Below are 72089 nucleotides of genomic sequence, written 5' to 3'. Positions count from 1 at the left end.
CCGCGTTTGTTTTACCTCTCCTTCCTGCCCTTGTGTTACTCATTTCAGGTGCCTCTAGTTTGCTCCCTGCTTAGCCTTGTATAAATGTGCTTCTCAGTCCTGCCATTAATGTTGCTGCTGCTGTTTGCCTGTGTGTTCTTCCCTGCTTATGATTCCCCCGTGATCCAGTTGTCTTCATATAGATAATGTAACTCTACTGCCTCAGTCCAGTATTATCTCTGACCATCATCTTATTGCGTTCAATATTTCCCTTGCTCAAAATATTAGCCCCCCGACTCGCTTCTATATGCCAAACGTACAATCACGTCAAATACAGCGAGTAACTTTATCGATAATCTCCCTGAGCTATCGTTTTCAACCAAACTAATGTCGAATTCTGCTGAACTTGATAGCATTACGGATTATTTAGCATCTATGCTTAATTCCACTAGAGAAAATTGCTCCGTTAAAAATAAAAAAAACAGAGTAAATAAAACTGCTCCTTGGTATAATGATCACTTGCGTACTTTAAAACTGGAGACACGGAAATTAGAACTGTAGGGAGCCGCCCACTGGCCCAATGGCGGAATCCAATGGCGCAGCCGAAGGCTGTGAATGCGTGTTGGTTGCTCCTAGGAATTACTTACCCTTTTTAATATGCAAAATATTCTTTTAGACACATATCTGACTCCATTTTATTAAAGACCTTATTTCAGTATATTGTAGTCATGACATTTATGTTGTTCGGATTACTTCGAGACTCTCCTTTAGATTACCAACTCTAGTTTACCCCCGACGAAGGAGTCCGCCAGATTCGCCTCGGCCGACAGGTCGATCCGTGGGCTTGTTCCACAGGGTTTGTCTTAAAGGTTCGGAAATTGCCACCATTTAAGACAATGTCAGCCTCTGATTATTCGGGTCCCTCGACCTTTATAATTTCCCAAAGGCTCAGTGTCTGTCAATTACTGAGCTTGTGGGTGCCTCGGAGATTAAGCCGATGTTTACCCAAACCTCACGTACGTCCACCTCAGAGGCTCAGCCGGGGGCAGCCCATATCATAACGTGTGTCAACCTCAGCGGCTGTGAAGGCGCACCTTCTGTTGCGGTAGTTTGTACGAGGTTTACTTTTGGCTCGTCTCGGGGACTCCGCCGATGCCGCCCATTGTCTTACCATGTGAGCGTCTCAGGGACTATGCCCGGTGCCTAGGAACATAGTGTGTACGCCCCTCAGAGGGTAGACCTGTACCTTTCATCAGCATGTGTTGACCTCAGAGGTTACGTCAGCCCGTAACTGAGCGTGTGCGAACTCCAGAGGTGTAGTTTTGGTATCCACCTAACTTAACTTGGGCAGTCGAGTTTGGGACCCGGATAAAGGGGATTTAACCCAGAGGCTGCAAGGTAGTATTTACCACCATAGTCCTAATAAGGATAGAAGTCCAATCTGGAAAGTTTATGAAGAAGTTAGCAAATCAGACAGTCATAAAGTAATCGAAACAACATTTATTAAACATACTACAATATACAATTATTGACATGTGGACACATACTTGTAAATACATTTGGACAAATACAATATTAAACAATCACATTCCTCAGCTGAGAGTGAACAAAGTTCTGTGGAAAGTATCTGACTACAGATGGACTTTCGCCCAGTTCTCTGCAGGAGCTCTGATTACAGAGTGACTCCCCGACTACTTTTGAAGCCCTTCCTTAAGTATCCAGACCAGGTGATGGCTTGTCTCTGAAGACTGACCAATTTCGGTCAATGGTTAATTTTAGGGGCATTGCTGACCTTGGTTCTCAAGTCCCCAGCCAATCAGATCACTTTAGGGGGTGGTCGTAATTCCCTTGTTCTACCATGTGAGAGGCTCTCTCAGTTTAGTGGGTTGAGCCGAAGTTTCTGTATTTCTCTTAGGAAAAGATATACTGCCTTAAATCTGAGAATATAATACTCCTCGTCTCATGCCTATTCAAACGAGACCAAACATGCTTGTATTTGTCCCTAACATCTATGTGTGCTGAGTTATCCTGTTTATAGTGGAAAAGGTGTCTGTGTCTGGAGGCTGACAGCTGTTGTTGCTGTGGATTGATTGTGGAACTCTGGTCACTCCGGGGGTGAAAGGTCTTGCTTTTTCTGTGTTGCTCCAGTTATTCCTATCCAGTCTCTCAGGAGCCGGCAGGCCTTTGCCTTCCTTAAAAGGGGTGGTTTGACGAGTTGAGTCCAGTCTTGCCTGGGCCAGCGGAGCTCTGAAATTGACTGATGCAGGCTGATCAGAGTTGGGGCCTGCAGAACCTATAAGTTTTATGTCCTTACAGAATGTAAGTGGCATCATACTAAACTAGTGGTGTTCGAACTAGCATGGAAAGAGGCTATGGGTAGCTACAAAAAGGCTCTTAGTGCCGCCAAATCATCTAGTATCTATCAGAACTAATTGAAATAAACAAAAATAATCCTAGATTCCTATTTACTATGGTGTCCAAGCTGACTAATAACCAGACCACTGGTTATTTTCCAGTGACGACTTTATGAATTTTTTTGACCAAAAATATGCTCAATTAGACAGAACACTTTGAATATTCCAATAACTACATTCTCTGGCCTTGACACGGCATGTGCTAATGCTGCAATCACCCTATTTGAAGCATTTACCAGGGTTAACCAGTCAGAACTGATGTACTTAATTTTATCTTCAAATTCATCTACTTGTATGCTAGACCCTGTTCCATCAAAATTATTCAGAGATGCTCCCAGCATTGATTGAACCGCTACTAGCAATAGTTAAACTAAAACATATGATCATATTACCCCAATTTTATCTTCACTGCACTGGCTGCCAGTTAGATTTCGTGTTGACTACAAAACACTGCTCTTAACCTATAAAGCTGTAAATGGTCTTGCACCGCAGTATGTGAGTGACCTCATTTGCGTTCCGAATCATACACTTAGATGACGAGATGGAGGTATTCTATCCGTATCCAGAATAAAGAACGTTACCTTTGGGGGAAGAGCATTTGCTCATAAAGCACCACAGCTATGGAATAAACTTCCTATTAGTGTTCGGAACTCAGACACAATCTCTGCTTTTAAGTCAAGGCTTAAGAAGTACCTCTTTAGCCAGTCTTTTGGATAGTTAAATCTTCTTTTCTAAGGTGAATGGGAAGTCTGGAGGTTCATAGTTATTTGAGATTAAAGGGGAAAGGGGGGATTGGTGCTGTCGTCCTGCCACTCTCGCCGATCACTTAAGCTGTGGATGGGAGGTGGCTTGACGCCAAAACCCCTGTAAACCCTCATGCCTGTGCTTCCTTCCAGGTCTCTCTTTTAGCCAGGCTGTCATAGTTGCTTTAGTCCTGCCGGTTAGGTGTAGGGCAATAACTCTTCTCCATCTTCTCTTTTCCGAGCTGATACCGAGCCGACTACACCGTGTGAACCCGCACCTGGACTCCTGGATATAACTACATGAAACCAACTGGGACTTTATAACTATATGAACTCTAATGAATGTCAATGTAAATGCAGTTTCATGCTCCCTGGTCGCCCAGAGGAGGATGGGGTCCCCTTCTGAGTCTAGGTTCCACTCAAGGTTTCTTCCTGCTAGAGGGAGTTTCCTTGCCACTGTCGCCTCAGGCTTGCTTGGTGCGGTTCTGGCCGGTTAAATGTAAAGTGCTTTGTGACAATGCATGTTGTTAAAAGCGCTATATAAATAAAATTGAATTAAATTGAAGTGCTTCCTCAGATTCATTTTAAAATGTTCTCCAGCTAATTTCCACTACGGCCACGAGTTCTAGTATTTTAAATTAATATTGAAATGGTCATTTGGCTGAACAGCATCCCGACCTGTTAGAATCTTATATACCTAGATCATGTCCCCCCTTAGTCTCCTTTTGCTTGAGGCTAAACAGATTCAGCTCAGCTAACCTCTCCTCATAAGACATTCCTCTAAGAGCAGGAATCATTCTCGTCATCCTACGTTGCACCTTTTCCAAGGCAGCAATGTCCTTCTGAAGGTATGGTGACCAAACCTGCACACAGTATTCTATGTGGGATCTTACCAAGGAATTATATAATCGTATCACTTCCCTTGACTTACATCTCTAGGTGTGTGGAGTTTAATCCAACATCCTATTGGCTTTTTTTAATGCTTCCCCACACTGGCAAGAGTGGGACATGGAAGCATCAACAAACACACCGAGATCTTTCTCGTAATCAGCTACCTTTATTTCAGTGGAACCCATAAAATATCTGTACTTTATATTTCTGCTCCCTGCATGGATTGCCTTACATTTATCTATGTTAAATTTCATCTGCCACGTATGAGCCCAGTCGCTAATTAAATCCAGATCCTGTTGTAGCCTCTCTGGACATGAGACATGATCTAACATCAATCAGAAGATACCACACCAGCAGATAATGATTTCTGGAATAGTAAAGTAAAAGGTTGGCTAATAATACCCCTCATCTCTTTTAAAACTATAGATAAGATGCCATCAGGGCCTTGCGATTTATTTATTTTCAGCTTAGCTAGGCTTTGTACCACATCAGCCTCAGTTATACATATATTGGTCATAGACATCGTTGTATTTGTACTAAATGGTGGTAAGCTATTCTACTGTGAACAGCCGTTGTAAAATAATCATTAAATTCATTTACTATATCAATTTCATTTTCAATTATAAGGCCCTTACTATCCTGCAAATGAGTGATTTTCAGCTTTTAGAGCTCTTTCGGTGTTAAAATATTGGAAGAAACTTTTAACGTCATCCTTATAACTGTTATTAACTAAACCTGTACAGTTAGATACTCCTGCTTTATTTTGAAATCATTTGTGGAAGAAAGCCCTTTTGCTCCTGACTTTATTCTTAATTTTCGTAGTAAACCACCTGTGACATCGCGTGCTGGACGAACAGGCAGGAAGCGAGGAATCAAGGATCCGGGAAACGGAGAGTCGGGAATGAGGGTTTATTGATGAAAACAGGTACCAACAGCGAGAGATTTCAATGACAGGATTGGTGAAACAGACTTGAACATGGACTAAATACACAGGACTACTCAAACTGACAGAAAACAGCTGGTTACAATCGGGGCAGCACACATGGTTAATGACGGGGCGTGACACACACGAGGATCGTACAAGCAGGTCATGACACCAGCTTGGTTGCAGTTTCCTAGATTTAGTTTTGCTGGAAACAGGTATGAAGTCCTTTTGCACTTGCAACAATGTGCTTTTAAAAAATTCCCATGCCTCTTCCACAGTATTGCTATTTAACTCCATCCGATTTACAGTTTCTAGTTTCAGTCTCATACCATTGAATTACCCTTCCTAACATTGTATACTTTTGTTTTGGACTTGGTTGAAGACTCAAGCAGCAGGAGGAGGCAGCAGAACTTCTCGCCCCAACGTTGGTATGTCCTTATCCATAAGGGGGAGTAAACGTTCTGGTTTCCCGACCTTATAGATGAAGGAGTTGGGGGATGTTGCCAGTGACCTGCCAGATTCCAGGCAGAACAGGCCTCGCTATGCCACAGCCCTTCAGAGACTGGGCCTTCCGTGCAAAACCTCTGCATCTAAATTAGACCAGTTTTTTAACAAAACCCTAAAATGGGGTTATTTTTGACATTGAAGGGCACTTTGATTCAACAACCCATTACTTAGTTGCGGCAAGTACCCAATATCAAGCATAGCTGCAAAGAATCTGCCAGAGATTTTCAGAGAAGTTCCCCAGATGCATGGACTGGACTAAGGTGCGTCAGATTAAACAGGAGTCTGGTAAATTCTGTGAGCCCTATGCCAAGTGACTGATGGAAACATACTCCAGCTACAGTGAGATGGACCCTCCAGCGGACCGAGAGTGGGATTCCCTCTGGGAGCGACAACTCGTGCAGCTGCTGATGGATGAGCTGCAAACAGACATCAAGAAGGACTTCCAACCTCACAATCATTTACCAAACCACTTCAGGTAACTTGTAAAGATGTAGGTATTGGAGTATTCACACATTCATTTGCAGTGTCCACCTCCTGTCCGGTAAATTTGGCAGGACGAAATTTGAATAACCTATAGGTCTGACTCATGAATGCGGCTGAAGGAGTAAAGGTAGAACAGGTGGCCAATCCTGTTATACAGTCCTAGTAGATTGAGAACCACCTGATTGCAACTGTAGTTGGAATCAAGGACTGAGCAGCATGGTGGCCTGGGGGACAATTATGAAAACACAGACCCACTGATATCCTTAAAACCCACAATCAAAAGGGGAGTCAGGATGGCCAGTGACATGTGATGGCTAAATGGGGACAACAAAGTGAGAACAGGACAAGGCAGGGAGGGATTCTGACACAGGTGCCATACTACTTTGTTTAAATATGCTGGAATGTTTTAGTGCAAGCCTTAGACAATGGAATCTCTGAATGACGCCGCAGTCTGGCTCTTTCTGAAGGTCCTATACTGTAACCGTCCTGAGAAGTTGTTTGTATGCACTTGCTGCCTTGACACTTGTTGATGTGCATGTGCCCTGCTCGAGCAGTAAAGGGGAGATCACATGCAGAGCTGATTTTCTGTAGTTCCTTAGAATAAAAATAGAATATTCTCTTCAAATAGGAACACATGGTGCGTTCGATTATTTCACTCCAACTCGGACAAAAACGTCACGAAAAACATCACTTCCCGTTGGAAACGCCTCTTTTATGACGTTAATGTCTGACAGAATCTTCTTGAGTTGCCCCTGTGACGTAATTTCAACATGGTGGCTTACACACTCAACATTAATTCTATTTTACAAATCCTTAAAAATGTTTATTTTGTTAAATTTATTATTATCCCATCCATCCATTTTCCAAACTGCTTATCCTACTGGGTCACGGGGGGTCCGGAGCCTATCCCGGAAGCAATGGGCACGAGGCTGGGAACAACCCAGGATGGGGGGCCAGCCCATCGCAGGGCACACTCACACACCATGCACTCTCACATGCATTCCTACGGGCAATTTAGCAAGTCCAATTAGCCTCAGCATGTTTTTGGACTGTGGGGGGGAACCGGAGTACCCGGAGGAAACCCCACGACGACATGGGGAGAACATGCAAACTCCACGCACATGTGACCCAGGCGGAGATTCGAACCCGGGTCCCAGAGGTGTGAGGCAACAGTGCTAACCACTGCACCACCATGCCGCCCATTTATTATTATTATTATTTATAATTATTAGTAATTATTAATGTAATTGCACGTGTTCGATTTAGAGAATACCATATCGTGACCGTAAACAGTATCCTAACATGCAATATCAGATTTTTACCAGATTTGTTAGTGTTTTTGGTTTGTTTGTAGTTTGTTTGCCTCTCGAAAAAAGAATATCGCTATGAATGTACTAAAATACTTTATAAAGCTTTTAATGTGGTTTGACTAGTTCTTGTTTCTTGTTTGTTTGTCTGAAATAATAATCTTACTCCATAACTGCTAAAATATAAAGCAACAACACAGCAGCGTATTCATGGAGGCAGCCATGTTTGTTCCGAGTTGTGCTAGCTCGAACGGGAGATTGTCGGATGTGATGTCACCCAACTCGGAATTTCCAAGTTCCGAGAGAAAAACGAATGCACCACAAGACTCTGGCTGGAAATTTCTACAATAGAGCCATTTAGTTATTTCTAGAAAAATATTTAGAGCCAATGACCTGATGTCATTGTAACACAGGTCACTGTCCGTGGTGCTGAATTCTCTACTTGATGGGCTGGTGCTGAATGAATATGACAGCTGGCCAACGTGTCTGTGTGCTTCCACTAACTGGCACCCAGACATATAATGACTTTTAACAATGAGAAGGGAAACGTCCAGACAGGAAATTAGTCAACAGTAATTAGTAATCACATATAGTTCTCATTTATCATGATGTAAAATTCAAAAACCTTTTTTTTATTATTAAGGGATAAATGTAATTGAGTTTTAATGTATCCTTTCCGCTCTTAAAATCGCAAATTATTTCTGACTATTAATCTGCACGTTTTAATAATTTCATTAATATTACCTAATTGGTTTGTCTTTTTTATAAAATTTTAAAACTAGCTGTACAATTGTTGATGTTGTTGCTGTTTTGAATGTCATTGGCCTGCTGCCTTACGTCTGTCTAAACATGAGTCAGGGGATGGATGCACTATTCTATGGGGGCCTCTGTAGAGAATAAATGATCCTAATTTTATATTGAGAGAGATGGTTAATTCCTTTTTAATCCATACTGCGTTCAGAGCCCCAGTTCTGCCGTTGATCACTGCTGCATATCATCCCCAAACCAATGGCCTGGATGAGAAAACGAATGATGACATAAAACGGTAAGTCTGTTTTTGAGGTTGTTTTAGAACTGTGTGAGACAGGCTCTATTCTTTTAACATTACATCAGGAATTAGTGATATTATTGACAATCAATCCCTTAATATACAGTATCTCACAAAAGTCAGTACACCCCACACATTTTTGTAAATATTTTATTATATCTTTTCAAGGGACAACGCTAAAGATATGAAACTCTGATAGAATGTAAAGTAATCAGTGTACAGCTTGTATAATGGTGTAAAGTTGATGTCCCCTCAAAATAACTCAACACACAGCCATTAATGTCTGAACTGCTGGCAACAAAAGTGAGATTAAAAATGATTTGTGGCAAGATCGGATCATGTGTGTTGAAGAGTTTCTTATGACTGACAAGTAGTTATTTAAAAACATATCTTGAAACAGCAAATTACATTGTTCTTAATGCTTTTAGAAAATGACTCTTTATCATGATCTGTGAATAATAATAATTTGCTATGAATGTTTTTCCACTTCAGCTTTCCACAATTATTCTTCCCGATGAGAAAAGCTACGGCACGTTTTTTGATGAAAAAAATTAAGTAGTTGAGACAATAAGCAACAACAGCTGAAAACATCTCCTAGTCACAGGAAAAACAGAAGCAGGCATGTGGTAAACGAATACAAAAGAGGTACCAAAACACAGTTTATCATGTTGGAGATGAGGCGCTTCTGTTCAACATGAGGAAGCGGGGACGGAAAGGAGGAAGAACGGAACCGGATTTTACCGGACCTTATGTCATCCAGGCAATATGTGGCAAGCTGGTTACACTGTCTAATTCTGAAGGGGCAACTTTAAAGAACAAATACAATGTAAACCACATACAGAAGGAGCCAAACTGATGTCCCAAGTCAGGAATCACACAAGGTGCCAGAAGAGTATAAGACCAGTAAACCTCCCTCTAGCGCAGAGCTTCTGACAATAGAGAAGGATGCTGACAGTTGAAAAAAAACTCATGTCTGTGTGTTATGAAAGAATATCAATAAATGTTTCCGAAAGGGGCTGACTCATTTGGTAATTATTTATGGCTTATGTTATGGCTGCCAATTTACAGTCTTTACTGAAGTCTGACTTCTTTCGAGTCACCTTTAATATAGATTGGACACTCTCTATGCAATGTGCAATACTTACATAGATGGTAAATGTTTACCTGCTTGCACAGATGGATGATTAGGCAATTAGTGTAAGTGTGTGTGTGTGTGTGTGTTCAATCGCATGTATGTCCAAGGTCCATAGTAAATAATATACACTGATCAAGAGATGCCCGAAAGTGGATAAAAGAGGACATTAGTGGGTGTATCACTTAGTGTAACGCGTGCAGGAAAATGAGCAGGACTGCAAGCCATATAATGACCCTTGTCTAGCTCTTAATACAGTATGCATACAGTGATGTATATACAATGGACAGCTACTATAAGCAGATAGCACAGTACAGGTGCTTAATCTGTATGCTATTTCCATCCATCCATCCATCCATCCATTGTCCAAATTGCTTATCCTACTGGGTCGCGGGGGGTCTGGAGCCTATCCCGGAAGCAATGGGCACGAGGCAGGGAACAACCCAGGATGGGGGGCCAGCCCATCGCAGGGCACACTCACACACCATGCACTCTCACGGGCAATTTAGCAAGTCCAATTAGCCTCAGCATGTTTTTGGACTGTGGGGGGGAACCGGAGTACCCGGAGGAAACCCCACGATGACATGGGGAGAACATGCAAACTCCACACCCATGTGGCCCAGGCGGAGACTCGAACCCGGGTCCCAGAGGTGTGAGGCAACAGTGCTAACCACTGCACCACCATGCCGCCCCCTGTATGCTATTTCATTCTATAAAAAGAAACTTACTGTACTGTACAATAAAGTATTTCACCACTGCTTCTTCCTCAGCTCCCACTGTTTGCTAGCACATGCCTCTTTTGATTTCTTAGTGCAATCTGTGCTTAATTTTTTTTTTGTGAAATGTAAGTGCAGTATCTCTTTATTAAGTGCTATGGTTTAATATGTACATTATTATTTCAGTGCTGTGTATACTGTCCTTAATGTCTTGCCTCTCTCGTATAACTTGAGATACGCCCAAATTGACTTGCAACAAGTGGTCCTGGTTCCAAATGCGGAAGGCGATGGATACCTGTATTTTATATGCTGTAGTGTGCTGGGTGTCAGACATTGCAATGCACCTTGCTTTGATCTTGACCCGTTAGATCAGAGGGAGGTAATCTTATCCAGAAAGGGCCACTGTGTATGATGGTTTTCACTGCAACTCTCTGAACAGCGAACCTAACGGTTATCCCAATACCTTGATCTTGCTAGCATATTTAAATGTGTACCTATTCAGGAATAGAGTGGTGAAGGCATTCAGAGGAGGACTGATGAGATGGCAGCAAGAAAATAGAAAAATTATTTTCCCACGGTCTACTAGCAGCTTTGTGTGGTAATTGTTTGTATTAAAAATACATTGGATCAAGTCAAATTATTTTAATGAAGAATTAACATCTAAAAGCTGCTAGTAGACCGTGGGAAAATAATTTTTATATTTTCTTGCTGCCATCTCGTGGTTAAAAGTAGGTATTGCAATTTCGGCAAGAAATCATTTGTTTTCAAACTGTAGTACCTACTTTCGGCCACGAGATGGCAGCAAGAAAATAGAAAAATTATTTTCCCACGGTTTACAAGCAGCTTTTAGATGTTAATTCTTCATTATAATAATTTGACTAGGTCCAATGTATTTTTAATACAAACAATTACCACACAAAGCTTGCTAAATTGACCGTAGGTGCGCATGTGTGAGTGAATGGTGTGTGAGTGTGAGCTGTGATGGGCTGGCCCCCCATCCTGGGTTCTTCCCTGCCTCGTGCCCATTGATTCCGGGATAGGCTCCGGACCCCCTGTGACCCAGTAGGATAAGCGGTTTGGACAATGGATGGATGGAAATAGCATACAGATTAAGCACCTGTACTGTGCTATCTGCTTATAGTAGCTGTCCATTGTAGATACATCACTGTATGCATACTGTATTAAGAGCTAGATAAGGACAGTGGGTCATTATATGGCTTGCAGTCCTGCTCATTTTCCTGCACCCGTTACACTAAGTGATACCCCCACTAATGTCCTCTTTCATCCACTTTCAGAGATCTCTTGATCAGTGTATATTACTTACTATGGACCTTGGACATACATGCGATTAGACACACACACACACACACACACACATACACTAATTACCTAATCAACCATCTGTGCAAGCAAGTAAACATGTACCATCTATATAAGTATTGCACATTGCATAGAGAGTGTCCAATCTATATTAAAGGTGACTCGAAAGAAGTCAGACTTTAGTAAAGACTGTAAATTTCTTAGCCATAACATAAGCCATAAATAATTACCAAATGAGTCAGCCCCTTTCGGAAACATTTATTGATATTCTTTCATAACACACAGACATGAGTTTTTTTTCAACTGTCAGCATCCGATCCAAATGGGATTCCCATTTCCTTACTGTGGGATCCAACAGAACACGGGCTGACCATCAGTCAACATGTCTTCAACCGTGCAGGACAGGACCCAGTCCAGGCCAAACCTCACGGTGCTGGTGTTAATAAAAAAATGTAAGGAACATGCAGCTGCAGCTCACACACAAACACAGTCCACAGCATCCAGAAAAAGGTCAGGCCTTTTTCTTCTTTAGCTGACTCCGCCCAGACCGCGCCCCCTTTCTGGGCGCCTCGCACTATGCCTTTGAACTGGCCCTGCAGCTTGGCCCGTTTCCTGTTTCCCAATGCAAGTCATAAGATTCACCCGTAAATGATATTTTGAATCGGAACGATATTTATTATTATTGTTTAGATTAAATATATAACGGTTTAATGATTGAATATAACTTGATATTGTTGTTTGTGTTGTTTAGTTTGAGGTTCTAGTTTCTGTCTTTATCCGCTTTCATTTCAGTAGGCAGCTGGTTCATCCCAGACTCAGGGTCTCTCTGCTCTTCATCAAACCCACACCCCCAGTTTGGGAGCACCCTCTCCCTCTCCTCCCCCCACGGCTGTGACCGTTACTCCTCCTTGAGGAGTAACCACTTTGCACCCTATCCCAGCCCCTATACCCACAGGAGTGCATCACCCAGTGACCAGCCGCCCTTGCCTGTCCCCTCACACAAGCACACACTGAAATCATGGTCCTAAGCTCTCTGTGTGGGTTACCACGATAGTACAGCACACCGACGATTACCCTCTGACTGAATCAGAATCAGCTTTATTTGGCCAAGTATGTTCACACATATTGGGAATAGTCAGACATTTAATCAAAATAATTAAGACAAGACATAAACATACAGTTCTGTTGATATGCGATGCATATAACCTCTGCATTCACAGCACTGCTTCAGTTATCGAAGAGCAAATTTCCAAAACTCACTCAGTCCGATAACCTAAAGTAATAAGTCATAATCCTCTTCATACGTTGCAGTAATGGGAATGAAATCTCACTCAGTGTTTATGTAATGGAGCGATGGAATTTCGTGAAATTTCCAAAAGTCCACAGAAATATTCAGAAAAACATTCCTGCAGTTTTTGATATTTGCTTTTCAATTAACACAATTTTCTTCAGTCTGAGGTTTAACAGAATTCAGCCATATGCGGTTCAAAAAAAACTACACAGAACAAAAACAGAAAGGACTTTACATCTGTCTGAAAGGAAAGTTGACACAGGCTGCAGCAGTGAACAAATCAATCAATGTATTAAAGTTAGGCATTAAGTAACTGGAGGCAGTATATACATAACATGATAACATGCCTTTTCTGTATTGACCATATTAAGGACGCTGTAACACTGCCCACCACATACCTGCTTCATTTATTGTTTTATACTTGCAGCTGCTTATTCAGACAGCTCGTCTACCTGTCTGTCCATGTTGCCCTCCCATGACAACTGGTCCAGCCTACAGGTGCCGTCCCATTCCGGCATGTTACCCATGAGTCATAGCGGCACCTCCGGGAGCAGCTCCAGGTGAGCCCGTGCCTCCCCTCCCCCACCTGCCCCCATGCTGAGTCTCGGGCCCCCGTCTTCCCTCTTGTTCTCGCCTATACCCACATCCTGGCCTGTGTCTGCATCGTCTCACCTCGTTAACAGGTCTTTCGCCTTCTTCTGTCCTGATCCATTCAGGCCCATCACTGCATTCTGGGACATGCTTTGATTTATTTCGCCATAGTTACTCTTTGTTTTCCTTTGTACTTTGCACTCTACAAGTAAAATGAATAAAAAATAGGCATTATTTTGATATTGTTTTAGTACAGTGACACTGTAGTATATTTGTTGTTGTTTCCAGGCAACACTGCATGCTGATTTAACGTCTTTCCTTAATCTCCACCCCATTGCTCACACACAGCCAGTATCCCAGTTTGTGGTCAATGAGCTCCTCCTCACTCACCCCAGTCTCCTAGTCCAGTGGAATGTCCAACAGCTTGGGCTCTCAGTTCCTGCGCAGCTCTACAACTCATTACCCAGGGCTCTTGCACCCGGCCACAGTGCCCCTCTCAGGCTCCCCGCTGTATGACAGCACTGCCCCATCGGAAGTTCATGAAGCCTCACAGTACGACGCCTCTCCCCACGCGCGCTTAGCCACCACCGGGACTCCCATCACTCCTCCTTCCCTGTAGGGCGGCGCACTTCCATTATTATTGCAGTTTCTACTGTCACTCTGTTGCTTTTCCTGGTGCTGGACTTTTGACAGATAAATACATTATTTGTTGCATTCAGTGACAAAAGATTGGTCTGTTTAACACCCTCAGTCTCCACCCTATGAGCCCCTTGTTGGCGGCAGAATCAGGAAGATGTCGGAGAAAGCAGATGTAAAGTGAATAGTCACCTCGACAATAATGTGGAAACCGCTTATGGTGATCATGCCTGTGTGGGTGAAATGGATCACTACAGTATAAGCGGATGATGATTATAGACGATTTTTCCCTTTTTCTTTATGTCTGTTTACCATCTAATAGGCATTTTTTTTCTTTGGGATGCGTCTAGGTCAGATACGACCAAAATATTTTTCTCATTTCAGAAGTGAAAAAAAAATATTGCTCTCAGATTCTGTTCAGTTGTAGTTTTTTAAAATAATGTACCTTGATTTGTGTTTGTTTAAAATGCCATTACCTGCTGCTTACTGGGCCGCTGAATATGTCTGGCCCAGCTAAATTTCTTGGTTTAAAAATCTGGCCCAACTACTTTCCAGATCTGGACTAGCCCTACTGAATCATACACTAATTTTATTCTGTTATGTGAGCTGTTGTGATAGGGAGATTTGCAGGATGCTGCACGACGGGTGGTGTCCCTGCTGCAGAATGCCCTGTCTGAAGCAGCACCTAGAGACAGTGAGGGTTGTTGTTATCACCTTAATATTGTATATACGCAATCTGTTATTTCTTAACTAATATAATTGTAATGTATTCTTCTGATATATTGTGCACAGCCAACAAATAAGAGAAAAATGCAAAACCAAAGGAAGTCTTTGGCAACAATACCAAAGTCTTTTTTCTAAACCAACTGAGAGTCAGTTAGAGGGGTGTTCATTATCAGTATTGTTGCTGGCATTTCTGAAAATGTGCCAAATTTGGTCAAGTGCCTATTTTTCAAATGCAGTCCCTGGCCAAGATGAAGAAAGTTCATGAAGACTACATGATAATATTAAGCACTGACATAACAAACAACATTTTTACATGCAAAATATACAGGAAATATACACTGCAACAGGCTAGGATAGACAAATAACCAAATACACTTGCAAGCCTGACCACTTTAGACCCCAGATTAGAAAATTGGTGAATGAGCATATATTTTTTCCAAGTTTTGTTTTGTTTTCAAGTTCTCACAAAAAAAAAAAAAAAAAAAAAAAAAAAAAAAACATTTTCCCACTATAGCCAGATCCAGTTTCTGTGGGGGGCGGGGGGGGGGTGACAATTTGTAGTAATAACTATTTCCTCCCAAGTCCCGAGACCTCCATGACAGATAGATATAAGTTGCTAGTGTTGATCGGCAGGAAATCTTCTCCAAAGCCCCACCACCACCTCACACCAATCCACCCAGGGTTTACTTCAAATAAATTTGCTGGTAATACAAACCGGATCAACTTGTGGTTTGTGTCCACGTGTACTAGAGACAAAGGCCCTGGTACATTCTGCGTACAACACAGCCAAGACTTGACAACCTTGATATGATGCGATATATGTGTCCCTAACACAGAGCTCATACTCTTTCATTCTTCTTAAGATTGTTCTTCTTGAAACACCCATCAGTGTGGCTATGCAAGGCACAGGAAGTTGAGTATGGAACATTTCTTTCAAACGTTGTTCTTCAGTCAAAATCTTGGGTCGTCTATTGGTGGCAGCGACTTCCGGTGTGACACATGGGGCTGGACGTTCCAGATGTGCCCTCACAAGGTCAAAGAGCTCTTGCAAAGCCAGGGTGATAGCAGGAGGTACTTCAATGTGATTAGACAGGGCCTGCAGAAGATACAGCTCCTGATGACAAAGGAACGCCAGGTAATCCAAATTTAGTGGAGTCGCGCTGAATCCCATTTCTATTTTATGCAGAAGACTTTCGAGAAGGTGGTATCTGAGCTGTTCACAGAACAAATTATAGTTATTGAGGTGTCAAGATCTGGTCTCTGATCCACACACTAGGCCTACCATTCAAAAGTTTTAATTATGAAAATGAAATGTTTTTGTTTTGTGAGGTGCTTGTTCATGTATGATGATGTAGTGGCTGCTCTGTTTGACCGTGGTAAACCTTGTCACAAACAATATAAGTGAAGAAGTATGACATTAGATCTAAGGACCAGAGTCAAATAAAGTAAAATAAAATCCATAAAAAACACTTACTCAGTGGAGATTCCAATGTAGCAGGCAGACAGCTTTATGGCTTTAATAATGAGTGTATTTAGCAGCTACAAGGACAAAAGATATTAAAAACCTCTCCATTCTAATGCTAATTTAATAAACATTAACAGATAGCACTTAAGGTGGTTTCGCCTATAGTCTGCTAACACTAATCCGAGAACTGATATCTGACGAGCGCTCTTCCCAGGATTTGAATTTATTAAATTGGCTGTGTGATGTTGTATTAAGAAATGTTATTCACAATGCAATTTATCGTACATTGGCCCATTCTTTTATATATGGTAAGACGAAGTGGGAAATTCGAGCGAGCGAGTGCTGTGCAGACGCGAGCGCGTAGAGGGGATGGGTTTTCAGCACTGGAGCACACACACGCGCGTGGTTCTACTTTTGGCACTAATTTAACGCCGAGCGAGTGAGTGAGTGCTGTGCAATCGCGAGCGCGTAGAGAGCATGGATTTTCTGTTCGCGAGCGCATGCGCGCGTGGTTTTTATGCGCACGACTTTTGGCATTAATTTAACGCCATAGAAATGTGTGTTTAAAAGGGGAGGAGGTCGGGTTGCAGCGCTGGTGTGAGCGGTTTCTCCGGGCAGTTCGCTCGAGGCTAACGTGGCTTGGGGAACGTGGTGTACCCGTCACCCATGCCAGGGAAGAAATCAAAACCGAAATGCTAGGAATATGGACTTCATCTTACGTCAAGCGTTTTCCCCTCCATTGACGCCCATAAAAAAAGTCCATATTCGTAGCATTTCGGTTTTGATTTCTTGTCAGGTAAGTCTTTATAGCCAGATACATTCGCGAGAAATTTGGTGATTTGTGGTGGCTGTTTTGATACATTAAGTTGCGTTACGCATTTTCACATTAAGCGTTTTAGAATGTCCCGTGGCAGGTATCTCCTTCTATTGCCCTAGGGAGGGTTGTAACCCTCGTCTGTATATTAATAAAGAATAATCCTTCTATTCCTGTCTCATGTATCTGTCCCTCCCCAGCAATTTAACGAAATTTGGTGGCAGCGGTTACAAGTGAACCCGTTTAAGTTTAGCGCTCATACTTCCGTCCATATGTTTAAGACCCACCTTGGCTGACTTAGCTGACATGTCTTGATTTCATAATCTTCAAATTTGTAATCTTTTCTCCTTCATCTAACTCCATGTTTTTAACTTCTTGTCATTTTCTTGCCGTTTGACTCAGAAAATTATCAGACTTAAATGACACGTCAGCCTGTGCAGACAGCGATTTCAGTGTTTTAATAAATTGGCCAGCAGGTGGGGGCAGTGCTCAGTTTCATTAATGCCATTCAGAAAACTTTCAGGCTTTATGTCTTAATGAACAGCCTAGAGAAAGACAAAGCATTATATTACTGATACATACAGCAGATCCCCAACTCAGGCTGTGTTGCATATTCTTAACAGTGCTACAGTATGTTCACACAGCCAGTACAAACAAACTTGCAAGATCTAGACCAGGGGTCACCAACCTTTTTAAAACGGAGAGCTACTTCACAGGTACTGAGCCATACGAAGTTTGATATCAGTTTGAAACGCCCTCCTAAACATGTCTAAACTTCATGTATGATAAACATGTTTTAAATGCTTTTTTATATTCAATTTCAAATCTATATAAATGCAAATGTGATAGATTAGAAACAGGATAAAATTAAATTTTAGATGATGTTCGCTGGTGAGTTGTGCTATTTTATAGAACAGGTCCACGGGCAACTCATGTGGTCATTGGGGGCATCCTTGGGGCACCATGTTGGTGACCCCTTATCTAGACCTACCACATCAGGTAGGAAGGTGCCTATTTCTACCAACTATTCAGACCATCAGACCCAAACCATACATTCAGTCATGCACAGGCACTCCACTAGAGGGCTCTACATTCTGTCCTACATCTGCTCACCTGTTAGACCCACACTCAGTCTCCATCCTGATTTCTACCTACTACTCGGACTATCTCACCCAAACCAGTCCTGTGGCCTGTTCTATGAAGCGGGCTTACTGGCTTATCGGGGTAACTTGTCGGATTTCTTGATCGGGACCTCCAACTGCTCTGCCATAGAGAGCATCCTAACATGCTGCCTTACGGTGTGGTATGCGGGCTGCTGGTGGCCTCCTACTGCTCTGCCATAGATAGCATGCTAACATATGGCCTTACGGTGTGGTATGCGGGCTGCTGGTGGCCTCTATGACTTTTTTGTAGACAGTCCATCTGTGTGGTGCTGTTTGCACGAATTGTTTTGGGAAATGCACTTACAGTTTTGCAGATGTTAAGGGTGATTCCAGAAATGCATCAAAGCAACTGAGGAACTGCAATGTCGCTGTACAGTTCCTTATAATGGGCGCCAATGTAATGTGAAGAGTGGCAAATAAACCGATTCACTATTTACTATCATGTACATCATTTAAAATGCTTGTTTTTAAATGCAAATGTGTGAATATAAATGTAAGCAGTAAAGCTACAATCTGCTCCTGTTTATCTAATTGTTCTCATTTTAACTGGATGTTAAGGAGTAAATTAATAAACGTCATGTAAGTGCACATTAGAATGCTTTTTCACTATTACTTAAATTCCCATGTGAACAGCCAATCAGATCAGCCTGATGTGTGTCTCTCTGTTTCCTCTCTGTTTCCTGCCCTTTCATCCCGACCACGACCATGATCTCTCACTTAGCAGCAGAGCAGTTTATTCTAAACAGTGGAACCACAAAGATGTTCAGACTCTTTGGTCTTCTCATTTTCATTAGTAAGGCCCTAAAATATAAATTATTTTTGGATTTTAATATTTTCATTTATCTATATGATGTGATCAGTGGAATTTGGCCATTTAATCTTCATCATAGTCAATAGTTATTTAGATTACTATTATATGTCTTATTTGATTATGATTTTTTTGTTTTTCTGTTTTTGCAGACACTGCACCGACTACAGATGTTGTTCAGCCCAGTCACCTGATGAGGGTTCAGCTTGGAGACAGTGTGACCCTGACATGCTTCTGTCAAGGAGAAACAACTTCTGTTGCTTGGTTTAAACAAGCTGCTGGTCAGAAGCCCCAGCCCATGGCGAAAGCACTTCGCTACGTACCTGGTGAATTTTACAAGGAATATAAAAGCATAAAACGTTACTCCTTACTGAATGCAGAGGGGAGTTTTAACCTCACTATTTCTAACGTGGAGCCGTCAGATTCTGCAGTGTATTATTGTGCTGCTGTGTTTCTTCATGAGGTCACCTTTGGGAATGGAACCTTTGTCATAACCACAGGTAAATGAGATTCCAGCTATTTTCATATTTGATTTATTATAATGTCAGTAAGATTGTTCCCTGCAAAATAATTTTGACAGTTTAGTTGTTTGTCGATATAAAATTAGCAAAGATACCTTATTGTCTGCTTTGTTCCATAAATGTTTTTCTAAACATCAAACAAAATCATTCATTATTATTATTATTATTATTATTATTATTATTATTATTATACAATTTGTTGCATTTTGCTTGCTGTCAGCCAAAACGCCTAACCTTCTCTTTATACAGATGTTAATGTTACACATTGCAGCCTCTTTAAAAGAAATAACATAAAAAAATGTTTGAGTTGCTATATACAGTATAGGACTGTGCAAAAATCTTAAGCAACGAAAGAAAATTATTTTTTGACGTTATTTATCTGAGCAGTCAGTGTGTATTCACTCTGAAAAAAAAGCATACTTAAACATATGAACTAGGGATGTGCACCATTCAGAACTGATTTGAGAATGAAATTCTCAAATACGTATCCTAAAATTCAGGATTTTGAATACGTATATGAACTTGAATTTCAGTTCATTTTGTTAATCTGAATTACATTTGAATTGTGGTTGAAAACAGGTTGTGGCATTGAAATTTATATTTGAATTTAAAGAAGAAGAACGAAAAAGGGTTTGGATTCAAATTCAAGTTCATATACGTACTGTAGGTGTAGCTTTTAACTAAAATATGAACTTTAATTTAAATATGAATTATACATAAACACATTAACATTGTTATACATCATTGTTATAAAAATGTCGTTTTGTTCAGAATGAAATAATGCAACATTTGAAGTGTCACCTAAAACAATAATTATACTGTCATTTTGTGCACCATGGTGGATCTGCTCATAGGAAGAGCTGAGTGTCTCTCCTTAGAAGTCAGTGTTGGCTGCAGTGACTGCAGTTTCTAACCTAAGAAACGTCCCAAACACTTTTCCTGCATCAAAAGTCAAACTAGTCCCTATTCCTGCCATGAAAGCTTCACATAATGTCACTGATACCTGAGCCAACCATGTTTATCAGAGGATGCCAACCCTTTGGCTGCAGCTTTCTCTGCACAGGCTGAGAGAGTCTTCAGTGTAGCAGGAAAAGATTTCAGGCCAGAAGATTGCAGATTAAATCATGAAACCTTTGAAGATATTATGCTGACTAAATGTAATAATAATGAAAAATTAGCAATGTGTATTGGAATGAAGCATAATTGCATTTGCCATGACGTTTTGCTTTCCGCTGTAGTGCTATGGTTGAACAGAAAAACTTACTTTTGTGCGCATAAGAAAATAAATAGGAGCAACTACCAAACCAAGTAATTCCTTTTACTATGTATACTTTTTCTTTAATGTTAAAAGATAGACAAACTAGTAATGGGCAAACAGCTCTTCGGCTCTTGAATTAAATCATGCAGGTACTACAGCAAAATGCTCAAAAATACCAAAACACATCAAGAACTAAATATGCAAAAACAATAAATACCTTCCTGTGGAAAAGGGGCAACATAAACCAAATGTAAAGTCACGAAAATCATGAAAATATAAAGTACACTTTACACACTTCATTTCTTTGAATTGAAATTAATTATATTCATCTACCTTCATACATTAATACAAGACATTATATAATTATAATGTTTGTTATTATCATATAATTTTTATTTAGGTATTATGTAGGTGCAGTTAATGTATAGTGTTACCTGATATATACTAATAAGCAGTAATACAATAAAAAGAGAAAAGAATGTCAGCTGTTCTCCAAGAAGTTACTGATTTCTTGGATGGCTAGAAGAACATCGATTCAGTTCCCAAAAATCTGTAAGAACAATTTTTGAGGATCTGTATTTTCCATTGTTATTCTCAAAGCGCTGTCATCATGACTATTTTGCTTTTCAGGTAAAGACTCCAACAGCAGGACTGTGGTACAGCAGCCTGTGTCTGACACATTGCAGCCTGGAGACTCTGTGAGTCTGCAGTGTACGATAGAGACTGGGAGCTGTGCAGGAGAACACAGTGTTTACTGGTTCAGACATGGATCAGGAGAATCCCTTCCTGGAGTCATTTACAGCCACGGAAACAGCAGTGATGAGTGTGAGAAGAGCCCTGAGGCTGGATCTCCTACACGGAGCTGCGTCTACAGCCTCCCCAAGGGGAACCTCAGCCTCTCTGATGCTGGGACTTACTACTGCGCCGTGGCCATGTGTGGGGAGATGCTGTTTGGGAACGGCACACAGCTGGATATAGATGGTAACACCCAGTGAGGGGAGATGCTGTTTGGGAACGGCACACAGCTGGATATAGATGGTAGCACCCAGTGTGGGGAGATGCTGTTTGGGAACGGCACACAGCTGGATATAGACGGTAACACCTAGTGTGGGGAGATGCTGTTTGGGAACGGCACACAGCTGGATATAGATGGTAACACCCAGTGTGGGGAGATGCTGTTTGGGAACGGCACACAGCTGGATATAGATGGTAACACCCAGCGTGGGGAGATGCTGTTTGGGAACGGCACACAGCTGGATATAAATGGTAACACCCAGTGTGGGGAGATGCTGTTTGGGAATGGCACACAGCTGGATATAGATGGTAACACCCAGTGTGGGGAGATGCTGTTTGGGAACGGCACACAGCTGGATATAGATGGTAACACCCAGTGTGGGGAGATGCTGTTTGGGAACGGCACACAGCTGGATATAGATGGTAACACCCAGCGTGGGGAGATGCTGTTTGGGAACGGCACACAGCTGGATATAAATGATAACACCCAGTGTGGGGAGATGCTGTTTGGGAACGGCACACAGCTGGATATAAATGGTAACACCCAGTGTGGGGAGATGCTGTTTGGGAACGGCACACAGCTGGATATAAATGGTAACACCCAGTGTGGGGAGATGCTGTTTGGGAACGGCACACAGCTGGATATAGATGGTAACACCCAGCGTGGGGAGATGCTGTTTGGGAACGGCACACAGCTGGATATAAATGGTAACACCCAGTGTGGGGAGATGCTGTTTGGGAACGGCACACAGCTGGATATAGATGGTAACACCCAGTGTGGGGAGATGCTGTTTGGGAATGGCACACAGCTGGATATAGATGGTAACACCCAGTGTGGGGAGATGCTGTTTGGGAACGGCACACAGCTGGATTTAGATGGTAACACCCAGTGAGGGGAGATGCTGTTTGGGAACGGCACACAGGTGGATATAGATGGTAACACCCAGTGTGGGGAGATGCTGTTTGGGAACGGCACACAGCTGGATATAGACGGTAACACCTAGTGTGGGGAGATGCTGTTTGGGAACGGCACACAGCTGGATATAGACGGTAACACCCAGTGTGGGGAGATGCTGTTTGGGAACGGCACACAGCTGGATATAGATGGTAACACCCAGTGTGGGGAGATGCTGTTTGGGAACGGCACACAGCTGGATATAGATGGTAACACCCAGCGTGGGGAGATGCTGTTTGGGAACGGCACACAGCTGGATATAGATGGTAACACCCAGTGTGGGGAGATGCTGTTTGGGAACGGCACACAGCTGGATATAGATGGTAACACCCAGCGTGGGGAGATGCTGTTTGGGAACGGCACACAGCTGGATATAGATGGTAACACCTAGTGTGGGGAGATGCTGTTTGGGAACGGCACACAGCTGGATATAGATGGTAACACCCAGTGTGGGGAGATGCTGTTTGGGAACGGCACACAGCTGGATATAGATGGTAACACCCAGCGTGGGGAGATGCTGTTTGGGAACGGCACACAGCTGGATATAGATGGTAACACCCAGTGAGGGGAGATGCTGTTTGGGAACGGCACACAGCTGGATATAGATGGTAACACCCAGCGTGGGGAGATGCTGTTTGGGAACGGCACACAGCTGGATATAGATGGTAACACCCAGTGAGGGGAGATGCTGTTTGGGAACGGCACACAGCTGGATATAGACGGTAACACCCAGTGAGGGGAGATGCTGTTTGGGAACGGCACACAGCTGGATATAGACGGTAACACCCAGTGAGGGGAGATGCTGTTTGGGAACGGCACACAGCTGGATATAGATGGTAGCACCCAGTGAGGGGAGATGCTGTTTGGGAACGGCACACAGCTGGATATAGATGGTAGCACCCAGTGAGGGGAGATGCTGTTTGGGAACGGCACACAGCTGGATATAGATGGTAGCACCCAGTGTGGAGAGTATATCTGCTTCAAAGTTTTATTTAGCTTATTCTGCTATTAAGACATTTATTTCTTATTTTAATGTAATGAATTTTCTAATTTAAGTGCTTAAATTTAATTACACAGATGTTAATTTAATAATTATTTCAAATATGACAATAGAAATTGTTAAAATGCAAATAAAGTTCATGTTAAAATTGGACTACTTACAAAACAACTGCTGTAATGTGTTATAGATTTGATCTTTAACTAATGTAATGTAAGCAAATGGGAAATGTGTCTCTATATCATTATGCTGAAATCTATCTCTTTGTTACAGGCTTTCAGAAGCTGCTGGATCCTCTTCACTCTGGCTTGCTGATAGTTTTATCTTGCAGCATTATTCTGAACGTTGCTCTCATTTGTATGAGATATAAACTGACCTGTACGCACTGTGCAGGTACGCTGTCCTGCTTTATGCACTCAGAAGAGGGCGAAAATGTAGTTTTTAACAAATTATAGAAATATAAAATTGTTTTATGATAGATAAAATTTTCATATTAAAACCACTCTTGCAGGTAATACAGTTTAAAAATCCATTATTAAATCTCACCTTATTTATATAAACCTTTTTGTACTGTAAGATTTACATTTTTGTATTATATCTTTCATATTTTGCAAAATCTATTGAAATATACATGTTGCAATAAGTTGCATATCAATAACTTTTATTACCAAGATCTCCTTTATAGCAATTTTATTATATATGATATATGAGAACAAATAACACATATCCAAACAAGCACACTTACATTGACAGAAGTCATTTTTACTTTCATTTTTGAGACAAAAAGGATGTTGATTGCTTGAAAATTCTGAATGTTATCTGACCACTTTATGATACTGTGTGAAATTAAATAATATATTGATGTGTTATATATTTTAAACAGATGAAAAGAACAGTGATATATCAAAAGTGGAATGGTCACGCAAGCAAGTATGTAATAAATATTTCAAATTACAAATCGTCAGTAAAACAAATGAACCTCAGACTGATTTCCATCCTGGGATCAGCATTTTAAGTGCTATTTGTGCATATAAGTAATAGCAAACCGATTTTTTCAATCCAATTCTGCCATCTTTGTCTCCCCAGTGCCATGACGAGGACACACTGAATTACGCTGCCCTGAACCTTAAGAAGCCAAATCCCAGGAGACAGAAGAAAGACGGGAATAATGACACTCTGTATTCTGACCTCCGCTACAGAGATTATGAATAAAGATGCTTCTCATTCATGTCAGTCACACAGAGTGTTCAGGGTGTAGCTTTAATAATGTTCAGAGGAGGGCAGGGGAGCCAGTGCTTCTGAGACTGAATCACAGGATTTTACGGAGTTTGGTGTCAGTGTGTTTGGGGCGCATTTTTACTGGAAGTGCAAATGTTCAAGCCAGACTGGGGGCTGAGGGAGGGGGAGAGGGGAGCCACAGAGATTATTTCTTCATGGCATGGGGGGAATAAGCGGCTTTAATGTTGTGGAAAGGCTGAGTTGTTGCAATCAGTTCTTTGATGTGACACATGCTTACTTGTCTCCCTTGTGTACCATGCTGAATGGTTTGGGGCAAACGCACAGGGACTGATCGATTATATTAAACAGATGAAAGAAACTGAATGAAAATTTCAAGTGTTCTTAAATTACGTTTTTCATTTAATGTTGTGTACTGTATGTATTTTTGAGTATATACATGTACCTGTATATATACCTGTGTCGTTAATAACGATGTGGATAATTAAGAAAGAGGAGTTTTGTTGCTTGCTCCCTGTCCTGTTACTTGGCTCACAAACATACACACACATAGACACACACACACACACGCACACAAACATACACACACAGATACACACAAACACACATGCACACACACACACACACACACACAAACATACACACACATAGACACACACACACACACGCACACAAACATACACGCACAGATACACACAAACACACATGCACACACACACACACACACACACAAACATACACACACATAGACACACACACAAACACACACACACACACATACATACACATAGACACACACACAAACACACACAAACACAGACACAGAAACACACACATGCACACACACACAAACATACACACACATGCACACACATACACACACACACACACACATACACACACACACAAACATACACACACAGACACACACATGCACACACACTCACACACACACTGCTACGGCTCTGTAAGAACACTACCATGCTCTTTTGTGTGAGTGGGGTGGGGGGTGTTAAATAAGATGAAAATGACAATGGCTGTACTTTTGTTATGCCAGTTGTGTTTCTATCGTCATTGTATCATATTCCACAAGCTTTTTATTCTACAAGATGTACAAGCCAGTCAGTGTATTCAGTGGGGTGTTCAGGAGTCATTAGGTTCTGAAAAATGTCTTGCATTTAAAACATAATGTACTTTTGAATACTTAAGTATTTTTAGATGCAAATACTCCAGTACTTTAACTGAAGTAAAAAATTAACTGAAAAGCTTTGAGTATTATTTGACGAGGAGTATCTATACTTAACTCAAGTAGTGAAGTTGTGTACTTTGTCCACCTCTGTCCAAAAGTGACATACAGCTGTAAGCTGTTTTGGTTTATTTGTCTGCTGAGTGCTTCTCTGCAGTGCTGCAGATGTTTCCACTGGTTAGATGCAGCTCAGGAAGACTGACCCACTGACTGCACTGTGCTGGGCTCACTTTGCAAAGAGTAAAAACTACACAGAGAGAACAATACCTGCTGCTTGTAAGACCCTGTTTCCTCTCTACCTCACCCAGGTCACGCTTTGAAGTATTCAGCCTAAGTTATTTTATCCAAACAAGCCACCATTATTATTCATGCAGCTGAACATTTGACTGGAGCACATGATTGTTACATATCACTACCCTGTACATGGAACAGAATGTACAGCTTTCACAACAGAACAAAATTCTCATCAGTCCACATCTGAAACCACCACACATCTTAGGGATCCCATTTATAATGGTACATTTTTGTTTTATTCACATTCTTTTTCATCACACAGATAAACACCATCCATTAATCTTACAGCATGTATGTTGGTCAGGGTGATGGGGACGACACCACCTATATCGAGTGTGATTTAAGGCCAAGACCTTAAAAGGGAGAGTCAAGACTGAGGCTTGTTACAAGAGCAGTGGGGCACAAAACAACAAACAACATCATTATGAATGTAAAAGAAATGTATGTATTTATAAATATAGGGTAATAATAGAAACAAAAAATAAGAATATATTACATACAGGAATATTATAGGAATATTAAAATTAACTTATGCACAATCCTTAACTTATACACAATCCTATTGCATGTAACATTATTGCTCATGTGCAAGATATTAGCCTCCCAAAGGAAGCTGCCACACAGGGGAATAATGCACTGGCTCAATGCAACACTGCACATCAGTGAATAAGGAGGAACAATATTGCAGATCAGCAGCAGATAGAAACTGTATCAGAAGACAGTGAACAGAGGAAAAGTTCAATGAGCAGAGTGCAGATTATAAAGCCTGACTGCTGTGGGGCCCAATGACCTGCGGTACCGTTCTGTCACACGCCGGGTGTCTGAGTCTCTTACTGAAGGAGCTGCCCCGGGCCTCCATAGTCTGCTGGGGGGGTGAGAGGAGTCACATAAAATTGATGACAGCCTTGTTATCTCATCCATCTACTCTACAGTGCCAAGGGACGCTCCTCCCTGATGATGAGAGGAGTTTAAGCATGTGGACATTTGGGATAATGTAAGTTCATAACTGGATAGTCAGCTGTACGACTTCCAGTCTGTAGGCAGACTCATCGCCTTCAGTTATGATGGCAAACGTAGTAGTATCACCTGCAAAATTCAGGATCTTCACTGGAGCAGCAGTGATTTGTGTAGAGACTGAAGAGGAGGGGGAGAGCACAGAGCCTGGAGGAGCTCAGTGCTGAGGGTCAGCGTGTCTGATGTGTGCTGTAAGCATACAGATGTCCTGCATTTGTGGAACATTTTGTTTGTGCTGCTGTTTAAATGTGTTGTTGATGCTGCAGTCAGTAATTTTCCACTAGCAGTCTCACCTCCGCATTTTACAGGAAGACTGACCGACTGAGAGCAGGGTGTTTGTGTCTCTCGTCTCAGTGAGCGAAAACCACACAACCGTCAGGTCCTCAGCTCAGGCCCTCTGCTTCACTAGAAAAACCACAAAGGGTATTTTTATCTAAAAGGGGGTGAGCAAGTGAGATGTTATTGACAGCATGAATTTGTCTACTAACATTTTAAATTCAAACCTAAAAAGCAGTATGTCCAGGATGTCAGTAATTACATTTAGTCAGTATGAACAATTTGGGTGCAATAATATAGAATAATGTAGAATTTTGCATAATTCAGTTAATACCAGTAAGATACCGATCATTAACACTATAAGGTCATGTTGCTGAATCTCATTGTTAAAGTTAAATGAATCTACGCATTTTTATACACAAAAGACTGTGCTTAGTTCATCTTTCAGTCAAAATCACACAGTGAGGCAAATCTGAGCATCTTAATTGTTTTTGTCTGTATGGAATGGCATCCCATGCAGGCCTGTGCTCTGTGCTTCCTGGGACAGGTCCCACCCTCTCCAGAGCCTGACGAGAATTAGTAGTCGCTGGATAAAAGAATGACAAAAGATAAAAATACAAAAGTCATTTTTGCTGTCTAACCTCTGATTACTGCATGACATTTCTGATGACTGATAAGTAGAAGATACGTTTAGTCTGTTTCTTGGTGGTAAGATGTTTCCAAAAGGAGAACCACAAAGAGCACAGTCATTTTCAAGGTTATTTCTCACTGGTCAGTGTGAAAGGCTGCATCATTACTATAATGCCGGGCTCAGCACAGTGACTGCACCTGCTCTGCACTGTAGACCACAAGCCATTCTGCAGACCATCAGCCCTGAAAGTTAAAACAGGACTCGTTGTGTGTCATGTGTTGTTTAATAAAAATTTACAGGACAGAACATAGTGGATTCAGTTTCCTTTGCTCTTACACTCCCAGTCCAAAGTGTGGCCACAACTGCTGTCAATGCATCTGTCTCTTTTTTCACTGTGTTATTCACCTTAATATCAAAAGACTCCAAACCGGTACAGTAATGCAGAACAAATATTGTAACTAACAAGAAAGTGGGGAGGTAATGGGCAGAAGTGTTGGTTTTTGGTAACTCCACTCCTCTGACCTCCACTCCATTTTAGGTTCCTTGGAAAAATATCAAACACCTAGGGGTTAAAGTCGACACCAACCTTAAGTTTGACACTCAGATATGGTCAGTTGTCAAGTCAAACTTTTTACAATTGAGGCAGTTGGCCAAAATAAAGCCAATTCTTTCTAGGCAGCACTTTGAGACAGTAATCCACTTTTTTGTCGGTACTAGTTTGGACCACTGTAATGCCCTCTATGTTGGAGTTAGAGGCTCCACTATTGTTCACCTCCAGAGGGTTCAAAATGCTGCCGCACATGGAAATATGAGCATGTCTCCCCCATTTTAGCCTCACTCCACTGGCTGCCCGTACATTTTAGGATTCATTTTAAAATTCTGTTATTTGCTTTTAAAGCCCTCAAGGGTCTTGCTCCACCTGACCTCTGTGAGCTGCTTCACCCTTACACCCCCACCCGCTCTCTCAGGTCAGCTGATCAGCTGCTCCTGACGGTTCCTAAGACTCAGCGTGAGCTTAGAGGGGATCGAGCTTTTGCAGTCGCAGATCCTAAAATGTGGAATGACTTGCCTTTTCACATTAGAGAGGCCTCTTCTCTGTCCGTTTTTAAATCTCTTTTTAAAACTCATCTCTTCTCCTTCACCTTTGACACGTTGTGAGATGTTAATTTTAATAGTAAATTTTGTTTTAATCTTCGCCTTTTCTTTATTAATTGATTTTTTTAAATTTTATTAATGGCCTTTTACTCACATTTAATGTTTTGGTTCTTATTAAATTTCTTTTACTTCGTTTTTAAGTGTGTGAATGTTATTATTTATTCCTTTGTGCAGCACTTTGGTCCATAAGGTTGTTTAAAGTGCTTTTCAAATGAAGCTGGATTGGAATAGATTGGAAGATGGCTCAACAAATCTCTCTCCCAGTATGTAAAATTCGACAGAGGGGCGCAAGGTGACATTCTGTCAGGGGCCCAGAATTTTTAGCTACACCTCTGTGTTACTGTGTTTTTTTTGTCCTAGCCATCAATAACTCTGGAGTTGCTATATCGCCACCTGGTGGTGAAAAGATCAGACAAAAATATGTACATATGTGTCACGATCGGGGTGGTGCAGGCAGGCGATCGTGCGGGTAAGGCGTGCAAGGAGCAAGCGGACAGGCAAATACGGGGCAAAACGGGAGTTTAATCAAAGGACTTCGGACGGGAAACATCAGATGCCAACTTACATCAATGACGGACAAGGGAAACAGGTCAGACCAGGACTTAAATACACAGAGTAAGCAGACAAAGCTGGCGACGATCAGGGAAGCACACGTGGATAATCAGGGGGCGTGGCACACACGAGGAGTGGACGGGCCGGGCATGACAACATGTTACCAACAGTTTGAAATTGAAGTGCAGAGTTAGCAGGTTTAATTAATCGTCCCCACGGATGCCAGTCATGAAATTTGAGAATTGCAAGTTAAAACACAGGAAAAAATCAGGAACACTACAAGATAAAATATTTACCAAACACTCAATGTGCATCCAGGGTGACAAGGGACAACTGGAGGATGATGTGACAATCTGACAGTGACATTCACAGCACTTTATATGTTGCCAAAAAAAGAAAAGGGGATTAAAATCAAAAATCTGAAATCATGTATTAGGGTGGGGCTGCTTGGTGGTGCAGTGATTAGCACTGTTACCTCCCACCACTGGGACTCGTTTCGGTTCGAGTCTCCGCCTGGGTCACATGTGTGTGGAGTTTGCATGTTCTTTCTTGCTAAATTGGCCGTAGGAGTGCATGTGTGTGTGAATGGTGTGTGAATGTGCCTTGCGATGGGCTGGCCCCCCCGTCCTGGGTTATTCCCTGCCTCGTGCCCATATCCTTCCAGGATAGGCTCCGGACCCCCCGCGACCCAGTAGGATAAGCGGTTTGGACAATGGATGGATGGATGTATGAGGGTGAGTCACAATGACAACAGCTGCTCTGTTGACTTGGTCCCAGGAGTCGTCAGCGTTGGTCTGCCGGGGCCCCCGTCCTGTCTGTGGAAGCACCCCTCTTGTTGGCTGTTCTCTCTGCCTGGGCCCCCTCTCCTGCTGCCTCACCTTTGGGTTGAAGTGGCTCCCCAGTGCTTCTGTAAAGCGCTTTGTGTATCTTAGGAAAGGGCTGTATAAATGTAACATTCATTCATTTATTCAAGGTCCCAGCCAGAAGAGTGCAGTCCCACACTGTCCCCTGCATCACTTCACTTTAGCACCTGTTACCAGTAAAAGTCAAGTCAAGTAGGTCTTTAATGTTATTTTTAACTTTACACGGTTGAGTATAGTACAGAGTTACAAAAGAAACAGCGTTTTCCTTGGATCAAGGTGCTACTTAAATTAACACAAGACTAACACATAACAGTCTAGCAACATACTGTATGGTGCATAATGAGCAAAAACTGCAAACATTGCTGGACAGTGCAAAAAGAGAGGACAACTGACACCAACGAGCACAAACAGCACAGTAAACCCAATACTGATAAGGTGCAGTTTGGTTGTGCAATGAGGTAGCAATAAAAATAAATAAAAGTAACTGTAAACATGGCTACAATAAGATAAAAAATAGTAGTTAAATAATAAAGTGTGTTAATGAGTGTATGTGTGTGTTGTATCAGATTAGTCCCTGAGAGTTCAGTAGTCTGACGGCATGGGGGATAAAGCTGTTTGAGTCTGGCTGTGAAGGCCTGAATGCTCCGGTACCTATTTCCAGAAGGCAGGAGGGTGAAACGATAATGTGAGGGGTGGGTGGGGTCATCCACAATGGTGGTGGCTTTGCGGATGCGGTGTGTGGTATGAATATCCGTGATGGAGGTGAGAGATACTCCAGTGATCTTCTCAACTGTCATCACTATCTTTTGTAGGGACTTGCGATCTGAGGCGACACAGTTCCCAAAGCAGACCGTGATGCAGCTGCTCAGGGTGCTTTCAACAGTTCACTGATAGAATGTGAGGATGGGAGATGGGCTTTTCTGAGCTTCTGTAGAAAGTAGAGGTGCTGCTGTGCTTTACATACTATGGAGCTGATGTTGAAGGACCTGGTGAGATTCTCCGCCACAGTGCACACAGTGAGTACATTGCACCTGCCGGTCCATGTTACATCACAGGAATGACCTGAGCAAACTTAGGCATCTTGGGTGTGAACTGGATCATTAGCACCTAATAGCTGTGCTTTTATTATAGATGCTCTACATTTTATTTACATAAATATTTCTCCTCTTTCCATATTTAGCAGTGAGGTCTGCAATGCCACTCGTTTTGTGTCACACTGTTGGGTGTCAGCAGGAGCCAACTGACCTTCTATTTAGTTCTCTCACCTCGTCTCAGTGTCCTCCCATCATCAGCAAGGAAAGCTGAGCTATAGTCTACTTCTTATGTTCCTCTTCTCTTCAGGTAATGAGCAGCTCCCTTTTTGAAGCTTGAGACTTGGTTAGTCTGTTGTTTGACTAAAGTGTTGTTAACTTCCACAGAACTGGCCAGGGATGGTGAACTTCCTGTGCAGGGTCACAGGGGGTCTGGAGCCTATGCAGGATGATATGGGCACAAAGCAGGGAATAACCCAGGACCAGGTGCCAACCTGTTACAGGGCACACACACCACTCAGACATGGGCAATTTGGCAACTCCAATTAATCTTGGCATATTTTTGGACTGTCGGGCAAAACAGAAGAAACCCCATGACACCTGGAGAACATGCAAGATCCACAGACGTGACTTGAACCTTCCTCCCAGATGTGTCAGGCAACAGGCCTAACCACTGTGCAGCTCCTACGTACAAACAGTGAAATTAAACGATGTTGCTGATGTAGTCATGAAGACTGTAAAAATTAACAATGGCAAAAGTAATCAAGCAGATATTCAGATTCCTTCATGAATGTTTTTATGCATAAAAAGGAGAAACAAGAGGAATATCTCATCACAACCTTAATTTTGAACAGCTTTATTACAGGACATCATGGGGTTCACCTAAAACAGCTGAATAAAGGTCATTCTAACTGGTTCAAGATTTATTGTCATTAAGTGCAGGATGTACCAAAATACAATGAAATCTGTACTTGTGTTTAATCCAAGACTGATGCCTTAATTGATAATACATACAAGTATCAGGTAGCAGAAATGAAAATGTACATAAACATGATGTCACGCCCGGCTCGTACGACCCTCGTGTGTGCCACGCCCCCCTGATTATCCACGTGTGCTTCCCCGATCGTACCCAGCTGCACCCTGTTGTTTTGCTCTGTCTTGTCTATTTAGTCCATGTATTGCCTTAGTTTCTTGTCCGTCATTGATGTTTGTTAATGTCAGTACCAGCGTTCCGTCCTGCCCTGCTCTTTCCCTTGAATAAATCCCCGTTTTCCCCGTACTTTGCCTGCTTGCCTGCTCCTTGCCCGCTGCTCTGCCCGCGCGCTCACCCGCATTACCAGCGCAAATCCTGACACATGACATAAATACACACACATAAAATATATTCACTTAAAAGTGTCAGCAGTATGACATGTAGATGCTATTGGGTACGGAATAGGATGAAATAAATAATGATGTCAACTAGGGCTGCCACTGAAAATCTGTCAGCATCAATATTTTAAATCAACATATCAGTTTATGTATTAAAATAATTTAATTTTTAATTTCAAGTTATTTTTAATTATTTTAACAAAAAGATGGTTGTACACTGTGTAAAGTTTCGATGGCAAACCACACAGCACTGCTGCTATAACAAGGGAAAACATACAGGCACTATTCTGGATGATGGACCACCAGAATAGGCAAAACTCCACCGTATGTGTTGTCTATTAATGGTTATTAAAATACCATTAATACAGAGAGCTTTGTGTTATCTTTTGCCATTATAGTTCCTAAATACACTCATTATTAAAGCCATGAAATTGTCTGCTTGCTACATTACAATCTCCACTGAATAAACGTTTGAGGAAAACATGTAGGTTAAAATCTGGGCTTATTCTACATTAATTTACAGTATCAGTGTGTGTGTGTGTGTATGTATGTGTGCGTGTGTCTGTGTATGTGTGTCTGTGTATGTGTGTGTGTGTGTATGTGTGTGTGTGTATGCATGCATTGGGCTTGTTTGGGACCAGTTATATTACCGTAATACATAAGTGAAAGGATGATGGAAACTAACGAAAAAATGAACTGAGCTAAAAGTGAAAACTATACCAAATAAACACGTCAGACTTTAATCAACAAAGTCACTCCACCGTCTTGTTACCTAGTTTAACCACAATATGTCCTCTTTTAAAAGATGTTGTAGATGCCAAGCTTGCCCTTTCTTCACAGCGACTACAGTACTTACTGCTTCCATTATTTACCGAAACAGCTGCATGTGGGGCTCTGCTAACTGAATTTAAAAAACATAAAGTTACACTGATTTTATACAGATTACTAACTTTTGGGCATCACAATAAAAAAATCTCCTAAATTTTTTAGGCAAGTTACTTATCTGCTTATTGAATGGTGGGCGAAAATAATGTCTATATAGTGTCCAAATGCCGGCACCCATTATATAAAACCCTGCAATGACGTAGAGTTTGTTGTTCTTAAAATAATCCATCCATCCATTTTCCAAACTGTTTATCCTACTGGGTCGCGGGGGGTCTGGAGCCTATCCCGGAAGCAATGGGCACGAGGCAGGGAACAATCCAGAATGGGGGGCCAGCCCATCACAGGGCACACTCACACACCATTCACTCACACATGCATACCTACAGGCAATTTAGCAAGTCCAATTAGCCTCAGCATGTTTTTGGACTGTGGGGGGAAACGGGAATACCCGGAGGAAACCCCACGATGACATGGGGAGAACATGCAAACAGCTGTGTTACGTAACATTCCTCAGCCTTGCATCTTGTTCCTTGCACCTCTTACCATAAGGTAGTGGATTACATGGGGAAATTACGACCAAGGAAAATTTAACCTGTTTTCCTCTACATTGTCGTTATTCAGAATATTACAGACTATGAACAAAAACGGACAATGTAAGAAAATAAAAAAATGTGTATGACAGAAAGCTATAGAGTATTTTTGCAGTGGTGAGCACTAGCTGGTTTATGTACTAGCTCACACTCAAGAAACAGCATAAATGCTACTCATACACAGTTGGGGGGCAGGGGTCAGTCCTTGTGCCTGTAATGAGAAGGTCACCAGTTGAAACTAACCCAGCCTCAGCACGTCTGTGGGTCCTTGAGCAAGGCCCTTAACCCCCAGCTCCCTGGGCGCCCCAACAGGCAGCTGCACTTCGCGGACAACTTACTCCACAAAGAGTAAGTTGAGGGAGACATAAAACACACAATTTCCCAACGGGGATTAATAAAGTCCATCCATCCATCATCTCCCGTTTGATCCCAGGTCAGGTCGCAGGGGCAGCAGGCTCAGCAGGGAGGCCCAGACATCCCTCTCCCCAGCCACTTCATCCAGCTCCTCCGGGGGAATCCCAAGGCATTTCCAGGCCAGCCGAGAAACATAGTCCCTCCATCGTGTCCTGGGTCATCCCCAGGGTCTCCTCCCAGTGGAACATGCCCAGAACACTTTATTAACCACTGCATCACCGTGCGATTAATAAAGTATTGATTATTATTATTATTAGAAGTTGTAGACAGTGAATTCCAGATGAATGCTGTTAATTGGGACATTGTTGAATCTAAAGTGGACATATTATTAGTGGAACACCTCAACATAAATGATCTAGAAGCAGGCAGTGTGAAGGTGTCCACATGAAATGGGAATGTGGTGAAGGTGCCCCTGCAAACAACTTATGGGAAACAGAAGAAAGGAAAGAACCAGCAAAATTAGACCCCACTGCCAACCACAAGAGCCGGTGGCTGAAGCTGAACATCCTTCTCATTCTCTCATTTGAATTTTTCAAATTGTTTTTAATCATTGTGGGATTAACCCCATTGAACCCTTCACATACATACTTACAGCATCTCTAAAATACTTTAAATTGTAAACATGTTTCTTCTCTACATCCATTTATTTCTTACCTACTATGCAATGTAAGGGGAATCTACTAATAATAACGAATGCTAATAATAATGATAATAATAATGAGTAATAATGTAACTGTGTTTTCCTTATCTTGGAAGTCCTGGGTTAAGGAGAAGGAGTTTTTGTGTGTGTGTGTGTGTGTGTGCCTGCCTGTGTACGTGCCTGCATGCGTGCATGCCTGTGTGCTTGTCTCCCTGCGTGTGCACTTGCCAGTGTCAGTGTGTGCCTGTGTGTCTGCCTATCTGCCTGCGTGCCTACTGTACCTGCATGCTTGTGTGTGTGTGGGTCTCTGTGCATGTCTGCTTGCGTGCCTGTCTGTGTACGTGCGTAAGTGCCTGCCTGTGTGCTTGTGTGTGTGCGTGTCTTTGTGTGTGCATGACTGTATTTGTGCCTATCTGCTTCCGTGCCTGTGTGCATGCTTGTCAGTGTGCGTGAGTGCGTCTCTAACTATGTCTGTCCGTGCGTATGTGTATGCGTGCCTGTGTATGTGGGTGCGTTTCTGTGTCTGTGCCTGCCTGTGCACGTTGCTGCCTCTGTACATGTGTGTATGCCTGTGTACATACCTTCGTCTGTGCCTGCCTGCCTCTGTTCATGTGTGCCTGTGTCTCTGCTTGCCTGTATGTCTGCCTGCCTGCCTGTGTGCACCATTCACACCTATGGTCAGAGTGGTAACTCCAATTAACCTCAGTATGTTCCCAGAAGCAGGTGGCACGGTGATGCAGTGGTTAGCACTGTCACATCACACCCATCCATTTTCCAAACCGCTTATCCTACTGGGTCGCGGGGGGTCTGGAGCCTATCCCCGAATCAATGGGCACGAGGCAGGGAACAACCCAGGATGGAGGGCCAGCCCATCGCAGGGCACACTCACACACCATTCACTCGAACCCGGGTCCCTGAGGTGTGAGGCTAACCACTGCACCACCATGGCACCCCCAATAAGAACTCTATGTGATTACTAATTACTGTTACCTAATTTCCTGTCTGGTCTTTTCCCCCCTCATTGTTAAAAGTCATTATATGTCTGGGTGCCAGTCAATGGAAGCTCACACTCAAGAAACAGCATAAATGCTACTCATACACAGTTGGGGGGCAGGGGTCAGTCCTTGTGCCTGTAATGAGAAGGTCACCAGTTGAAACTAACCCAGCCTCAGCACGTCTGTGGGTCCTTGAGCAAGGCCCTTAACCCCCAGCTCCCTGGGCGCCCCAACAGGTAGCTGCACTTCGCGGACAACTTACTCCACAAAGAGTAAGTTGAGGGAGACATAAAAAACACAATTTCCCCACGGGGATTAATAAAGTCCATCCATCCATGGAATATTATTTAGCACTATATAACGTAGAATATAAGAATTATGATTTTATAAAAAGTATGCCAAATATCCATGATATAATCATTACAATGTAAACATTATAATGTAATCAACACAATGGAACCAACTGAGTATGTATTTGCACCTTTTGTTAGTCTGAGTTTCTGTTAGCTACTTCATGTTAGTCCTGAATCTATAAATATTCACTTTTATTAGCGTATATTTTATCACTATGTAAAAGGACAAATATATTATCAACCTTTTAGTGAGACAATGTGTAAACGGCTGAAACTACCAAGGTTTACTACTGAAGGAAAGGATTCACCTGAGTTCACCAGAAGTTCATGGCTGAATATTTTTAAAAAACCAAGTGGAGCTGCTCGCGCCACCATTATGTTCAACCGAGAGACCAAACGGTAAAAGAAATGACTGTCAAACTTATCACCCAGGGGTGAACATAAATCTATACAAATATCACCTGCATGCACATTACTTCTTTTACAATAACCAACTCCTGATCCATACTGTTAGTCGTGAAAAAAATAACTATTGTGTACATAGAGGCCCTGTGTAAAAAGATAACTGCCAAGGAAAAGATCAAAAACATTTATTTCAAGGATTCAAAGTTTTTATGGTCATGTACAGTGTACAGTGCAGTTCTTATTTGATTAACTTGAATGTCTTCACAGACAAGACGATTTAACAAATAAAGCAGCGCAAAATTACAGTAACTAACAACAAACAAACAAAGCTCACGAGTACTATTACAGTATTCATATCATTTATTTAAATTTAATTTTACCAAGTAAATTAATTGAAAAGCAGTTACCACCGCTTTACCTGCTTCTCGGGAGAAATAGCAGATATACAAACGACATGTATGTAACTAAAAGATGTGTCGTAATGGAGGCGGATCCAGTTTGTGCAGCCTGCTAAGAGATGCTGCCTGATGTGTTTTGCTCTCGCGGAGTTTTGGTACCATGTGACATGGTGACGTAATGCAGCAGACGATAAAAATCTAACCATGATGCATTGCGTCAGGACCAGAATGTGTTGCTTTAAGCTAGCGCTGTATGTGGGTGCATGAAGTGGAAAGCACCCAATAACAAACATAACATTTTTAAAAAAATGTTTTCTTCACCGGTGCAGTGAATTTAAATAAAGAGCTATGATGGTGCTGCAAATGGCTTTGCATAGTAGTTAGTAGTAGCATTAGCCGCTGTGTGCGGCATTAGCTTTCTACAGTCCTTACAGATGGTTCGTGTTTTGTCTGTCTCCCTTTCGCCATTTATATTTTCCGCCGGGCACCCAAAATGCTGCCACACAAAAGATTTAAAAGTGTCTGGGGTATCTACTATAGTAATTTAGTCAGACGCCGACATATTTGCAGCGCATTCGTGAAACGGCTTTTCGCTTCAACGAGAAATCTCGTCATGTTGTAATATCGCGAGATCTCGTGACGCGTTTCACTCCCACTTCTTAGTAACAGTCATGATTTGATAAAGTGACAACCTGCGTAATAATTGGTAATACATAGAGTTTGCTATTGTTCAGGCTAGCAGACTGTTATGGCTTGAGGTTAATGGTGCCTGTTACTTGTGAATTTTCACATTTGCAAGAATCTTCTGCCTCGTGAACGTGAAACGGGTAATTATGCTAAAAGAAGAAAAAAGCAGAACCGCAATGTGTGTAATGCTGGTGCTGATTTTTCAGTATGAACACAGTAAAATTTATACAAACTACCTGCATTCAAACTTGTATTCTTTATATAGTTTGGTTAATTACTATTTAAACGTTTTATCTGCGCTCCATTGTATATCTTGTATTGGAGACTTGTATGTACTTTTTGATTGGAAATGGTTAGTTGTATATACATTGACTATTTTCATGATTAATTTCTTTGTTTATTTAATTTGGCAAAAGATTTGCACTTTTAGAAGTATTGCTGTTCATGTTCTAATGTTAAATTGTGTTATTTGTTCTAAGCCAAAGTACACTTGCTACCCAGATAAACAGCTTTAAACATTTCTTTGGACTGCCTAAGACTTTTGCACAGTACTGCATATCTTAGAACATAAGAAATTTACAGATGAGAGGAGGCCATTCGGCCCATCAAACTAGTTTGGGAAGAACTTAACTAATAGCTCAGAGTTGTTAAAATCTTATCCAGCTCTGATTTAACCATCTCTCTCAATATAATATTGGGATCATTTATTCTCTTCAGAGGCCTCCATAGAATAGTGCATCCATCCCCTCACTTATATTTAGACAGACGTATCCTAAAGCACCAGGGCAACAACAGTCAGAATAACAACAGAATCATCAATTTCACAGCTAGTATCAAAAATTTCTTTAACGCAGATTACAGAAAAAAAGATAAGCAAATTAGGTAATATTAAGAAAATTATTAAAACGTGTAGAGTAATAGACATATTTGTCATTCAGACATATTGTGCTTTTTTAAGAGCAGAAGGAATACATTAAATCACAATTATATTTAGTTTTTAATTTTATATATATATATATATATCTATATATATATATATATATATATATATATATATATATATATATATATATATATATATATATATATTATTTTTTAAAATGTACATCATTATAAATGAGAGCTATATGTGATTGCTAATTACTGTTAACTAATTTTCTGTATGATCTTTCTCCCCTTCAGTCTTAAAAATAATTATATGTCAGGGGGCCAATCAGTGGAGGCACACAGACACATTGGCCGGTTATCCTATTTGTTCAGCGCCAGCCCAACAAGTAGAGTATTCAGAACCATGGACAGTGACCAGTGTTACTGTGACATCTGGTTCCTTCATTGGCTCTATATAGTTTTCTAGAAATAACTAAATGCCTCTGTTGTAGAAATTTCCAGCCATAGACTTGGTTCCTATATGACGAGAAGATTTTATTTTTACTCAGACTAAGAAGCTAGAGATAATCAGCTCTGCATGTTATCTGCCCTTTACTGCTCGAGCAGGGCTCATGCACATCAACAAATGTCAAGGCAGCAAGTGCATACAAACAACTTCTCAGGACAGTTATAGGGCTTTCATGAGGAGTCAAACTGCTGCGTCATTCAGAGATACCATTGTCTAAGACTTGCACTAAATCATTCTAAGTACTTGGGCGTATTTAGTGTCAGAATCCATCCCTGCCTTGTCCTGTTCTCTCTTGTTTGTTCCCATTTGGCCAGCACATGTCACTGGCCATCCTATTCTCTCCTCTGACTTGTAGCTCCTTAGCTCATAGTGTGTTTGCCTGCTGCTCGGGCCGCCATGTGGCTTAGTTTGACATGTGATCAAAATTTAGAGTAAACTAATACATGATAGCTTGCCTTAAAAAAAGATCAATGGCAGAACAGGGGCTCTGAACGCAGTCTGCATTAATAAGGAATTAACCATTTGTCTCAATATAAAATTGGGATAATTATTCTCTTCGGAGGCCTCCATAGAATAATGCATCCATCCCCTCACTCATGTGTATAGATTCATATCCTAAGGCTCCGGCAACATCTTTCAGATCAACAACAGCATCAACAATTTCACAGCTAGATTTAAAACATACTTTAACGTACAGTGATTGCAGTAAATGATAAATAAATTAGGTAATATTAATTCAATTATTGAAATGTGCAGATTAACAGAAAAGGTTTTATAATTTTACATAATGATAAATGAGAACTATGCGTGATTACTAATTACTGTCACCTAATTTCCTGTCTCGACTTTTCCCCCCTTATTGTTAAAGGTAATTATATGTCAGGGTGCCAGTCAGTGAAAGCGCACAGACATGTTGGCCAGCTGGTCTATTCATTCAGCACCAGCCCATCAAGTAGAGAATTCAGCACCACGGACAGTGACCTGTGCTACTATGACTTCAGGTCCCTTCATTGGCTCTATATATTTTTCTAGAAATAACTAATTGGCTCTTTTCTAGAAATATCCAGACTATATGAAGAGAATATTTTATTTTTATTTAGACTAAGAAACTACAGAAAATCAGCTCTGCATGTGATCTCCTCTTTACTGCTCAAGGAGGGCACACGCACATCAACAAATATCAATGCAACAATTACAGATGAACAATTTCTCGCAGCTTCAGAAGAAATCAGATTTCTGTGTAACTCAGAGATTGTCTAAGACTTCTGCTAGAACATTTTCTGCTTGAGCCGAATTTCAAAATAAATGACACCTGGGTGACCCAGGTTCGAGTCTCCGCCTGGGTTACATGTATGTGGAGTTTGCATGTTTTACCCATGTCGTCGTGGGGTTTCCTCCGGGTACTCTGGTTTCTCCCCCACAGTCCAAAAACATGCTGAGGCTAATTGGAGTTGCTAAATTGCCCCTAGGTGTGCATGTGTGAGTGAATGGTGTGTGAGTGTGCCCTGCAATGGGCTGGCCCCCCAATCCTGGGTTGTTCCCTGCCTCTTGCCCATTGCTTCTGGGATAGGCTCCGGACCCCCCGCGACCCAGTATGATAAGCGGTTTGGAAAATGGATGGATGGATAAACCTGGGACTATTAAAAGAAGGTGATGCTGCCTGAACCACCAACCAAGGCTGAGAGGAAAGGGAGGAACACTAGTCAAATGAAGGAAGAAAAGGCCACAGTATCTCATGGTCATGAATACAAAAGTCAGGGAGTGTTATGAAGAAGGCACCACACTTAAGACCATTGGTTTTATGCAGTGAATTACACCAGAGAGAGTTTTTGCATTTTAGCTGTGTTATGTAACATTCCTCAGACTTCATTTTAATGTTTTCTTCAACACAACAAAGTCCCACGGTAACAAAAGCGCTGTAGTCTGGATCGTTAATTGCAATGTGGGGAGTGCAGACCAGCTGGGGTGGGGGATTGTGCTCAGTCACGGTAAAAGGCAAACGGGTAAATTGTGAATATGCTCTTAAGCTAACTACAGCTTCTTGAATTGTGGGAGGCGTGTGTAACATAACGTTGTTCCACATACCAATATCATTACGTATCGGTATCGCAAAACAAAATTTTAAATGTTAAGATTCTGTCATTCTGAAAATCTGAGTATTTAAGACATTATGTTCCATAGCGATTTGTGGAGATGAATGCCCTCGGACAGTAGCGTTCATTTCACAATTAAGTCTCTTTAAGTCAATGTTTTATGTTATGCAGGATGAATGTGTGATTTTTAATTAATCAACCTTTAAGGGTTATATGTTTACGGTGTTGTATACTATTCTCGGTGTACAAGTTATTTGTATGTATATTAAAATATGTTTGGTGAGTAAACTCTGTATATTGTTTTTAAATAAAGTGATTTTGTTCCGAGCTACTATGTTATTTATATTTCAATTTTATGCGCAAAGTATAGTTGACGTTTAACTTTTCCGCCTGCGCTTTCCCGCGCTTAAGTAAATTATTGCGCTTGCTTGTGAGTAAATTAGTTCATTGCTTTTAAATAAAGTGAATATTGTTGCGGGCTACTGTGTTTATTCTATTTAAATTTTACGTGCAAGTCGGCTATTTCCTGTGCTGCAAAGTCTAGATGATATTTTACTTTTGCACGTGCGCTTTCATGTTGCATTCGACTGCGGATGCGGGTGGTTGCGCTCGGTGCTGCCTACAGCAATGATATTCCAGCAGACCAGGAGAGGGCAGATGTATTGCAACAAACACAGATAAAAGTAGTGAAGCAAGACCTGTAAAGTTTGTTTGCTGACTAAAATCAGTATATTGCCATTTAGTAAAATTTTAAATTGTTCCAGGCTTCTGTCTTCATTATATCTAAATTTTATTTGAAGGTTAACTAGTTTCCTATGCTATAATGCAGTTGTTCATTGCGAAGGTTTCAGTGCAGGACTGTATTCCATGTGCCAGGAGTGACTGACAGCTCCATTATATTGCCTGTATGTTGTTTTTCCTCAATCAGAAACAGACGAATGGCGAAAGCTGTCAGCTGGAGCAACGACCGATACTGGGCAACTTGGGACAAGTGGGGGGAGGTGATTGACTGGGGAGATGAGGAAGAGCTGTGCTCCCCAGCAGAAACACCCTCTGACCAGGCTGACGGTTAGATTGTGTCACACACCCGAAAGCCAATTGCCAAGGCAATTAGCTGGACGGATGATGTGTATTGGGCAGCCTGGGACAAGTGGGATGAGATCATCTGCTGGGGTGAAGAAGAAGAGTGCTCCCCAGCAACTCCACCCATGAACCAGCCTGGGAGGGATAAGGGGTTAGACATGTATGGGTTAGAGGTTTTTGTGTTAAATGAAAGGACAGTCTCCATAAAGCCTGCAGATGACCACCAAGACAGGCTGAAAATAGGAGCCGTAGTGGTCGACCTCTGCCAATTTGAGCTAGATGATGTAAATGGTAAATTTGAAATTGTCCAAATACAAATTGGAGAGGTCAAATTGGAGGAGACTGCAGAGAGGGGTTTTAATTCAGTATTTGAATTGGAAATTATGGATGTTGTTAGGGGGCGGCATGGTGGTGCAGTGGTTAGCACTGTCGCCTCACACCTCTGGGACCCGGGTTTGATTCTCCGCCTTGGTCACATGTGTGCGGAGTTTGCATGTTCTCCCCATGTCGTCGTGGGGTTTCCTCCAGGTACTCCGGTTTCCCCCCACGGTCCAAAAACATGCTGAGGCTAATTGGAGTTGCTAAATTGCCCATAGGTGTGCATGTGTGAGTGAATGGTGTGTGAGTGTGCCCTGTGATGGGCTGGCCCCCCATCCTGGGTTGTTCCCTGCCTCGTGCCCATTGCTTCCGGGATAGGCTCCGGACCCCCCGTGACCCAATAGGATAAGCGGTTTGGAAAATGGATGGATGGATGGATGGATGGATGTTGTTAGGTTGAAGAAACAGTTATACATCATCTTGTCATCATTTCTGTATGATCAGCAATGAATGTAAATACATATATACGTTATTTCTTATCTTCTAGCCACATACTCTTAGCTATTGTACCCTAAGTATGTGGTCAACAGATGCCTACTTAGATAAGATTCTCACTTCCCTCTCTTGCGCCTCCCACTGACTATAAATAAAGGAGCCAAGGGGAACCACCCTTTGTAACACATTCTGCTGTAGTTTGCATTGCAGAGAGTGTGGGTACCCTTGCAAGTAAAACTGTAAAGTGTGTGTCTCGTAAATATGGAGTTGGGGTGGAAATGCCTGACGCTTTCTCCAACATATAATTTGGTCCTTCGAGCCGGATCCGAGGATCCCTGACAACATCGCCAGCACGCCGAGAGGAGCGACACTGAAGCCTGCCGGCAGCCACTCGGAGACGGGTGCAAGAAAGACCTGAGACGTGAATTCGTCATCAGGCCGGTGGTTAGAACTGCGCTCGACGTCTGGTGATGTCTGACGGACCTCGGTGACGGAAAACAGGCACACGGGACAGGTGAGACAACAAGGTTATTTAGCGAAATAACCAGGTCAATTGACGTGGGTTAGGCTTAGCCGTAATTAAGCAGAAAAGGGGTTAGGCTTAGCCGTAATTAAGCAGAAAAGGGGTTAGGCTTAGCCGTAATTAAGCGAAGTATGAACATGCATGTATTGTGTGAATGACTGGTCCTCTCATATATCTCGTACCAGTGAAATTCCACCCAGGACCTGTGTAATGCGCAGAAGGTAATAAAAAAAAAAATGGGAAAGAATCAGAGTAAGAGGATTGAACTTGAGGGAGATGAGAAGTTTTTGGAAGGATATAAACCAGGTTCAGGACAAATAAGTAATTGGAGGTGGAGAAAAAAAACATGGATTTGAAGGGAAACTCCACACTCCAGATATCTTAAAATTACAAGGAAATTTAAAACTAGAAATGTTACAAACCTTGAAGAAAGGAAAATTGGAGAAAAGGAAGAAAGAATATAAGTATTCAGATAATTGGTTGGAACAAAGTAAGTTAAGAGATGTATGTAGAAAGCATAAAAAGGATGATAGAAAGGATAAATTAACTGCAGCCGCTCTAGTCACTTTAGATGATGAGACAGTAGCCAAAACAAAAAGTATAGAAAATAGACCACCAACACCACCACTATTGCCTGCCCCTGTGCAACCCGTAGATAGAAGGGAAATAAAACAACCATCAGCTACGGGCACAATACCAAAGAAGCCATCAGCTCCTCCTTCTTCCCCCATTATAACTAGGAGTAGAGATCCTACGTTATACCCGGTGCGCGATCTAGCTACTTCTAAGATTCGATGGCATCCGCGAAATGAAGGCATTGATATTGATAGTGAAGAGGAAGAAATAGAATTACAATGCCCCCTAGTGGAGGTGGCAAACCCTAATAGAGAGCCAGATGGAGGACCTGAAACAATGTTAGTCTATAGACCATGGACAGCTGAAGATAGAACGGCAGCATTAAAGGGAATACCTCCTGTTGATGAAGGGGTACCAGAATTTTGGACAGCAATATTGGAACTACAGAGCAGTTTCCACCTGGATGGTAGAGAAATGTTCCAATGTTTAAGACAGCTGTTCAACCATAAGTGGGGAAGAGTAGCAGGAGACTTTACTGGTCATGGACCAGACAATCAACCACTTGCACATAATTCACAAGCTCTACAACAGAGTATGCAGCAATTACATGGAAGGATAGAGACAGTGTTTGCGAGACGAGCAGATTATGGCAGAATTGCACAATGCAAGCAAAAAGATGGAGAAGAGCCAGAGGATTTTATGGATAGGATGCGAGTGGTGTTTAGAGGGAATTCAGGAATTCCTCATAATGAGGAAAATGGAGGAGTTTATCAGCAACAGTTAAAACGTGCGTTCATCACAGGGCGAAAACCTGAACTGAAGAGATACATAGATAAACACTGGGTACATCAGAATACTGGTTCAGTACAGCAAGCCCTAGAATATGCCCAACACGCCCATACAGCACAAAAACAGAAATCAGACGCAGTGTTTGCTGCTAATGATACTGTTGCAATAATACATATGAATCCTCCGGGGAGGGGAGGGTTCAGAGGAAGGTCACGAGGTCGAGGAAGGGGGAGAGGTGCTTTTAGGAGCAATCAGCAAAATTTATTACAGCAAGATAACACTTGCTGGACATGCGGAAAACTTGGGCACTTAGCTAGGCAATGTAGAACCAAGTTTATAAACAACCCAAATTCCACAGAGAATCAATGACAATTAGCCTGTGAACTATCAAAGGAGCCAGATAAGCTGCAAAAACAGGATGAGACAGAAGAGATAGATTTGCAAGCAGTTTGCCAACTGCTAGCACTAAAACAACTTGAAGAACTACCAAAACGAAGGCTTATTATAAATGGGAAAATATATGAGTGCCTATTTGATACTGGAGCCTGTAGAACAGTGTTAACCACTAGCCTTCCAAGGGTCACCTTTTCCTCGTCCTCCATAAATATCCGAACTGCAGGAGGCCAAGCTGAGAGTCATCAATTGACAAATCCAGTTAGCATAAAAGATGAGGAAACAGAGTTAGAATGTCACGCCCAAGTGCTAATAAGCCCTTCATGTCCAGTCAATCTGTTAGGAAGGGATCTTATGATACAAATGGGTATTAGTGTGACTGCAACACCCACTGGCATGAAGGCCATAGTAGAAAAACAAACTTTCGTGATACATGGCATGTCAGCTCCACAGTATTATTGGTCCCTAGATCTGGGGGGGGACAGCACAGACACGTGAAATATTGAGAAAAACTAGAGAAAAGCAGTCCCCTAAACAAACCCAGTTCATGCCTGGCGATGCCTTACACGTCACTATGTGGTACAAAGGCACCCCAGGACCAGATTATGCCTATGACAAAACGTTTCATGCCCTCCAAGACACTTGTATCACCTTACAACATATATATGTTAACTCCACTACTGGCTTTTCTGCTGCCTCAGTCATCTTATCTAATAAACAACAGGCTGTGTTCAGAGGGGGAACACCACACGTATCTCTATCAAAACCACCTCAGATGCAGTGGAGGGATGTAGAGATGTTCTTACGAGATTCCATGCACAGTCACAATGACTACCAACCCGTACCTGGCTCCTGTTGGAGCTATGACAAAAAACACAATGTGTGGCGGTTTCCTTTGGGATGGAGAGTTCAAACCACTCTCACCACACACTTGCAGGTCCCAACCTGACAAATTTTTCCAACCCTGGAGGAGGGATCATGTCCAGATCTAGATCGCCTCCCGGAAGGGTTGTGGTCGTCCTCCCCCACTGATGTAGGACTGGTAAAGGGGTTCCCACCTTACAAAGTAATTGTGAAATCAGAACACCGTCCGGTAGTTAGACAATACCCGTTAAAACCTGAGGCAGAGAAAGGTATAGCCCCTGTAGTGCAGGATATGTTGGCATCAGGAATATTGCGAGAGGCTCCTGAGGCCACTTGCAATACTCCTATCTTCCCCGTCCAAAAGGGACATACAGGGAAATGGCGCATGGTGCAGGATTTAAGACCAGTAAATGAAATAGTACAACATGCTGCACCAGATGTGCCTAATCCACACCTTTTGTTAAATTCCTTGTCCCCGGACAAGAAGTATTTTTCAGTAGTGGATCTGAGTAATGCTTTTTTCTCAGTACCACTACATCCTGATTCACAACACTTATTTGGTTTCACTTATAAAGGACATAAATACACATACACTAGACTCCCTCAAGGGTTTTCAGAAAGTCCACATGTATATACAATGGCACTACGCTATTCAATGAGTTCCTGTAAAATACCGTCCCATAGTCAAGTGCTATTGTATGTAGATGATATATTAATTGCTTCAGATACAAAACAGCATTGCAAAGAAGCCACACTGTTAGTGTTACAGCATTTGTATGATACAGGACATAAAGCATCAAAACAAAAATTACAGTATTGCAGAGAGGAAGTTATATATTTTGGACATAAACTCTCCCAACAAGGTCAATCGTTATTAGAAACTAGAAAACAGGCAATACAAGAGGCACCAAAGCCAAAGACTAAACAGCAAATGATGTCCTTGCAGGGAATGGTTACCTGATTATTCTGCACTCGTTCAACCTTTACAAACCCTGATTTATGGGAAGGACATGGCACTGAAAGATAAAATTCAGTGGACAAAAGAAGGAGAATGATGTTACAAACTAATGTGACACTTGCTCTGCCAGATTATCAACAACCATTTACCCTATGTGTTGATGCAAATCAAGGGTATATGAAGGCAGTATTAACACAGCCATTCGGCGCAAAAGAGAGGCCATTAGCGTTCTATTCTAAACGATTAGATGCAGTGGCAGCTGGTTTTCCGCAGTGTTTGCAGGCATGTGCAGCTGCTGCAGAAGCAGTGAAATTATCAGCAGAATTAGTGTTGTGTCACCCACTCACTTTGAAGGTGCCACATTCAGTTTCTTTAGTTTTACTGCAGACGCCACTGCCATTCCTCACACATGTTAGACATCTGACCCTAGTCTCACTCCTGCTTTCACAGTCAAACATCACGATAGAGCGATGTGGTCCTCTCAACCCTAGCACCCTTCTTCCGACAGCGGAAGATGGAGAGCCACATTCGTGCAAAGCAGTTGTGGAAGAACAAACCAAACCAAGAGCAGATATTTTACAGACCCCAATACCAGATTCAACGGTTGTTTTTGTAGATGGATCAGCATCAAAAAATGACATGGGGAAGAACAAGGTCGGATATGCTGTAGTTACATCTACTGAAGTGTTAGAGGCCAATGCACTCCCCCCTACTTGTTCAGCACAAGCGGCTGAACTCTATGCTGTAATTAGGGCATGCGAGCTCTTCAAAAACAAGCCACTTACAATATACACTGATAGTCAATATGTGTTTGGAGCTGTTCATCACCATGCAAGAATGTGGAAAAATAGAGGATTCAAGACATCGCAAGGAACATCTTTAACTCATACGAACTTATTACTCAGGTTGTTAGATGTTGTGCAATTACCAAATTGCCTTGCGATATGCAAATGTAAGGCACACCAAACTGATGCTTCCGCAATAGCTAAAGGAAACAGTTTTGCGGACATGACGGCAAAAAGTGCTGCACAAAAACAACCTGCCTTAAATGTTACAGATGTCTTGTTGATAGATAGTGATGTACTATGTGATGCACAGACTCATGCACCTAAAACAGAAATACAGAGCTGGATTAAGAGAGGAGCAATACAGCAAGGGAAAACTTATTATATGAATGACAAGCCCATCCTACCAAAAAATTTATACAAGACAGCTGCCTTAGTGAGCCATGGAAACACCCATGTCTCAACAGGAGGGATGGTACATATTATTCAACAATAATTTTATACTATAAATTTTTCTGATTATGCAAAACAATTTTGTCGAGCGTGCTTAATTTGCTGTAAACACAATGCACAAGGCAACATAAGGCCAAAACGTGGCCAGTTTCCCGCAGCTGAGTATCCATTTCAAATTGTACATATGGATTTCATTGAATTATCTTGGTCACAAGGGAAGAAGTACTGTCTAGTCATTATAGACACCTTTTCTAAGTGGGTAGAAATATACCCTGTAAAACACTGTGATGCAATGACCGTTGCAAAATGTTTGGTAGGCCATTATTTCCCTACCTATGGCATACCTCATATTATAAGATCGGACAATGGGACTCATTTTGTGAATCAAACCATGTCCCTTTGCTCACAAGCACTCGGGTTTACGATAAAAAATCATTGTGCTTATCACCTCCAGAGCGCAGGCTTAGTGGAAAGGACCAACGGCACCATTAAAACAAGACTCAGAAAGACAGTGGAAGAGACAAAAAGACCGTGGCCAGAATGTTTGTCTCTAGTAAAATTATGGATGAGAATAACTCCCACTCCTGCAGGATTGACACCATTTGAAATAGTGTATGGTAGACCGTTTCCCTTAGCAACCGAAATGAGTGATATAGGAAAAGCAGACAGAGAAAATACGTTAGCCGATTGGATGCGTAAGCTATTATCATCGCAACAAAAACATAACCCCAGTAGTCTGCCAGTAAATTCTGTTTCTGTTCAACAGGATAATCTGCAGCCAGGAGATTGGATCCTGGTCAAGGTCCTGTTGCGAAAGGATTGGAGCACACCTCGGTGGGACGGACCTTATCAAGTCCTCCTCACAACACCAACAGCGGTGAAGATAGCAGAGCGACCTTCCTGGATACATAAGAGTCACTGTAAGCCCATCAAGCCCGTATCAGAGACCTCTGTACCTTCGGAGTAGCAGTGGAAGTCCGCTACAAAGGCGCAGCAATCAATAGGATACTGACGTCTCAACCCGGTGAAGAAAACAGCTGATCTGCACTCCATTTAGAATGGCTCTGATTGGGTGGGGATGTGGTAAGGTAACTCTCGGTGTAATTCTCTTTATGGGAATTGTTGGTCTGCTTCTGCACTCACCAGAGCAGGTGTTTCGCCCACCTAGATGGACACATGACGGCTCCCACCTGAGACCTATCTCTACAAATGAGACCCATCCTTTCCTACAAAACTACTGGTACCGTTATGTTTATGATTCAGCAAAGAAAGACAATTTAACTAATTGTTATGTCTGTACCCACATGCCATCTCATGCCGATGGATTAACTATATATGGGAAACCTATGAATAAGTCACAAACAAAGTGTGCTGCCTCTTTTGCAGGTGTAGGCTATCAGCATGATAATATAAAAATAAATGACACAGATCCATATACTGCTGGTTTGGATAATGGCGTATGTGCACAGCAGTTTTGGATCGATTTTGCTATAAAAGTGTCAAATATATCCTTACCTTTATCTGTCCACCTGAACATGGACCCTAAAACATTTAATCACTCAATGTGTTATGACCAAATGAACGGCACCCACCATATGGGGAACACCACCAACTGTGCCCAAATACTAGTACACGGAGAAGGTGCCCCGGTAAACATAAGTGGATTTAGTAATGGCACCTACTGGGTGCAAGGAGTAGCTTGGTTATGTGGACCCCGCGCATATTTCGTTTTGCCCTATAACTGGTATGGTGTGTGCGCTCCAATCTTTGTGTCAGACCATACTTTCCTGGTGTCACTGTCGTCTACACCAGCGATCCGCAGGCGCCGGTCCATCATAACTACAGCTTCTCTCCGTCCTCATGACAGTGTCTGGGGTTCAGATGTTCCCCAGGAGTTCAAACATTGGTCTACAGACCAGAAAGTATTAATGTCTCTTTTTCCCTGGGTAGGAACAGCAAAGAATACGTTACGATTAGAAACTATTGATTATCGTTTGGGGCTGTTCATAAATAACTCCATCATAATAAATGAGCAACAGAATGGAGAGATAGATGCTATTAAACAGATGGTCATTCAGAATAGAATGGTTTTAGACATACTTACTGCTGCACAAGGTGGTGTGTGCGTGCTTTAGAATAATACTTGCTGTACATATATTCCCGATAATGTGCACTCACCCAACATGACTAAAGCCTTGGACCGTCTGCGAGAACTTCAAAAGATCATGACCTTAGACCCTCATGCTGCCCCCTCATGATTGAATTGGTTTCTTACTGGGTCCTGGTGGCAGTTACTGCTAAAGTTCTCACTCCCCATTCTTGTTACATTATTATTTGTATGTTGTTGTTTCATTTGTATTATACCCTGCCTCCGTTCCATGATACAACATACTTTTAGTTCTGTTTTTCTGCTATACACTACAGAAGAACGAATGGATTTACTAACCTTGTCTAGCCCTCTTAATAATGATGATGATGTGATCTGAATGACGGTTGTGCTGAAAGTGTTTTTGCAATTTGTACAATACTGATGTTTCTGATCATACTGTCATGATAAACAGGAGGGACTGTTAGGTTGAAGAAACTGTTAGTAATCATTTGTTATCATTTCTGTATAATCAGCAATGAGTGTAAATATGTATATACATTATTTTGTTTTTCTTTACCTTCATACTTTAGATTATATTAGTTTACACGTATCCTGAGCACGTGTTTAAATAGTTGTCCACCTGAGGAAAACCAGAACTTCTTCTTACTCTTACAGTCCTTTCTTTGTTCTCACCCCAAGACCCCTGCCCCCCATTGACTATAAATAAAGGTGCCAAGGGGAACCACCCTTTGTAACACATTCCTTTGTAGCCTAGCATGCAGAGAGTGTGGTTACCCTTGTGCAAGTAAAACTCTAAGTGTGTTGTCTCGTAATTAATGGTGTGTACAGAGTTGGAGTGGAAAGCCTGTCGCTTTCTCCAACACTTGCATACTGCAGATGATTGCAAGAAAGCTTAATTAGTTTACTCTTATACCAGTGCAAGGAAATTGTTTAATACATGCTTAAAAAGGAAATTAATAATTACATTTTTAAAACATTCATTCTATAACCCAATCCCAACTTCATAGCACTTGTAAGGCAAGAATCAAGAAGAAGCATGTATTCAGTTTACCAAAACACAATGTGCTGATCTTCAGAAAAATCAAAGTTAACATTATTTAAAGTTTACATACCAAGAGACCTTATTGCTTTTTTTCCTCTTTTTCATGACGGTGGGTTAATCAAACACAGTACTTGGCTGCCCCAGACATAAGCCACCCATTATGCACCTGTGTGTCACTTATATGGGCTTGGATTCTGGGAAGAGGTGGAGTTTCAGTGATCTAACACCTAACACCTAAATTTCTCATTCGTGGGATAATAAAGGTTTATTCTATTCTATTCTATTCTAACACTCTATAGTGTCAAATGAACACCATAAGAGCTAATAAAATTTAACACTATACAACAACACGCATTGCACTCTACAAAGTGTTAAATGTAACACTGATTAGGTGAGAATTATAAAAACAGTATGCAGTGTTAATTTAACACTGGCAAATTTGCTGTGAAGTTCACACAGAGCTTTCGCACTAGCCACAAGTGGCTACCGCACACTCTCACACGCCCCATCCACCCCCAGCAGTCACTGCGACAGAGTGAGAGAGGGAAAGAGTGTTAATTGGAAGAGTGAAAAAAGTGAAAAAGAGAAAGATAGAATGTTCCGCTTCTCATGTTAGATTTAGCAAAGCCTAACACACACTCGGCAGAAACTGCCCCTGTGTCAGTAACCCAGTAACCCTACCTTATCAATTACACAGCTGTGTCAATGACGCTTTTTAAGACTTATGTTTGATTAGAAGTGTAATCCACCAATCAGAGATATACATGCATGCACCAATCAGAAAGCTGCACTTCTGCTTGCCTTCAGTTACACATACATCACATATGCAATCTAACAAACCATTGCCACTTCTATACATTAAACACGAGGGTTTATCCTTCTTCACTCTGATGTACCAAATTAAATACAGGAGAGACTTCATACTAATCTGTAGAAAATAATCTGAATAACCTATCAAGTCAAGAGCTTTAGGATGAATGATCTAAATAAAAAGGTAAAAGTGAAAGATTTTGCCTGACTTTCTCCAGCCTTGTCTGAAACTTTGTCTTTATCTTACAGAGGTGTTAAATGCCGTTATATCATTAAGGAAGGTTTACTGTTGATCACTTGAGATTACAGTCTTCATGTACGTCTTTTTATTCATACCTCTTATAATGTATAATCAGTTACGCACTTGTATGTGGGAAGCTGAAGTACAGCCTTGCAACATTCATTACAAGTTCATTACACCTATATGACCAGAACATTTTTCCCCCCATCATATTAATGTGGATTTGGATAAAAATGTCTTCCTTTTAAATTTATATTAATGTATATTTCAGTTAACCAAATGTCAGCCTCACTGTAGGTAACAAAGGAGAGACATTTTATACCCTCACAGACCAAAAACAAGGGGTTCAACATGTGACGACTACACAGTAATGACTGGCTAAGATGTTTCTGTGACTAATATAAACTCACCTTGTGTAGGGCAAGTACAGCAGTACGCATAGGACGTCAGGACTCACACTGAAATTCCCTACATTTGGATATATTATGTAACTCATGGTTTTGTAGGAATGTTGATACACACATATACAAAGATATCATATATGAATTTGGGACTGGAGAGGCTTGTAGTACAAATTCTGCAAAATTTTTATAATGGTTGTTGCAAATATTATGTACAAACTGTGACAGAAACTTGAATACAAACATGGGTTTTGTTGGGAAAATATCATGAAATACATTACTGAGGAAACTGCGGTTTCTTTTACTCCTATTTAATACTATTAAGCAGAGACATCACAAGGAAAAGAAACTTATTTATAATGATTTATACAGCAGACAATAACTACACATACAAATATAGCACAGAAAAATCCAATAATACTATCGGACAAAATGGCCATGGAAATGTAACAGAGAGCTGTGAGCTGGAGACCAGAGTCTTGACCTTAAGGAGTCAAATAAAATATTTAATTTCTCTGTTGTGCCACAAACCTTACAGATACACTACTTTTCAAAAAGAAAAGAACTTACTTCCTCACACATTTCTAAAAGGATGTATTTGTCAAATCCCTCCAGCTCACTGAGAAATAACACATCAAGAGCACATATGGCCTAAATAAAGATATAACATATACATATAATACACTGGGCGACATTTTAAAATGTTTTGTTAGGTGATTTAACAAAAAACAATTGCATGTTCTACAGTTTTTTCTGTAGTTTCAGAATATGGCTTCCAATTTGCCACCACATGTCTGGTTTTGTCACAATTTACAATTAAAGTTCAACATAAATTACACTAACGACATCAAATTTGGTGAATAATATCAAATGACATTTTTCAAACACCCTTCATAAACAAACGTTTTTAGTATATTTAGTTTTGCTCCAGTATGTCTGCTTTTTTGACGTAACTTTATTTCATATACAATGCATTGTATTCCTAGTAATGTCATATTAAATCACCAGTAACCTGTCATAGACTCTTGTACAAACAAGTCAGCAGGGTTTACAGGCAGCTTGCAGTTATGTAAACTTACAGGTATGCTGCTGCAGGTCCACTGACGCCGACCTTTGCATGCAGAACTGTGTTCCGCCTTCCGGTACTGAGTGACAGACCACCTTGAATTGTTGGACTATCTTACAATTATCATGCCCCGCTTGTCCGCTCCTCCGGTGTGCCACGCTCCCTCGTTAACCTCGTGTGAAATCCCGATGTTATTAGCAGTTTCCACTTGTTTTCATTAGTCCTATGTATTTAACTCCACATCAAAGTATGTTTCCCCAGTCCTGTCATTGGAGTCGCTACCTGTATTGCCCGACTTAAATATATAATTCATTGTACAATATAGGCCTACTATACATACGGTCAGGGGCGCATGGCGCATTCCCCGTACACGCACGGCAATTCCTTGTTAGCAGCGCAAATGCGTATTTGTTTTATGTGCATTCACGTAACGACAAAAAAATTACCGTGCATGTTAACATTTATGTGGCTAATTTGTACTTCGTTCTGGACATGAAGGCTAGAATGCACAGTGATTCTTTGTCATAACAGCGCGAATGCACATAACATAAATACGCATTTGCGCTGCTACAAGACATTTCTCATACCAGTTATGTGTCCCCTGCATATGATCTGACAGCCTGAGTCTCGCGCCAGATGCGTCAGAGTTCAACGATGCCTCATTGCAGATTGCAATACGGCCAGGTCATGGTCCCTGCCACGGCCAGCCCGAGCGACTCAAGTGTTGCTAATTTTCATGGAGAAATACATAGAGCAAATAGTCAACGAATCAGATCTGAGAGACAGTGTAATTTCTGACCAATCAGAAATGAGTGGGCCAGGCTGCCCGTGGGCCTGGCCGTCTTGCATCCTGTAACGAAGCACTCTTTGCTAGGTTTGCTAAAGCTAAACTTTAGCGGTGCGCCCTTATCCAACCTCCAACCTTGGATAAGGTGAGATGTTTTTATTGTCACTGAAAATACAATGAGATGTCATTTGGAGCAAGCCTGTGGACGCCATAGTAAGCATAAAACTATAGACTAACACTTATAGAGTATAAATACAGAAAAAATACATTTAAAGGCTAAAGATACATACACCAAAAATAAAAAAGAATAAAAATAAAGAAAAAATTCTGGTGCTGGAAGCAAAGAAACCAGTAGCACATTGTAGTGATGAGTTGGTTGCGAACAAAACGGCTCTCGAAGCCGGTTCTTCGAAGTGAACGATCGGAGCCGGCTCCTGCCTGTGAGCCGGAGTCAGAGCCGCTTTTTTTCTTTCTCTATTTTTTCCACCCGCACGGATTGGTCAACTACACGATGTGTGTCTGCACTGAGCAGGAGGGGGAGGGGCGGTGCTACAGGGTGCGTTCGACTTGGGCTTTAAGTCTTAAGTCGTCTTGCTCTCGTGAGGTTTTTGTACCATGTGACATGGTCACGGATGGTAACATTTTGCAGCACCGGCTGAAGTCGAAAATCTAACCATGATGCATTGCGTTGGGACCACAATGCACTGCTTTAAGCAAGCACTGCAAATGGCTGTGTGAAGTCGAACGCACCCATAGACAAATACAGCAATCACACGCACTGAGAGAGAAACAGGAAGGAAGGAGATGTGCGCGACAAAATGAGTGACTGTAGGAAACGGAAAGTTCAATTGCATTGATAATACAAAGGCAGAGTGTAGAGCTTGCAAGGTTGAAATCTCATATCGAACAGGTTCTACAAATAACCTGCATTGGCACATGAGAACTGTACATCCATCAGTGCAGTGGGAAGAAAAAAGACAAGCAAGTGAACCTGCTACTAAGGAAAGTGACAGTTTGTCTACTGCAGTTTGTCAATGTCTACACCGTCATCCAGTACAGCACCACAACCACCTAGACCTACAACCTAGAGCTCTATGAGACAGTTTCTGCAAACAGAACACAATTGATGAGGAATTGTCTAAAATGATTGCGTGTGATTTCCAACCATAGTAATTCATTTCACTAATAATTTTACATTATTTCTGGTAATAAATTCATTTAAGCACCAAAGAAAATCTGAAGAGCCACTTGGGAGTCGAAAGAGCCGGCTCTTTTAAGTGAGCCGAGCAAGAAGAGCACATCCCATCACTAGCACATTGTTAGATATTACACAACAACAGCGTAGCATTGAAAAGCTCCGGGCCGCTGTTTCTGCATGCACTGCCATTTTGGTTTTTGTTTACGTTGGAGTGGATGAGTCAGATGGCTGAAGATAGAAGACAACACTGCCATCTAGTGGTCAGGGGTTTAAATGCCAACAGAAAATGAAAAAAGTCTGACAAATTTTTGAACTGATTAGCTGTGAATTTTGTAAAACAGCAGAGGCGGTTGGCTGGAGATGCACTAATGATCGGCTTGCAGGTAGTAGAACAATGACCAGCTGAGTCTTTTCTCAGTGTTTCTACTTTAAATAGCAAAGGGTATCATAACACACTTTAGAGTACTTGGTACTTCACTCATTCTTCTATCTTGGTGCCATGTTTCACCATCTCTATCAGTGTCATCAACATCAGTGAAAAGGTGTCTGGGATGCTGACCTTAGAAGCAGAGTTTCAAAGAAGAGCTGAGGAAAGGGGGGGAAAACACCCCCCTTTGAAAACCTCTGAACACTAGGGGATAAGAGCCTTAATGAAGGAAAGATCAGCAATTTGGTGTGAAGCACTTAAACAACTTAGTTAAACTTGGCATAAGAAAAGACAGACAACATAGCAGAGAATGGTTTCAATCCATCGACCTCTGGGTTATGGGCCCAGCTCACTTCCTCTGCGCCAAACTTTAAACAGCAAAGGGGCTCTGGACACACATAATGGTACTTAGTGCTTCTTTTCAGAGACCCTAGGTTATAAAGCCCCCGTGAGGTGCAGCATGAGCCTTCCTCAAGCGATGCCTAATGTATGCATGACAAGCAGCTAAAAGCTGTTGGCCATAGACAAAGTGAGACCCAGCAGAGGACATGGCCGTTCTAAGCCTCAGACCTGGTATGGTGATGAAGCTTCCTGTTACACTTTCTACTGCCTTGGTTCATCGCAACAATCAATATGATAAAGAGAAGGAGTCATCCTAGATGGGACTCAAACCCACCCCTCCACTTTGGGATCCCCAGTACATAATGGGGAGCGGGGGGGGGGCATAATGAATTCTGAAGATCCCCGTAGCCCTCAGCCCACTGGGAAGATGCCCAGTACGGAAATGACAGATGCTAAAATAGATGCTAAAGACTCAAATGGCCTAATTGTCAGTGTTTGTTATAGACACCTAATGTAGCTGCAGAGGAAAGCAAAATGTTATATGACGACATCAGGATTATGAGTAATAAAAATGATGTGGTGGTTATGGGTGATTTTAATTTACCAGGGATACAGTGGGACACAGTCTCTGGCTCTTCTGTAAATGAACTCGAGATGGTGGAAGTGGTACAGGATTGTTTTTTTACTCAGTTTAATACCCCTACCAGGGGAGAAGCCATTATAGATCTTCTTTTCTCTAATAACCAGGTTAGGATTGGAAAATTAGAGGTTTTAGAACCACTGGACAGTAATGAGCATAACATGGTTAAATTTCAGGCTAATTTTCGTGTCGGAAGAGCAAAATCCAAAAGAAAAAAATATATTGTGAGGAAGGCAAACTTTAATGGTATGAGACTGAAATTAGAAACTGTAAACAAGTTAAATAGCAAAACGGTTAAAGAGGCATGGGAATTTTGTAAAAGGACATTGTTGCAAGTGCAAGAGGACTTCATACCTGTTTCCAGCAACACTAAATCTAGGAAACTACAACCAAGGTGGTTTACTAAGGAAATTAAGAATAAAGTCCGGAGGAGAAGGGCAAAATGAAGCAGGAGTCTACAGGTTGAGTTAAAAAATAACATTAGACTCAATAAGAGGAATGTAGAAAGGAATGAATTGGAAGCTAAGAATGACATTAAAAGTTTTTTCCGATGTTTTATCTCCAAAAGAGTCTAAAAGCTGAAATCACTAATTTACAGGATAGTAAGGGGTTTATAATTGAAAATGAAATTGATATAGTAAATGAATTTAATGATTATTTTACACGGGTGTTCACAGTAGAGAACACAAATAACTCAGCACCATGTAGATTCATTGAATTATTAGATTTCCAGAAGTCCTTAAGCTCAAAGCTACAGGGTTTTTACAAACTGTATCAGCCTGGATTGAAAACTGGTTTACAGACAGGAAGCAGTGGGTAGTTATTAGAGGCATAATGTCACAGTGGACCTGCGTTCATTGTGGGATACCATAGGGTTCAATTTTAGGACCACTATTGTTCCTAATTTGCGCCAATGATATTGACATCAGTACATACAGTAAAATGGTTAAATTTGCTGATGATACCAAGGTGAGTGATGTAGCAGATACTGATCTATCAGCGGAGAGACTACAATAGGATTTAATTAGCAACTGGGCTGATACATGGCAGATGAAATTTAAAGTAGATAAATGTAAGGCTATCCATGCAGGGAGCAGAAATACAAAGTACAGATATTTTATGGGTTCCACTGAAATAAAGTTAGCTGATTATGAGAATGACCTCGGTGCGTATGTTGATGCTTTCATGTTCCACTCTCGTCAGTGTGGGGAAGTAATTAAAAAGGCCAATTGGATGTTAGGTTACATCTCTAGGTGTGTGGAGTTTAAGTCAAGGGAGGTCATGCTACGATTTTATTGTACAATTCCTTGGTAAGACCCCACCTAGAATATTGTGTGCAGGTTTGGTCACCATACCTTAAGAAGGACATTGCTGCCTTGGAAAAGGTGCAACGCAGGACTACGAGAATGATTCCTGGTCTTAGAGGAATGTCTTATGAGGACAGATTAGTTGAGCTGAATCTGTTCAGCCTCGAGCAAAGAAGACTAAGTGGGGGCATGATCCAGGTATATAAGATTCTAACAGGTCTGGATGGCGGTGACATGACATACTAGAACTCGTGGCCACAAGTGGAATTTAGCGGGAGAACATTTTAAAACGAATTTGAGGAAGCACTTCTTTACACAGCGTGTAGTTAGAGTATGGAATAGTCTTCCTACTAGTGTAGCGCAAGCTAAAACCCTGGGTTGCTTTAAATCAGAGCTAGATAAGATTTTACCAACTCTAAGCTGTTAGGTAAGTTTTCCCCAAAAGTGCTTGATGGGCCGGATGGCTTCCTCTCGTTTGTAAAATTCTTATGTTCTTAAGGTTACTTTTCCTATAGAACAAGTCTATACATTGTCCTTTTATTAAACAAACTAGCCTTATGCTATTTATCTTATTTACGCAAAAGCTTGTCATTTTTGTCTCTACACGGTCGCACATTTACAATTCTCCTCTGCTCTCTGTATTGCGCATGGCGGACTTCCGCCCCGATGCAGACAGGTGAGCACACTCCCACCAGCGGACAGAGAGCGCGCGTCGGAAAATATGTCACGTCAACCATCTGAAAAGCAGACAAAAATATCTGCTGTGCCATACATCTGTGTATGACTCCTCAGATCTCCAGTCCGGTCAAAACTTTCACTAATTATCTACTTCTTTCCTTGCATGTTTAGTCCTATACTAAACTCCCTGATCGCTACACCTTACTGTTGCTTTAAGTTTAAGATTCGTCCAAATTTTACAGTAACCTACCCACACTTATACTACAGAGAATGTCTTTTGCATTAAAGCTCGCAAATACTAAATTTCGATTCCACAGTTATGGCTTTAGATACCTAGGGATCCTGGTATATCATACTTACACAAAACTAATTATGGTAAATTACTATGTGAAATAAAGAATTATCTCCAAAGATGGGAAATCCTCCCTCTATCCTTATTGGGGAGAGTGGAGAGCATTAGAATGAATATACTACCTAGGCTTCTCTTTATGTTCCAGTCCCTGCCCATAGGGGTCCCTATATCCACATTCAAAACGCTCAATAAATGGTTATCCAAATTTACCTGGCAAAACAAAAGACCCAGGATTGAACTGAAAAGACTATTAAACCCAAAAGAGAATGCGGGTCTGGACTTACCTAATTTAAAAAATTATTACTTGGCAGCCCAACTTATATCAGTAGTGGTATGGATAACCCAGGACAGGGAGGCTCAGTGGGTGGGAATGGAACAGAGTATCTGCCCAAATTTGCCGCTGGACATAGCAATTATTTTTAATCAAGATACATGGAAAGTAAATAAAATGATTAACATTTGGATAGGAAACACTCTGAAAAGTGAGAGAGAGGCTGGGACGCTCTTCATCAATATCAAGAGCAATGAAAATTGCACATGATGTTGATTTTCTACCATCTAAATTAGATACAGGGTTTAAGACATGGGGAGAAAAGGGTTTAACCAGTTGGATCAGTTGTGTAATGGAGGAGATCTAATGTCCTTCGAACATCTTAGAAACAAATGTGGCCTCCCAGTGCCCAACTGTTTTAGGTACCTACAGTCAACAAATATATTGTTTATATTAACAATGAAAGGATTGGTTAAAAAGAACATTATATCATATATTTATAAAATATTGCAAAAAGAGTCAACAGTGTTAATAAAGAGAAATGGGAACTAGAGATGAATACTATCATTAACGATGAAGATTGGACTCATTCATGTAAAGAAGGACACAGAATAACAAACAGTCCTACATGGAGTGAATTTGATTGGAAAGTTAAGATGAGATACTTTAAGACTCCCCTTCTCATCTCTACGTTTGGCAACACCTCAAATCAGGGGTTTATTGGAGGGGTTGTGACCTGGTAGGAGACCACACCCACATTTTTTGGGATTATCCAGAACTGTCAGAGTACTGGCAAAATATACAGGAAGAGATAAAAAAAAATGTTTGAACATAAAATTACCACTTGAACCAGCTCGTTTCATACTAGGAATTATGCCACAGAATATAGTGCATGAAAATAAGGTTGTATTACAGAGAGTTCTTCTTGTAATTGCCAGGAGGATGATAACGATCTCCTGGCTAAAACCCCAGCCACCCACGACAGTACAATGGAAAGAAAGTGTATAATATGGAATTTATAACTGAAAAATTGTTAACGAGAACAGAGTGTTTTGTGGAAGAAATTTCTCGAAGTCCGATGTTTAAGTGTTTGACAGAACTTTATTATTTGATGAGCTCACAGGGAACAGACACTCAGCAATCATGCGTCTTGTGTTCTGCTCCCCGAGCAACAAATGCATACATCTTTTATGGCCTAAAATGCGACAGTCATCTGACAAATCAAGGACAAATCGGATTTTTGGACGTTCCAGTTACTTCTGCCTTTCAAGGTCCAGGCAGTTCAAAGAAAGTTTGGCCATTTGGAGATACCAGTTTCTTCTACGTTTTCAAGGTCCACCTATCAGCTTAGAACAAGTCTATCTATTTGGGACTTTTCCTTTTGCTATATTATTCTAGGACTCGTTGTTCTCTTTTTCTACATTTTATGTTATCCAATACCATGCATTCATTTTATAATATCTTCTGCAACAGCTTACTTCTCAGGTCAAGCCTTTGCTTTGACCTGGGCCTCTTGCTGAACAAGCAATATATGGCAAACATGTTAGTTCCTCTATAGAAAATAGAAATTTCTTACTTAAGCAGATTTGCATTCTTGTTTGATACATTCAATTAATGACAAGTAAATTACATTGTTTCAACCACTATGTGTAAATCAACAACACATTGTAAACTCAATTGTTAATTACTGATTAGGTAATGCATTTTGCATAATCATCTATATTCCATTATTGATTACTGATTAGCATAATCAAGAATTTTCTATCACAGTTTCTTTATTAAAAGGTTTCCAATCTGTAATTTTCTTTTTTCAACAGAAGTATGGCACTTAGGAAAGGATAGGGTTGAATTGAGACTTCCATGTACAGCACTGTGCAAAAATCTTAGGCAGGCAAAGAAAACGATGTTTAGATTGTCCTCGTGTTGGTGTAAAACTATGACATTATGCCTGTCAAAGTGTCTCAGCTTAGCCATTTCAGAACCTCTGCTAACATCATCCTAGTATTTGTAGCGACCGTCCAGTGCAGCCATGTATTTTTTGACTTGGCCACTAGCACACCTCATACAGCTAGTCAATCTGTCAAAATCATGGAACGGCTGAGGTGCCCCTGAGGAGAAGTTTGGGAACTGAAGCGGTGTTCATCTAGCCATCCGACTAGATATCAGTATCTTTTTAGAAAAGAGAAGAAATTATTACTAGTTTTTATTGTGTTCCTCTTAATTTACACGTTCTAATGTTAAATTGTGTTATTTGTTCTAAGCCAAAGTACACTTGCTACCCAGATAAACAGCTTTAAACATTTCTTTGGACTGCCTAAGACTTTTGCACAGTACTGTATATCTTAGAACATAAGAAATTTACAAATTAGAGGAGCCCATTCGGCCCATCAAGCTCGTTTGGGAAGAACTTAACTAATAGCTCAGAGTTGTTAAAATCTTATCCAGCTCTGATTTAACCATCTCTCTCAATATAATATTGGGATCATTTATTCTCTTCAGAGGCCTCCATAGAATAATGCATCCATCCTCTCAATTATGTTTAGACAGACGTATCCTAAGGCACCAGGGCAACAACAGTCAGAATAACAACAGAATCATCAATTTCACAGCTAGTTTTAAAAATTGCTTTAATGCAGAGTGATTACAGAAAAAAAGATAAGCAAATTAGGTAATATTAACAAAATTATTAAAACATGTAGAGTAATAGACATATTTGTCTTTCAGACATATTGTGCTTTTTTAAGAGCCGAAGGGATACATTAAATCAGGATTATATTTTGTTTTTAATGATATATATATATATATATATATATATATATATATATATATATATATATATATATATATATATATATATATATATATATATATATATATATATATATTATTTTTTAAAATGTACATCATTATAAATGAGAACTATATGTGATTGCTAATTACTGTTAACTAATTTCCTGTATGATCTTTCTCCCCTTCAGTGTTAAAAATAATTATATGTCAGGGGGCCAATCAGTGGAGGCACACGGACACGGTGGCCGGTTATCCTATTTGTTCAGCGCCAGCCCAACAAGTAGAAAATTCAGCACCACGGACAGTGATCTGTGCTACTATGACGTCAGGTCCTTTCATTGGCTCCATATATTTTTCTAGAAATAACTAATTGGCTCTTTTCTAGAAATGTCCAGCCTATATGAAGAGAATATTTTATTTTTATTTAGACTAAGAAACTACAGAAAATCAGCTCTGCATGTGATCTCCCCTTTACTGCTCAAGGAGGGCACACGCACATCAACAAATATCAATGCAACAATTACAGAAGAACAATTTCTCGCAGCTTCAGAAGAAATCAGATTTCTGTGTAATTCAGAGATTGTCCAAGACTTCTGCTAGAACATTTTCTGCACTTGAACCGAATTTCAAAATAAATGACACCTGGGTGACCCAGGTTCGAGTCTCTGCCTGGATCACATGTGTGTGGAGTTTGCATGTTCTCCCCATGTCGTCGTGGGGTTTTCTCCGGGTACTCCGGTTTCCCCCCCACAGTCCAAAAACATGCTGAGGCTAATTGGAGCTGCTAAATTGCCCCTAGGTGTGCATGTGTGAGTGAATGGTGTGTGAGTGTGCCCTGCAATGGGCTGGCCCCCCATCCTGGGTTGTTCCCTGCCTCGTGCCCATTGCTTCTGGGATAGGCTCCGGACCCCCCACGACCCAGTATGATTAGTGGTTTGGAAAATGGATGGATGGATACACCTGGGTCTATTAAAAGAAGGTGATGCTGCCTGAACCACCAACCAAGGCTGGGAGGAAAGGGAGGAACACTAGTCAAATGAAGGAAGAAAAGGCCACCCTATCTCATGGTCATGAATACAAAAGTCAGGGAGTGTTATGAATAAGGCACCACACTTAAGACCATTGGTTTTATGCAGTGAATTACACCAGAGAGAGTTTTTGCATTTTAGCTGTGTCATGTAACATTCCTCAGACTTCATTTTAATGTTTTCTTCAACGCAACAAAGTCCCACGGTAACAAAAGCGCTGAGGTCTGGATCGTTAATTGCAATGTGGGGAGTGCAGACCAGCTGGGGTGGGGGATCGTGCTCAGTCACGATAAAAGGCAAACGGGTAAATTGTGAATACGCACTTCATCTAACTACAGTTTAACGTTGTTCCACATACCAATATCACTACGTATCGGTATCGCAAAACAAAATTTAAAATGTTAAGATTCTGTCATTCTGAAAATCTGAGTATTTAAGACATTATGTTCCATAGCGATTTGTGGAGATAAATACCCTCGGACAGTACCGTTCATTTCACAATTAAGTCTCTTTAAGTCATTGTTTTATGTTAAGCAGGATGAATGTGTGATTTTTAATTAATAAACCTTTAAGGGTTATATGCTTATGCTGTTGTATACTGTTCTCGGTGTACAACTTAACTTATAAAAGTCTGTTCATCTAATTATAGAATAATGTATAGAATAATTATAAAAGAGCTATAATTATTATGATGTTATTATTTAATTGTGTGGGCCGTGTTGCTTGATTACATTTGACTCCTCGGCACGTGGGACGCTGCCGGTTTGAAAGACGCGGCTTCACTTGTTTTCTGCACCAAGGTGGGTTGCCATTCTGCTCCCATTTTATCGGATAATTTATCTTATTATTTAGTATTTGTCAAATTTGCATGTATATTAACATATGTTTGATGAGTAAAGTCAGTATATTGCTTTTAAATAAAGTGATTTTGTTCCGGGCTACTATGTTAATTATATTTAAACTTTATGCGCAAAGTGTAGTTGACATTTAACTTTTCCGCGTGCGCTTTCCTGCGTTTAAGTACATTATTGCGCTTGCTAGTGAGTAAATTAGTTCATTTCTTTTAAATAAAGTGAACATTGTTGTGGGGTGCTGTGTTGGTTAAATTTAAATTTCATGTGCAAGTCGGCTAGTTTCCTGTGCCGCAAAGTCTAGGTGATATTTCACTTTTCCGCGTGCGCTTTCATGTTGCATTCTACTGCGGACGCGGGTGGTTTCACTCGGTGCTGCCTACAGCAATGATATTCCACCAGACTAGGAGAGGGCAGATGTATTGTAAGAAACACAAATAAAAGTAGTGAAGCAAGTCCTGTAAAGTTTGTTTGGTGACTAAAATCAGTATATTGCCATTTAGTAAAATTTTAAATTGTTCCAGGCTTCTGTTTTGATTATATCTAAATTTTATGTGAAAGTTAACTAGTTTCCTATGCTATAATGCAATTGTTCATTGCGGAGGTGTCAGTGCAGAACTGTATTCCATGTGCCAGGAGTGACTGACAGCTCCATTGTATTGCCTGTATGTTGTTTTTCCTCATTCAGATACAGATGAATTGCAAAAGCTGTCAGCTGGAGCAACGCTGAACAGGAGAAGCGGTTTCAGAAAATGGATGAATGTCCCCAGAGGTGTGAGTTAACAGTTTTAACCACTGCATCACTGTACCATGCCCCTGTATAGGATATGTAGAAGAACCTGTTGCAGTTATCTGGTGTGTGTGTTTTTGACTTTCCCTGCCGGCCCCTGGAGGTTTGGGCTTCCCCTTTGAGTCTGGTGCCTCCCAAGGTTTCTTCCTTCTAGGGAGTTTTTCCTTGCCACTGTCGCCTATGGCTTACTCACTGGGGGCTTTGGGTGGGGATGCTGTAAAGCGCTTTCACACAATGTAATGTTGTGATAACGTGCTATACTTTGTTGTGTAATTTTGTATTTACTCACGCAAATAAAAAATTGTTTGATAACAAAAAACACTTGTTTCATTCTTTTTCCCTGCGAACATATCAGTCACTTCCCTCCTGCTCCTGCATTCAAAAATGAAAGTTTGTCCTGCACTGCACTATATTGCCGTGGGTTCCACAGGAATGCAGACCTCTACTTTGGTGTAATCCTGCTGCTGTTGTAGATGGTCTGCTCGCACGCTTTCACATTGTGCACAAGCAGATTTTTTGTTTCTCTGTAGAGAAGCATTCTTTTCTTCTGCCTGGCAAATCCATCATTATAATAGCAATCCACCTAGCGCACCTAGCTCTTAAAGAAAATGTTTGAAAAAATTAGTTTATAGCATGTTTACACCATAAAAACAGCAGTGACTGAGTACACCCTTGTGGACCAGGCGCCTGGCTTTGACTATTTTTCTGCCATTAAACTAGCAAACGTGGGTTGGCCATGACGTAAAATAACTTGTGCCTTTAAATTAAAAAAAAAAAGTCCTGTGTGTTGTAAAGTGAGGTATGAAACAGATACCAGGCCGCTTCAGTGAGGGTCAGCGTAAGTTTTATTCATGTGATTTTGCGGTTTAAACTGTTTCATTGGAATCAATCCAACCAGCAGCATGAAGACTGCAAGCCAAAGAAGTGGGACGATGCCTGAGTAGAACAACTCAGTCAATCCTCACGTCTCCTCTCTCCTCAGGCGATTGATGGACTCTGAGCATGAGACATGTACAAAAGATGAGGACTCTTCTCCACTATTCAAATGGAAATTGTTCTTAATCTTTTATTTATACCTTTTGCTTATACCGTAAGATTTAGGAACACACTGAAAAAGATCAACTTTAATACATTTGAAGGTTGAAGTTATTGGAATTTGTAACGGCTGATTTGGTGGAATATGATTTTGGACAGAACTGTCAAAAAATGTGGAATGAAAATGCAGTTTAATGGTTGAATCCGTGGCTTGCCTAACTTGTTATAAATTGCACACACATCCAGCATTAAAGTGACAGGGAGGTATTAGACCAGAGTTGTTGCATTACATTAACACAGACCAGCAAAAAATATAACATTATTCTAACATTAATGTAATGTTGTTCTGAATAGATTTCTATGTCCAGTCCTGATTTCAAATTGGGCCTTTAAGCCTAGAATATGGTCAGTTTTAAAAATACTTGACTTTGTTGCAACTCTGACTAAGTTGAATTCCATCAAGTGGTTAACGGGTGTGAAGATTATCCTGAAATTTTCAAGTTAATGTCATTCCAGTTAATGTGAGTTTGTTCTGTGTGGGTCTCTGTCTCAGGCTGTCATTTTCGTCTTAGTCTCATTTAAACCACTTAACAATATGCATAGATTGCATAGCTGCAAATGTAAAATACAAAAATTAACTTGGAAAGCATTCTACAACAACATTCAGTATTGTGGAGTATTAATAGCATTTATTGCCATTTCCAGTTGCTTGGTAACTTCTATATTTTGAATAGAATACAAGATAATATTTTAAACTAGATTACAGTTAATTGTTATTTTTCTGTTTAAAAAAGACAATTGCTGTAATTTACATAGGACAAAACCTGTAAAAGACATTTTGTAATTATTTTCTAAATGAAATGAAGATACTTTGTTACTCCCCTTGGGGAAATTCTCTTTTCACCTACCCCATCTTGCTCTACTTGACACACGGGCACAGACAAAGGTAACAGCAAGCCTGGCAGCAAAGGGCAGCCACCTGTAGGGACACCCATGGAGCTGGGGGTTTTACAGTGATTAACAGCAATTTTGCAATACCTTTCTGGCAGCTTTTTTTTTTGCTAGGTATTTACAGTAAATTCCACAGTCAGTTCTACACTAGAAGAGACATCATTCCTAAGCGCAGCATGGACTGCTTCTGGACACAGTATCTAATGCGACTTCCAGAGTCACTTGAGTAAGCTGGAGATAATTCATCCCCGGGAAAGAGAGCCTGCAGTAGGCAGTCTACCAAAAGAGGGCCTTTCCTGTTCCCTTGGTGAATTAGAACACCAGTGGAGAGAGCTCTCCTGTTGCAGTTTTACAGAGATGAACAACATGGAGAACTTTGGATTGAGGTTTTGTAGTAAGAGGGTGCTGAAGGAAAAAGGAGTTTCAAAGACATTGGACTGCCTGTACTGCCGATTTTGTCTCTGCCCATTTCAGATGTCCAGATGTTTACTAATGTGACATTCCTTAAATACAACCACCGAAACAGAACGGTTCTCAATTTGTTGCCAAGTTTGGTAGATGTACAACTTGGACTGCAAAGAGATGGACTGACGCAGAGGCGGAGCTGAGGATAGGCCTGGGTGGGATTGACAGCTGGACCTACCCAGTCAGATTAATGAAATGACATTTTTTATATATAAATTACCGGCTTCTAACTCTGTTCCTATACATCACTGTTGTTACTGTGGCAAGTACGACAGAATGTGTGAGCTCCCTCTAGTGGTGGTCTAGGTAGAACACCACAGTCGTGAGTGTATTATTGTTGCAGTCACCATGTTGTAAATATATAAGCCAATTTAAGAAAATTTGGGGTAATGAGCTTCATTCAAGGGGGCGGCATGGTGGTGCAGTGGTTAGCACTGTCGCCTCACACCTCTGGGACCCGGGTTCGAGTCTCCGCCTGGGTCACATGTGTGCGGAGTTTGCATGTTCTCCCCGTGTCGTCGTGGGGTTTCCTCCGGGTACTCCGGTTTCCCCCCACAGTCCAAAAACATGCTGAGGCTAATTGGAGTTGCTGAATTGCCCATAGGTGTGCATGTGTGAGTGAATGGTGTGTGAGTGTGCCCTGCGATGGGCTGGCCCCCCATCCTGGGTTGTTCCCTGCCTCGTGCCCATTGATTCCGGGATAGGCTCCGGACCCCTCGCGACCCGATAGGATAAGCGGTTTGGAAAATGGATGGATGGATGGAGCTTCATTCAGACCCTCCCAAATTTAATACAAGTCCATCCATCAGCCACTTTACCGTATTTAAATGCTGCAGGAGGATGCTCACATGAAAAAAATAAGACTAATTCATTTCTTTATCCAAAACTATTTCTTTCCTCATTCGTTAAAACGAAAAGAGCTTTAACTTGTGCATGCATTGCTTCATTTTAAGCAGCATTATGGAGTGTCGTTGAACATAAATTTTTCTATGAAGGGTCTGATTTTCTGCATCTTTTACTCCTGGTTTGGGCTATAAAATTGGAAGGAGTTGCCAAACCTGACTGTGCAGGGTCTGCGCTGTTCTCATCTGTGGACAGTGTGTGGGTTTGTGGGTCAGGCATAAATTTGGGGGGGGGGCTCCCTCTAGCATTAAAATAGGGAGATATCCACTAAAATAATTCTTCATATTCAAAAAAGTACAGATAAAATGAATCAATCTCAACAGTTCATTTAAAGTGTTTTCACCCCAAGCACACCTATCCTTACTGAAAATGGTTTAGTCTAAAGTCCTGCTCTGGGGTACGTTTCCTATACCACAATGCACATTAGCAAAAGACAAATATATGTCAGGAAAATATATAGCAAGAGATCAAAGAAAATTGATACATTCTGTGGGCCATGTCTGCTGCCGCATGGCAGAGGGTGTGAGGGGGAAGTGCAGGGACGATGTCGGCATCACCAAAAGGAGGGCTACAGCTCTTTGGAGGGAGCCGGTGAGGAGGGCTGGGGGGAGCCAGTCTGCATCCTCTCACTCCTGGGGAGGACCGAGTATTGGCCATCCTAGATCTGAGAGGCACTTGAGGGAATCCCGGGGTGCATAAATCTCTATAGTCTACCCACCTCCAAGACATCTATGCTTTCTACTCCCCAGCCACTTCCTCTTGGCCCACCAACATTTGGCCCCCTGTAGTGTGATCACCAGGGTTCCTCAATATGTGGCACCTCCACACCTGGCTCCTCTACATCAGCCATCCCTTGTCTGGGCCCCTCTACAGCAGGCCCCCTCTGACGTGACCCTCAGTCTCTCAGGGCGACACTGTCCCCTGAGTCCCCAGAATCCCTTTCAGTCTGGGAGATCACCTAACCCCACCCATCCTGCTGCCTAATGCTGGTGTCGTGCTGTAAACTGTCCCCCTGCCACGGAATGTAATCTCTCATTTTAAAGGCAATGTCGCTTCGCTTCTCCTGCGCGGCAGCAGCGTCCGCTCGCTGTAACATCGGTTGTCTTGTTTAAGCAGACTAAAAACTCACATTTCTTGTTTATTATGATATTTTACAGTCAAAGTTAAGATTAACATCCTCATGTAATACGTCGCAAATGTGACACTTACTACTATTTCATTTAAACGCGACAATAATGCATTTCTTTTCGACGCTCGTTCGTGCAAATACAGTCGCCTTCAGTCTCAAGAAGCGATTCATCTACTTGAGTAATATTTTTAATACTTTGTTGAATTAATTCTGCCTCAATTTCTTTGCTATTCTGTCTTCTTTTCATAACTATAATGCGGCGATTAGCTTCATACTGGGCACCGACACACCTGGAAATGACGTGACATTGAACCAAATGCCAAAAGTAATCAGAAGTCAGCAGCCTGTCCAGAACGCACAGATAACAAGCTACAAGTCGTCCAGCCACGACGTCACCCAGCCACTCGTCTACCATCTAAAATACAGATAAATTACATGTGCTCCGTATTTCTGCAGTTGATATTATTTTGAACTGGACCATAAAGAAAATATTCTTGGCCTGGAGGGAGGAGTGCTGGGCTATTTTATAGGAGGCTACTCTTTCTTAATAACCCCATTTTTAATTCTGAACAATAAGCTTAATAGGATGGGGCGACATGCTGGTGCAGTGGTTAGCACTGTTGCCTCACACCTCTGCGACCCGGGTTCAAATCTCCGCCGGGGTCAGATGTGTGTGGAGTTTGCATGTTCTCCCCATGTCATCGTGCGGTTTCCTCTGGGTTTTCTGGTTCTCCCCCACAGTCTAAAAACATGCTGAGACTAATTGGAGTTGCTAAATTGCCCGTAAGTGTGCATGTGTGAGTGAATGGTGTGTGAGTGTGCCCTGCAATGGGCTTGACCCCATTCAGGGTTGTTCCCTGCCTCATGCCCATTGCTTCTGGGATGGGCTCCTGACCCCTGTGACCCAGAAGGATAAGAGGTTTGGAAAACGGATAAAACTGAAGAGCGATTTAAAATAGGTGATTGTCCAGTAAGAGGATTTAACTTTAGCTACAGTGTTTTTTGTTAT

The sequence above is a fragment of the Brienomyrus brachyistius genome, unplaced genomic scaffold (genome assembly GCF_023856365.1).
Source record: "Brienomyrus brachyistius isolate T26 unplaced genomic scaffold, BBRACH_0.4 scaffold61, whole genome shotgun sequence".
NCBI classification, from domain to species: domain Eukaryota; kingdom Metazoa; phylum Chordata; class Actinopteri; order Osteoglossiformes; family Mormyridae; genus Brienomyrus; species Brienomyrus brachyistius.
Note: the sequence above shows the minus strand (reverse complement) of the source record.